Raw genomic sequence first — 72,089 nt, 5'->3', positions numbered from 1 at the left:
TTGAATCGACTCAGTAAACCATTTGCTAATCTCACGAGGGATGCACAGGTGCCCTTATATCCAAACTGTAAAAGTTCTCAAAATTAGAGTTTCTGATAAAGTTGCTTCATGCAAGGACAATGCATAGGTTATCTCATAGCACATTCAACATGCATTTAAGCCTCATTAAGGCAGCACTGCCTGATTGTGAAACACTTCCCAAGTCTTTTTATGAGGCGAAGACATATATGCATGAATTGGGTCTCAGTTACACTCTAATACATGCGTGTAGGTATGATTGTGCACTCTTTTACGATGAACATGAAAATGCGAACGAATGCCCATAATGTGGTGAACCGAGGTATACAACTAATCATAAGAACGGTAAAAAGATCCCCAAAAAAGTTTTACGATATTGTTCATTAATCCCGCAGTGCAACGATTGTATATGTGCAAAAAGATTTCTACAAATATGAGATGGCATCAAGAGAAACGTCTTCAAGATGGAAACACCCTTAGCCATCCAGCGGACTCTGAAGCTTGGGCCATTTGATAAAATGCATCTGTGGTTTGCTAGTAATCCTCGCAACATCAGACTTGGCCTTACTTCATATGGGTTCAATCCTTTCGGTAACATGACCAATCCATATAACATGTGGCCAGTTATGATGATGCCATACAATATGCCGCCATGGCGATGTATGAAAAAACCTTTCATTTATATGTCTCTGCTGATTCCCAGATCGAGAGCACTTGGTAATGATATTGATGTTTACCTGCGTCCATTAATTGACGAGTTGAAAGAATTATGGGAAAAAGGAGTGGAGACATTCGAAGTGGAAACCGGGACAACATTTCGGATGCATGCTGCAATCTTGTGGACAAATAATGATTTTCCCGCATACGGCAACCTGTGAGGTTGGAGCACAAAAGGTTACTTAGCATGCCCAGTATTTAATAAGGATGTTGGGTCCTTATCCTTGAAGCATGACCGCAAGTTATGCTTTATGTGTCATTGCCGTTTTCTACGAACTGGACATCCTTGGAGGACTTGTGGCGTCAGAAGCTTCAATGGAAAACCTTAATGAAGGTCGTCGTCAAAGCAACTAAGTGGGGAAGAGATATTAAACCAATTAAGGTTTATCGGAGATGTGAAATTTGGGAAACCACTGACCAGTAGAAAAAGAAAACGCGCTGAGTGCGAGTTGAATTGGACAAAGAGAAACATCTTCTTTGAGTTGCCATACTGGAAAGATCTTCTACTACGCCACAACTTAGATGTCATGCACATCGAAAAGAACATTTGTGAGAATGTCATTGGTACATTGCTTGATATAAATGGGAAGACAAAGGACACCGCAAATGCTCGCCGAGATATGGAAGACATGGGAATATGATCTGAGCTGCACCTATTTCGTGATGGGGAAAAAATTCTCATGCCATCAGCTTGTTACACATTTTTGAAGAATTAGAAGAAAAATTCTTTGAATGGTTGAAATCAGTGAAGTTCCCCGATGGATATGCATCAAACATAGCTCGATGCATAAACACGAAGGAAGGGAAGATGCTAGGAATGAAAAGTTATGACTGTCACGTCCTTCTACAACGGGTTCTACCCGTTTTCCTTCATGGACACTTAACTAAAGATGTTCGCTCAGTGCTGATTGAGCTGGGATTCTTTTTTCGGCAATTGTGCTAAAAAAAATTGAGCGTAAACGTACTTGAACGGTTAGAGGATGACATCGTGATCATACTATGCAAGCTAGAGAAAATTTTTTCGCCAGCATTCTTCGATGTGATGGTCCACCTAGCTGTCCATTTACCAAGGGAGGCCATAATTGAAGGATCGGTTCAATATCGTTGGATGTATCCTATTGAGAGGTAAAGTATAAAGTCCTTGTATAATGGTGACGTGATTTCCCTATTTGAATTTTTTTTTTCTTTATTGTGTCTACAAGTTTATAATGCTACGTAAAATGGATAGGTTCTTGTCCACTTTGAAGGTGTACGTGCGCAATAAGGCACAGCCGGAAGGTTCAATCATTGAGGTGTACATTAACAGTGAATGTCTTGCATTTTGCTTAATGTATCTGCACGATATTGACACAATTTTCACTCGTGATGAGTGAAATGCAGAAGTTCATCCTATTAATGCCGAAGATGAAGAACCTAGGAGCTCTATATTTTGAAAAAATGTTCAACCTCTCGGTGCACGAGTTTATGATTTCATTGATATGGATGACCTAGAAAAGGCTCATTTTTACGTCCTCAACAATTGCGATGAAACTGTTTCGTATATCGAGTACGTGGTTCCAAAATCCTTACTTTGCATTGCATTTACATATGCATAATTATATACTTACTTGACATTAACATGTACTACTGTTGCATATAGCGAACATAAAACTGAACTCCTGACCTAAAATGAACGGAATGTTGACGAAAGATATAAGAAGGAATTTTTCATTTGGTTTGGGAGTCGTGTAAGTAACAAAAACTGCTTGAGTGAGAAACAATGTATGTTTTCACTATTGACGGTATTCTTCTAAACTCCTGTTTATTTAATAGATGAAAGTCATGTTTTATAATAAGGAACCAACGGCAATTAAAGATTTATACGCGTTTGCATGTGGCCCTGATCAACAAGTTAACTACTACAGCGGTTACATTGTTAACGGGTTACGATTTCATGCAAAGTCCCTCGAACTGCATAGAAGAACCCAAAATTGTGGGGTTGCGGAGCTAGGCACAGAATAAGATGAAGAAATTGACTACTTTGGTGTGTTGTGTAAGAACCCGAACTGTGATAATCGGTTTATATATATAAAGAGAGGGACATTTTTGTAAAAGAGTAGATTCGTCGACGAAGCCAGATTTCGTCGATGAAGCCTTTGTTCTTCTCGTCGATGAAATTCAGATACTCATCGACGAGGAGAAGCCGAAGGTCTGGGAAATTGAAAATATCATACTTTGTTGATGAGGCCACCGATTCGTTGATGAATTCTATGAAAGATTCGTTGACGAAGGTACCATTTCGTCGACAAAATTGGGCCGGGTCAAAGGGCTACAAAAGGAAATTTTCATTTCTTCTTCACTAAGTAACTTAGATTTCTCTCTCTCTCTCTCTCTCTAAACCTCTCCCAACTCTTTCTCTCTCTACATTTCCTCGCCGATCATTGATGGAATTGAAAATCTAAAGTTACCACGAGGAACGTGGAAGGATTCTCTACAACTTCTACAGATCGAAATCTCGTTTTGGAGATTTTTAGGTTTTGGTGAAAAATTGAGGTAAGGCTTGGTTTTCAATTCTGATCCTGTAGTTTTGTAGGTATCAGTCTTGTGAGTATATTCTATATTGTTGATTGTAGGTTTTGGAACTCAGTTCTCTATTTAGGGACCTTGGAGTTCAGGATTTGCTTATGGGGAAAAGGCAAGGGGAACTATGTTTATATTGGTTATTTTTGAAATCGGACTCGGTGGAACTATGGTCCACGGTCCTGTGTGTGTTTTGGCTACTCATTTGGGGGGATCTAATGGGGAAAAACTATGGGTTTTTCATTATTACAGTTTTGGGAAAAAGGGGGCGATGGGCTGCATCCCTGGTTTTGATAAAAACCTATGTATATGTTGATTTATACTATTTGATTGGATGGTCGTGCCTTGACTTTGTTTAAACTGTATTTGTTTGGAAAACCATGATTTAGATTACCAAATGGGTGTGGTTTGTTTGGTTATATGAGCATGCATGTGTGTATGATATGTTGAAGTGCTAGTAGGAATTGGGTTCCGAAATGATTCCAGGTACTAAGAGTGTCCGGCTCTATTTTCGTGGGCGTATGTTTATCGTTTGCCATGTAGGCAAGAGTGTCCAACTCTATATTCGAGGGCTTGAGCCTATACCTGCAGATCAAGCCGAAGGGTGTGGATCCACCAGTTAGCTCCGATACGATGCCATGGGTGTCGGGGACTAGCCATGTGCCGGTGGCACCGTGCTTCACTGGTTGGCCGGGCCAACGCCGGATGTCGCAAACCGACTTCGGGTCGAAGGGTGTGATGACACCAGGATGCTGATCATGTGTGTGTGCGTGTGTATGCATTATGTGAATTAATACTGGATTGCATTCAACTGCGTTTATGTTGTATCATAATAACACTCAAATGCCACACACCAATATAACCTGTGTTCTTCCTTACTAAGAGGTGTCTCACCCCTACTGTACGTACATTTTTACAGGTCCTTCGGGTAACTGGAACTAGCGTCCTAGTATAGGGAGTGTAGTGGCTGGTGTACCATGTTTAGCGTTAGGTAAGTGCTAGGACTATAATTTTGGTGGGTTGCCATTTTGGGATGTGTTGGGCACCCGTTTGTACGTTTTGATAGAGCATTGTGTCTGCTCTTATATAGATTCTGGTATGGTACTGCATATGTATGTATGGTTTTTTTCGCTGCGTATATGATTTTGGTTGGATGTGTTTAGGGTGCTTAGGAACCCCACGTGGTCGAACCCTCATCCATTGTACTGTATCTTTGGATGTTTTATCAGATACAGGGACATGTTAGTTACATTTTCACCCTTAGGTCCCATTTCGGAGACTAGATCTTGTAGACTTGGTTAAGCTTAGTTATGAGTGCATACCAGAGTATAGGATGTGGATATGGGTAGAATTGGTTGAGGGTTGTTCGGTTGCTAGACCGGGATTTGTTGATGGTATTCCGTGTTTTTCCTGGGATGACGATTCCAGTAAAAGTAGGGCAGATCATTGATGACTTTCGTGTCGGTGTGATAGGATAGACCTAGACTTGGCAGGGAGTAGTTAACACGATTAGTGTAGATCATTGTGTTAACTGTATATGTTGTAGGGATACTGATAGATTCCTATTGTGTTGCAAAATGGAGCCCAAGGATAATAACCTGGGAACTAGTTCCGAGGATACTGCGAGTGATGACTCTCCTTCTGTGCCTTGAGGTTTGACGAGGCAAGTGTTACAGGAAATCGGGCGAAGTGTGAGGAAACACGAGCGCTCTCCTACTGCTGTGGGGTGCACCATTGAGAGGTTCACAAGCATGCATCCTCCGATGTTATCTGGAGGACCTGATTCGACGATAGCAGAGGATTGGGTGGATAATACTGAGAGGATTTTGGAGGTCCTGCACTGCACGGATAGGCAATGAATTCTTTATGCCACCTTCCAATTGTATGGGGAGGCAGGTTGATGGTGGACTGCGGTGAATCTGTTGGAGAACTAGAAATCGGTCTTGAGGAGATGATGTGGAGCCGTTTCAAGGAGGTGTTCTTTGACAGATACTTCTCGACTTTAGTACGTGATGCAAAGGCAGATGAGTTCTCAGCTTTGACTCAGGGGAGTTTGACGGTGCAAGGGTATGCGGCTCGATACATAGAGCTGTCTCGCTTTGCACCATGTATGATCTCGAGCGAGTGTGAGAAGACTTGGAGGTTTGAGAAGGGCTCGAGGAAGGATATCCACAGACTGGTGGGTATGCTTCAGATCCGCGAGTTCTCGGTTTGGTGGATAAAGCAACAGTGATTAAGACCGGTATCCGAGAGGACGAGGCGGATCAAGAATCGAAGAAGAGGACAGTACCTTCTGGTTCTCAGATAGGATATCGTCAGGGATCGTAGAAGAAGAGGAGCAAGGGCTCGGGTTATCACCAGAATACTAAGCGCCAGGCTTCTTAGGGAGCCAGACTAGTGGTCGTTGTACCAGGTGCCACAGGCAGCATGAGGGTGAGTGCCAGTCATTTGAGGGTAACTACTACAACTGTGGCCAGCCTGGTCACATGGCTTGTGATTGTCGAGCACCGAGACAATACGTGCTTGCATACAGTGGGGACCGAGGGAGCAATCAAATACCTCGGGGAACCATTCAGATTAATACAGCTCTGGCTAGAGTATATTCTCTTACTCTAGCAGATGCTGAGCATGCAGGTAATGTGGTGACAGGTACCTTATTATTGCTTTTGCATAAAGCTTCGGTTTTGTTTGATTCGGGTGCTACCCATTCCTTTGTATCTGTGAATTTTGTGGGACGGTGTGGGGTTGAGACTCGAGACATGAATGAGGTGTTATCTGTTATGACACCATCTGGGAGTATATCTTTCTGTAGGAAGATGTTGGTAAACTGCCCAATGGAAATTCAAGAGAAGCTACTACTGGCGAATTTCGTAGTATACAATATGTCGTGGTTCGATATCATTCTGGTGATCGATTGGTTGTTCTCCAGTTATGCCGTCATCGACTATCGTAGGAAGGTGGTAGTTTTCAGACCTCCTGGGCAGCAGGAGTATGAATTCGTAGGATCGTGTGTGCGGTTAGCACCACAGTTTCTGTCGGCACTACAGGCGAGGAGGCTACTCTTGGACGGATGTAAGGCGTGCCTAGCTTGTATAAAGGAACCTCCGTGGGATGAGTTGAGACTCAAGGACATTCGGGTATTCAGCAAGTTCCCAGATGTGTTTCAGGATAATTTACCCAGTTTACCTCCTGATCGTGAGGTGGAGTTTGCGATAGAGTTGCTGCCTGGTAAGGCACTGATCTCTAAAGCTCCATACCGGATGGCTCCAGCGGAACTTCGAGAGTTGAAGGAGCAGTTACAGGAATTACTGGACAAGGAATTCATTCGACTTAGTGTATTGCCTTGGGGAGCTCCGGTATTGTTTATGAAGAAGAAGGACAGGTCTATGTGGATGTGCATTGATTACCGTGAGATTAATAAGGTAACTGTGAAGAATCGCTATCCTTTACCTCGTATAGATAATCTTTTTGACCAGTTGCAGAGGACGCAGGTGTTTTTGAAGATTGACTTGCGGTCAGGATATCATCAGGTGAGGGTTAGAGTGGAGGATGTAGTGAAGACTACTTTCCGAGCCAGATATGGCCACTACGAGTTTTTAGTCATACCTTTTGGGTTAACGAATGCTTCGGCGGTGTTCATGGATCTGATAAACAGGATTTTCCATGAGTACTTGGATCGATTTGTAGTGGTATTCATTGATGATATTCTGGTCTACTCCAGGAGTACAAAAGAGCACGTGGAACATTTGAAGTTAGTGTTACAGATTCTGTGGGAGAAGAAGTTGTTTGCTAAGCTGAAGAAGTGTGAATTCTGATTGAGTCAGATTGCATTCTTAGGCCTTGTGGTTATTGGGGATGGTATATCAGTTGATCCTAGCAAGATTGAGGATGTGGTCGATTGGGTAAGGCCGAAGAATGTGCAGGAGGTTCAGAGTTTTCTAGGACTGGCGGGTTATTATCGTCGATTCGTAGAGGGTTTCTCTAAACTGTCTGGACATTTGACACGATTGACCAGGAAAGGAGTGCAGTTTGAGTGGACCAGTGATTGCGAGCAGTGCTTTCAGGAGTTGAAGCACCGGCTGGTTACTGCTCCAGTATTGACCATTCCTTCTAGGGATGGTGGGTTTGTGATTTATAGTGACGCGTCTCTAAAAGGCTTGGGATGTGTGCTTATGCAGCAGGGTAAGGTAGTAGCTTATGCTTTTCGGCAACTGAAAGAGTACAAGAAGAATTACACTACGCAAAATCTGGAGTTGGCTGCTGTAGTATATGTCCTAAAGATCTGGCAACATTATCTGTACGGGGTGCAGTGTGAGATCTTCACAGATCATAAGAGCCTCAGATATTTCTTCACACAGAAGGAGTTGAACATGAGGCAGAGGCGGTGGTTGGAGTTGATTAAAGATTATGATTGCACAATCAGTTATCACTCGGGGAAGGCTAATGTGGTGGCTGATGCATTGAGTCAAAAGTCAGGGCCTACGGCTGAATCTGCTATTATAACTCAATGTCACATCAAACAAGATTTGGAGAGCTTAGGTATAGAGTTGGTGGTTGGTAATCATCAGGCTTATCTTACTAGTTTGGTGGTCCAACCGACCTTATTTGAGTGTATAAAAGCCGCACATGCTAGTGATGTAGAGTTGGCCGAGGTTAGGGAAAAGGTATAGCAGGGACTGGCTATAGGGTTTAACATCTCTAAGGGAGGTGTGTTGAGGTTTGGGACCAGGTTGTGTGTTTCGAATGATGATGAGATCAGAAGGACGATTTTAAAGGAAGCACATCGTTCCTTATATACGGGACATCTTGGTAGTATGAAGATGTATCGAGACTTGCGCGAGACCTTCTAGTGGTCTAGTATGAAGAGGCAGATTGGTCAGTTTGTGGAGTAGTGTTTGACGTGTCAGCAGGTGAAAGCTGAACATCAGAGGCCGGTAGGGCCATTGCAGCCTTTGCCTATTCCGGTGTGAAAATGGGAACATATTTCCATGGATTTTGTGACTAGATTGCCACCAGTGTTTCACGAGTAGAATGCTATCTGGGTAATTGTGGATATATTGATGAAATCTGCTCATTTCATACTAATTAAAGTTGGCTATCCTTTGAGTAGACTAGCAGATTTGTATGTGCATGAGATTGTGAGAATGCATGGACTACCGGTGTCCATTGTGTCAGATCGAGATCCGAGGTTTACTTCTTGATTCTAGAGGAGTTTATAGGAGGCACTGGGGACGAAACTTACTTTCAGTACAGCATTCCACCCCCAGACTGATGGACAGTCGGAGAGGACGATACAGATTTTGGAAGATATGTTGCGAGCTTGTGTGTTAGACTTCGGTGGTAGCTGGATATAGTTTATGCCACTTGTATAGTTCGCTTATAACAACAGCTTCCAGTTTAGTATTGGGATGGCACCGTTCGAAGCTTTATATGGTCGGAGGTGTCGATCTCCTTTGTGTTGGGATGAGGTTGGTGAACATCAGGTGTTAGGACCTGAACTCGTGCAGCAAGCGTCTGAGAAGGTGGGTTTGATCCGGGAGAGGATTAGAAAGTCGGCACAAAAGTTATGCAAATGTTCACCGCCGTGATTTAGAGTTCAAAGTGGGAGGTAAGGTATTTCTGCGTATTGCTCTAATGAAAGGGGTGATGAGATTCGGAAGAAAGGGCAAGCTGAGCCCGAGATATATCGGACCATTCGAGGTTCTTGAGCTAGTGGGTCTGATAGCCTATAGAGTTGCATTACCTCGAGCACTTTCGAGGGTCCATGATGTGTTTCACGCATCCATGTTAAGGAGGTATGTGTTGGATCCTTCACATGTTATTAGTTATGATGAGTTGGAAATTGGAGATACTTTAGCGTGTGAGGAGATACCTGTTCAGGTTCTGGACCATAAAGTTCAGAAGCTTAGTACTAGAGAGATACCATTAGTGAAGGTATTGTGGCGAAACCACGAGGTTGGGGAAGCTTCTTGGGAACTAGAAACGGAAATACGCTGGAAGTATCCACAGTTGTTTTGTGTGCTTGTACATGATCCTACTGTGGGTAGGGATAGGTGGTTAGTCGTCGGGAGTGTGTGTGTATTGTGAACTCCTGAGACCGTTGTATATGTAACCACGGTATTCCTCCGCCATAAGCGAGGGTATGTATGTGTATGTGTATGATGGAACTGCACTATGGTGATCGTCAGTTCACTCTTGAGTTGTGTCTATGTGTTCTATTGTATGTATGAATCTGGGAATGAGAGATGGCAAATTTCGAGGACGAAATTTTTGTAAAGAGGGGAGATTGTAAGAACCCGAACCGTGATAATGGGTTTATATATATAAAAAGAGGGACATTTTGGTAAAAGAGCAGATTCGTCGACGAAGCCTGGTTTCGTCGATGAAGCCTTTGTTCTTCTCGTCGACAAAATTCATATACTCGTCGATGAGGAGAAGCTGAGAGGTCTGAGAAATTGGAAATATCAGACTTCGTCGACAAGGCCACCGATTCGTCGACGAATTCTGTGAAAGATTCATCGACGAAGGTACCATTTCGTTGACGAAATTGGGCTAGGTCAAAGGGCTATAAAAGGAAATTTTCATTTCTTCTTCATTACGTAAGTTAGATTTCTCTCTCTCTCTCTCTCTCTCTCTAAACCTCTCCCTACTCTCTCTCTCTCTCTCTCTAGATTTCCTCACCGATCGTTGATGGAATTGAAAATCTAAAGTTACCACGAGGATCGTGGAAGGATTCTCTACAACTTCTACGGATCGGAATCTCATTTTGGAGATTTTCGGGTTTGATGAAAAATCGAGGTAAGGCTCGGTTTTCAATTCTGATCCTGTAGTTTTGTAGGTATCAGTCTTGTGAGTATATTCTGTACTGTTGATTGTAGGTTTTGAAACTCGGTTCACTATTTAGGGACCTTGGAGTTCGGGATTTGCTTACGAGGAAAAGGTAAGGGGAACTATGTTTATATTGGTTATTTTTGAAATTGGACTCGATGGAACTGTGGTTCACGGTCCTGTGTGTGTTTTGGATACTCATTTGAGGGGATCTAACGGGGAAAAACTATGGGTTTTTCATTATTACAGTTTTGGGAAAAAGGAAGTGACGGGCTGCATCGTTGGTTTTGATGAAAACTTATGTATATGTTGATTTATACTATGTGATTGGAATGGTCGTGCCTTGACTTTATTTAAACTGTATTTGTTTGGAAAACCATGATTTAGATTACCAAATGGGTGTGGTTTGTTTGGTTATATGAGCATGCATGTTTGTGTGATATGTTGAAGTGCTAGTAGGAACTGGGTTCCGAAATGATTCCAGGTACTGAGAGTGTTCGGCTCTATTTTTGAGGGTGTGTGTTTATCGCCTGCCACATAGGTAAAAGTGTCCGGCTCTATATTTGAGGGCATGAGCCTATACCAGCAGATCAGGTCGAAGGGTGTGGATCCACCAGTTAGCACCATTACGATGCCATGGGAGTTAGGGATTAGCCATGTGCCGGTGGCACCGTGCTTCGTAAGTTGGTTGGGCCAACGCCGTATGTTGCGGACTGGCTTCATGCCAAAGGGTGTGATGACACCGGGTTATTGATCATGTGTGTGTGTGCATGTATGCACTGTGTGAATTTGTACTGGATTGCATTCAACTTGCGTGTATGTTGTATCATGATAACACTCAAATCTCATACACTGATATAACCTGTGGTCTTCCTTACTGAGAGGTGTCTCACGCCTGCCGTACGTTCATTTTTACAAGTCCTTCGGGTAACCGGAACTAGCATCCTGGTGTAGGGAGCGTAGTGGCCGATGTACCGCGTTTAGCGCTATATAAGTGCTAGGACTGTAATTTTGGTGGGTTGCCATTTTGTCATGTGTTGGGCACCCATTTGTACTTTTTAATAGAGCATTGTGTCTACTCTTGTATAGATTCTGGTATGGTACGGCATATGTATGTATGGTTTTTTCCGCTGCGTATATGATTGTGGTTGGATGTGTTTAGGGTGCCTGGGAACCCCACGGGTCGGACCCTCATCCATTGTACTGTATCTTTGGATGTTTTATTAGATAGAAGGACAGGTTAGTTACATTTTCACCCTTAGGTCCCATTTCGAGGTTCAGGGCATGACATGTTGGATAACATTATAGAACTTAGTTATGGAGCAAACAGAGTCGTCCACCTATTCAAGTGTACCTGGTGGGACATCGGCAATAAAAAGATTGGAATAAACACTGATGCCTACTTCACCTGTGTCAATTTTAGCAAGACCTGGTATCAAAATGACCCTTTTGTGCTTGCGACGCGGGTAGAACAAGTGTTTTACCTTAAAGACACCGAATTGAAGGGTGAATGACATGTGGCCCAAAAGATTCCTCCTCGAAGTTTGTACGCTATTGTAGAAGTTTCAGATAGTGAGATGAGTGCAAGTGAGACTACATTCCAAGAAGATGAGCCATCTTTCCATGCAGTAGCGCAATTTGCTGCAAATGTTGTCAAAGAAGGTGCTGATCCTATACCATTGCATAGGGATGGTGCCGGGACAGAACACGTAGGGACTGCTGACATTACAATTGAACCTTCTGTTGACGTTCACTTCATCGATGATGAAGAAACTGATGGGGAAGATGAAACAGGGGTCGAGTACTGTAGTGACGAGGAAGACACTTTAGAAAGTAAGGATGATACCGATATTGAGGACATATAGGGGGGTAAGCATGCTATTTTTGTCACTATGTATCTGACATGTGTAAATAACTTTAAAATAGATGTATGCTGCATCCATCTAATATTCGTACTTCTTAGATTACTTGTCTATTAATTTGTAGATATGGCACCAGGAGACCGACGTTGGAGAAATCCTTTCCGGCACACGAGTACATCGCATAAGGATGATCTGACATCCTCCTCCAGACTGGCAGACCACGTCGGTCCTGATGCGGCGGCACCATTATCTAAGCCATCGGAACCTCAGCTAGACATGGATACCACTTATGCGACTAACATGTAGGGTGAGTTGCCGACCATTATGAGCAGTGTTGGTATAGATACGATTAAATTATTTACATGTCAATTGTTGATGATAGTTATTCACGTGTATGATTATAATGTTGTTCTTAAATTAACTCTACTTTCAGAATCTACGTCCACGATCAGGTCCGACCTTGGTGCAGCAAAGAACATGTCGCTGAAGAAGCACCTGGATAGGACTAAACAGTGGATTCGGATCGAAATTCCTCCAAGATACACCGCCCCGCTAAACGATTGGTGCACTGCATGGATGAGGGAGCTTGGCATTACATGCCGACTGTATGCTCCAGTCACCGCATTCAGCTGGCCGCAAGTGACTCAGGAGCAGCACATGGTTCTTTACATGCGCATTTTAGTAAGTTCCCTAACCCTATATAGTTGTTTTTAATTTAAATGCTTTTTTACTTTCAATATACTATTCAATTAACAATTGTCTAACATTGTAATTGTATTACCTATATATGCAGGAGAAGTTTGATATGGACATCCTTGAGAATGTCCATGTGAGGAGGGCGGTCGATGTCCAATTGTGTAATAAATTTAAGAGCCATCGCTCCAAAATGCGCTCCCATTTTCGATCGATGGGAGATGAAGCAAAAGCACAGCCATACGATAAGATATCCTAAGAAGATTGGGACGTGGTGTGTCGCCATTTTCGCGACCTGCGCTATCAGGTGACGTGTTTGTATTATAATCACTAATTTTTCACAATGATATCGCTAATATGTCGTCATTACATCTTCCTTGTAGGCCATATGTGAAACAAATGCTGCGAACCGCAGCAAACTCCCTACGACGCATTGCGGTGGATCGAGGCTATTCGTAAATCATCACCAGGTAATTACTATAAATAAAATTATCTGACCATTACATGACATAATACTAATGATGACTTATATGATAATGTAGCGTGATCCCGAGACTGGCACAGAGGAGTCGCTGCCGGATCTGTATCAGAGAACACACCAACGACGATAGGGGGAGTGGTGCGAGGGTGCACAGGATCGACATATAAGTGAAGCAAAAGATTTAGTTTATTACTTTATTCAAAACATCAAAGTTGTAGTCTTACTTATTCCTTTTTATCATTTTCATGTTTGAAATTAGGCATGGATGGTTGAGCTGAGGGATGCACCTGTTTCAGAGGGGAGTCAGCACATGACAGATTTTGAGATCACTTCCCAGGTGCTTGGGCAACGAGCGGGGGGATGGGTAAAAGGTCTTGGAAGTGGTTACATCGCCCCAACAGCATCATCATCCAATATGGGTGCAGCGGCTCGTGCAGAGATGGAATGATAGCGTCGAGAGGCCGAGTATGATAAGCAAGAGATGGCTCGATAGATGCAGATGATCACTATGGAGAACGCGAAATTGAGATCGAAGGTCTCTAGCTTTCAAGCCCAGATGCAAGCCATGATGGATAGGACCGCGCGGTTTGAGGAAAGGATGCGCAAATCTGGACAAGATGATGCAGGTGGCTCCTCTAATTGATTATAAGGTATTATGATCACAAATTGAGTTTCATGTTAAATTATGCTAGTCTAGAATGCCTCCTGCACGGCAGATGCAGTTGATGTGTATTGCAAGCTGGTAGTGGATATAGGTTCTCGTGTGCCTTCAACTTCTTATAAATGATCTATTTGAACTTATCAGCTGCATGTTTTGGGGGAAAACGTCCAATTTACAGACAGTTTGCAAATGTGCTTTTAATGATAATTGAATTATTTTGATATGATTTAGGCACCTTTTATCTGTTGGATTTTTGCACCAAACCATATGTTTTTGTTAACTCAGGAAAGATTTTTATCCTGATTTGTGTTTGATAACAATTCAAAGATGGAATAGTTGTCTAACACATCCAACTTATTTCCAACTTTTCCCCTGTAAAAATTTTTGTCAACTCATGATATGCTATGCTCATTTGGCAGCTACTCAGGTGGGACAATTCATGAAGTTTGGAGAAGCATCCGAAACTTCTTCAAGCCATGGTGGGATGACAACTGTAGGGGCAGTTCCTATCCCTCAATTGCCAAAATTACAAGAAAATGTGTGCAACTCCATGTTCTTCTATTGAATGACTTGGATAAACTTCTTTTTTGGGGGGGGGGGGGGGGGGGGGGGGGTGGGGGGGGTTAAAATGACTGAGCATAGCATGCATGACTTTTGTATAGTTTATGGATTTTGTTCCGTGTGTTAGATAACTTGAATCTTTAGAAGTAATAGTAGAGGTAGTAGTGGTGATAAACAGTAAAAAATCTTTATGCAAAGTTGTTTTGGAAAAACTGAACATAATTAATATTTTCACAATAACATAATTAATATTTTAAGAAAAAATAAACACCTGAATAATTCAGACCCACAAGAACTATATATGAAAATATTTTGTCTTAAAAAATTATGAAAATATTAATTATGTTCAGTTTTTCCAAAACAACTTTGCATAAAGATTTTTTACTGCTTATCACCACTACTACCTCTATTATTACTTCTAAAGATTCAAGTTCTCCAACACATGGAACAAAATCCATAAACTATACAGAATTCATGCATGTTGTGCTCAGTCATTTTAACCACCCCCCCCCCCCAAAAAAAAGAAGTTTATCCAAGCTATTTAACAGAAGAACATGGAGTTGCACACATTTTCTTGTAATTTTGGCAACTGCGGGACAGGAACTGCTCCTATAGTTGTTATCCCACCATGGCTCGAAAATGTTTCGGATGCTTCTTCAAACTTCATGAATTGTCCCACCTGAGTGGCTGCCAAATGAGCATAGCATATCATGTGTTGACAAAAACAAACGTTTTTATAGGAGCTGAGTTCAAACATGTCACATTTTCAGACATACCCATTAACCCACAAGTCCAATTTCACTTCATTCTCTCCTTCGCCATTAATTACACTGCCTTATCTTCTCCTCATCCAACAAATGGAAACTTAAGCATCTTCTCTACTATTTATATTCTGAATTTAAGATATGGTTACATGGATTACTATCGTGAATATGCTACATAATTGCATGCTAGTCTAGAATGCCTCCTACATGGCAGATGTAGTTGATGTGTATTGCATGCTGGTAGTAGATATAGGTTCTCGTGTGCCTTCAACTTCTTATAAATGCTTTATTTGAACCTATCAGGTGCAGGTTTTATGGGAAAACATCCAATTTACAGACGACATGCTGTCGAAATTGTGTTAAAATTTTTCCAAACAAAAAGGAAAGATAGGCTTAGTTTAATGTTAAAATATTTTTGAAATGATGAGTGAAACTTAGGAATCATAATAAATTAGGCAATGTAGACTTAGTTCATTTAGAACGGACATTCATTTATATGTTTTTGGTTCGGTAAGCTTAAACCGTGCTGAAATCATTGAAAATATTATATACACTTGGTTGAGGATTTGAAAATTTGAAAAGACATACGTTGAATATATACATAACTCACAGGGAGCATCATTTTCATAATTATTTAAATTAAATGCTTTCATCATCTCATAACGTTCATGTCCAAATACCTGAATGAATAACAATACTACACTGAACGCAATACTATCCACTGTTCTCTACTATTTATATTCTGAATTTAAGATATGGTTAGATGGATTACTATCGTGAATATGCTACATGATTGCATGCTAGTCTAGAATGCCTCCTGCATGGCGGATGCTTGATGTGTATTGCATGCTGGTAGTGGATATAGGTTCTCGTGTGCCTTGAACTTCTTATAAATGCTCTATTTGAACCTATCAGGTGCAGGTTTTATGGGAAAACGTCCAATCTACAGACGGCATGCTGTCGAAATTGCGTTAAAATTTTCCCAAACAAAAAGAAAAGATAGGCTTAGTTTAATGTTAAAATATTTTTGAAAGGATAAGCGAAACTTAGGAATCATAATAAATGAGGCAATGTAGACTTAGTTCATTTAGAAAGGACATTCATATATATGTTTTTGGTTCGGTAAGCTTAAAGCATTTATTGTCATGCTGAAATCATTGAAAATATTATATACACTTGCCTGAGGATTTGAGAATTTGAAAAAGGCATACGTTGAATATATACATAACTCACAGTGAGCATCAGTTTCATAATTATTTAAATTAAATGCTCTCACCATCTCATAACATTCATGCCCAAATGTCTGGATGAATAACAATACTACACTGAACCCAATACTATCCACTGTTCTCTACTATTTATATTCTGAATTTAAGATATGGTTACATGGATTACTATCATGAATATGCTACATGATTGCATGCTAGTCTAGAATGCCTCCTGTATGACAGATGCAGTTTATGTGTATTGCATGCTGGTAATGGATATAGGTTCTCGTGTGCCTTCAACTTCTTATAAATGCTCTATTTGAACCTATCAGGTGCAGGTTTTATGGGAAAACGTTCAATTTACAGATGGCATGCTGCCGAAATTGCGTTAAAATTTTCTCAAACAAAAAGAAAAGATAGGCTTAGTTTAATGTTAAAATATTTTTGAAAGGATGAGTGAAACTTAGGAATCATAATAAATGAGGCAATGTAGACTTAGTTCATTTAGAACGGACATTCATTTATATGTTTTTGGTCCAGTAAGCTTAAAGTATTCATTGTCATGTCGAAATCATTGAAAATATTATATACACTTGGTTGAGAATTTGAAAATTTGAAGAAGGCATACGTTGAATATATACATAACTCATAGGGAGCATCAGTTTCATAATTATTTAAATTAAATGCTCTCATCATCTAATAACATTCATGTCCAAATGCCTGGATGAATAACAATACTACACTGAACCCAATACTATCCATTGTTTTCTACTATTTATATTCTGAATTTAAGATATGGTTACATGTATTATTGTCGTGAATATGCTATATGATTGCATGCTAGTCTAGAATGCCTCCTATTTTTGTTAGTTGTTTGTGGTCAGCTTGTGAAAGTAGCTTGGGCTTGTTTAGTTGTCAAAAACAAATTTTCATTTTTCATTTCTAGATTTAAAATGACCAAAATATAACCTTGTTTTGAATTAATATAGATGTCTTCAAAATAGGGAAATGTGCTGACATTTTTTATTTCATTATATTTTGAAAATAGAAAACAAAAATTATTTTCCAAAACTAAACTAGCTGTTATATTTTCTAATACTCAACGATGAGGGGGGGTATCTTTTTTATGGAAATTTGTCAAACATCAATTTATACTACTGAATATTACCGTATTTGTTTTGATTTTTCTTTTATGTTGAGCATCTCGGCTAAATGCATTGGTTAAATGGTTTTACAGATATATTTTGGAGTGGAAAGAGCTGGAATTCTACATGAAGAAAATCCAGAGGAAGAAGGGAAAGAAGGGAAAGGGAGCAAGTGCTGAATAAAGTTTTGTTGCCTAGAGATCGTTCTCATTTTTCTCAATCCCATATCTCATTTCAGGCATTGGACTCTCAAAAGATTTACAGATGAATTTGTTTGTTTATCTGAACTTTGTTTTTTGTGTTATTGTTCAATGTCTCATTAGAATATATCAGACAACGTTGTCGCTTATAGTTTTAATTGTTATTTGAACAAATGAAGTTTTTGTATTTTAATTTGAATTTGTACTAGTATTTGTATTTGAATTTTGAATATTTTAAAATAATTTTTGTTACCTGAACATATGTTATTTCTTCATTTTAATTGAATTTGTATGAAATTTTGAATGGTTTCAGTATATGTATTTGAAAATGTAATTATAGATTTTAATATAAGAATTCATGATTAAAAAAAATTAGTATTAAAAGGTTTTTTTTTTCTAATTATTAGTGAATGATTCAAATTCGTCACTAATACCTTACTATTAGTGACGAATTTGAATCCTTCACAAATAACTTACTTTTGGTATTGAATTTCGGATTCGTCAATAATACAATACTAGTAGTGACGAATTTTTAATTCGTCACTATTACCGCTTCTATTAGTAACGAATTTTTAATTCGGCAGTAATACCATACTAGTAGTGACAAATTTCAAAGTCGTCACTAATACTCAACTAGTAGTGATGAATTTCTAATTTGTCACTAATACTCTTCTAGTAGTGAAGAATTTCTTTTTTCGTCACCAATACCCCTACTATTAGTGACGAATTTGAGTTGAGTTGTATAGTGACGGTGTTAGGGTTTTAGTGACGGATATAATCCGTCACTAATATTCCGTTATTAGTGACGAAAGTTATATTCATCACTAAAAGTTAGTAGTAACGGCACATATAACAACTATTTTGAAACCGTCACTAATAATCATAAATTCGACACTAACACCCTGATTTTTTGTAGTGAGTGGCTCTCTATGACCTCCAAAATCTATTCTCTACTTTATTTTTTTCAATATAAAATAAACTAACAAGTAGGATTCTCAATAAATCAGTAAAGGATTAATCAAGAAAATATTAGGTACACTGAATGTATATACTGAATTTAATATGATTTTATCATGCATAAAAAAACTATTTAATTTAGTTAAAATATATATACATGGCAAAATCATATAGATTTAGTGTACACACACCTAACATATTTAATAAATTTCAAAATAATTGGAGCTCTATTCTAATGTAATAGAGCATTAATGTAATAGAGCATTGCGTGGGTTTCTAATGAAATTAAAAGCTAATTCCTATGTCCCTAGTTGGAAAATGCTTAATGTTATGGCCCATGTCCATGCCTGCAATGCATAACACTACTCATATTAATTTGTTTTGTTATGGTTATGTCTCAATGTCTCGAAAAAGGGTCCCGGATGACAAGTAATAATAATATTTAAAATTCGATGGAGTCGCCATTAACCTATTATTTACCTAAGTGCGGTTAGAACACTTAATTACTACTCATTTGATTGGTCACTAGACTAAAGTTAGGCCAAAGAACCAGTAGTCTCGGTCTACTTTTACAAGAGTTAGGATTGAGAGTTCAATTATGTGGGTGGACGGTATTCGCAACCTCCTACACACCCGTTTGACGAACGGTACCTAATTTATTATGAATTATCCCCAAATTGAAATTGATAACCTTTAATTAACTCCTTTTAAAATAAATAAATAAATAAATTGACAAAATTAAAAGGAGATTAAAAATCTCTGTGCGAATTAATTGGGAATGTCTAAAAAGATCTCCAAACGAGGGGATCTTGTTAGATACCCTTAGAGCTAATACAAGTGAGGTCTAAAATACCTAATTTCCCTTTTCAAAATTTATATCGTGAATTTGTCTCTATATTTTTTTTTCAGATTGAAATTAATTGTTTTGCAATTAAGTGCAATTCTTCACTAAGTTTCAATCACAACCAGGGATTGAATGAATCCCCTCCACCCATTAGAGTGAATAAAGGGAAATTCAATTTTTTCCCTAGATTTGAAGTTCCTTAAAATCCAAAATTGAGCATACTATTGTTAAATTCGCATTGAGACGATTCCAAAGGTGAAAATCGTGCTTCAAACGGAGTCCGGGAGCACCCACACGTGCTTTCATGCGCCCAAAGACGAAATAGCGTCCTCCACACACGCCAGCGAGGACACTGACCACTGACGTCATGTGCTCCACGCGGTCGCATGCGTCTTTCTCACCCGGTTGGAGAGATCTGACTCGGACACCCGATCCGCGAGCACGATCCGACTTGACCCAGCTACTGACTCGCGTCCAGTTGCCGACACGCGGCAAGTGCAGAATTCGCCACGTGTCTCAACGGTAATAACTAATGTTGTTATTATTTGTTAAGTTAAATCGTTTTTAAAAAAAATCAGTTCAAAATTTTTTTTGGCCGATTTAGTGATTTTTAAACTTGTTCTTTGCAATCCAAAACTGATTCCTAAGGTTTTTTTTATCTTCTGAATACACTAGTGGCAACAGATTTGCCAAAATCAATCTCTATCACTCTATAATTGATATATTAAACCCAATGGCAAACGGTGCTACCCAAGTGGTCATTCTAAAGTTGACACGGGAGAATTATGACAACTGGTCTATTCAGACGAGAGCCCTTCTAGGTGTTCAGGATATCATGGACATCGTTGAAGATGGATACAGAGAAGCCCCATCAAAGGAAGATAAAACAACTATGTTTGAGGATCAAAGAACAATCTTGCAAACCGATCAAAAGAAGGACTACATAGCACGTCCATAATCTACCAAGGCCTTGATGAGGCCACGTTCGAAATCATCGCCTCAGCCAAGACATTCAAAGAAGTTTGGGATTCTCTCCATCGAACACACAAAGGTGCAGACAAAGTGAAGAAGATTAGTCTTGAAACATTGCGAGGTGATTTCTAATCTTTAAGAATGAAATCTACTGAATCTATTGCTGATTACTATACACGTGCACATGTTATGGGAGTATTAAATCAATTGAGAAGAAATGGAGAGACTCTCAACGACAAGAGAATTTGCAAGAAAATTTGGCGATCTTTGGATCGAAAATATGATTATATAGCTATGACCATGGAAGAAACAAAAGATCTTGAAACCATGTCCGTAAAAGAACTTGTGGGATCACTCCAAGCCCATGAGTAGAAAGTTAACAGAAGGAGTGATGATAAAGCATTGGAGCAAGCTCTCCAAACGAAGTTGTCCCTCATTACAGATAGATAAGACAAAGGGGGGACGTCACAGCGAGGAAGAGGACGAGGTCGAGGATCTTGTGAAAAGAATTATGGAAATTTTGAATCTAGAGGTGGCAGAGGCGGAAGAAGTCCCACTAGAGATAGACACAATCAACAAAACTATGTCCCACGAGGCAGAGGACAAGGAAGAAGAGAGGGATACAATAACCGCCCAAACGTAGACAAGAGAAACGTTCAGTGCTACAACTGCCACAAGTACGGATACTACAACAATGAGTGCAGAGGTAATCCCCAAAATCACGAAGAAAATGAAAATGCTAACTTTGCAGAAAAGGAGAAAGTAGAAGGAGAATCATTGATGCTGATGGCACACAGTTCAATCTACCGGGACCAAAATGTTTAGTACCTTGACTCTAGAGCCAGTAATCACATGACTAGTAGAAAGAACCTATTTAGTGAACTTGATGAGAAAGTTCAGGGCGAGATATTATTTGGTGTTCTCTCTAAAGTTTCAGTTCGAGGAAGGGGAAATGTCCTAATTAAGAGGAAGGATGAAGACCATACTTTTATCTCCAACGTGTACTATGTGCCAGCTATAAAGACTAATATTCTTAGTCTCGAACAACTTGTGGAGAAAGGCTACCGAATTAGCCTTAAAGATAAGAAGATGGTGATAACAGATGCTCGAGGTATGCTCATTACTCGAGTACAAATGACAAAGAATCGAATGTTTCTTCTTGTTATTCAACATGATACGCCAAGGTGTTTGAGCGCTATCATCAAAGACTGGCTCTGACATGTCAGGTACGAACATCTGGATTTTGAAAGTTTGAAATAGTTGGGAAGCAAGAAGATGGTGAAAGGCTTACCCAACATCCACCACCCAAATGTTATATATGAAAATTGTGTTTTGAGCAAGCAACATAGAAACAACTTTGGAAAGCAAGCCGACCGGAGATCTACCATGCCGCTCTAGCTAGTTCACACAGATAAGTGTGGTCCATTGAGGCCATTTTCAAATAGACAGAACCGATGCTTTCTCACCTTCATTGATGATTATAATAGGAAGACTTGGGTCTACTTCCTAAAAAGGAAGTTAGAGGTGTTCGACAAATTAAAAGAGTTCAAAGCTTTTGTGGAGAAACAGAGTAGTTATCGCACCAAGTCACTCCGATCAGACCAAGGAGGAGAGTACAAGGACGAAACTTTCCTAAAATTCCTTAGGCAACAAGGATTCAAAAATAATTCACACCAACCTATACTCCCCAGTTGAATGGTGTAGCTAAGAGGAAGAATCGCACGATCCTTAACATGGCCAGGAGCATGATAAAATGCATACGGTGAAGAAGACCCACACTTACATCCATGTAGAAAATCATATAGATTATTTGGTATTATTGTCAAAAATTAGAAAAACGAAATCTAGAAATGAAAATAAAAGATCGAAAACAAAAACTAAAAAACCGGAGCAATCTATTTGATTAACATTTATAAAATTAATGCAAATTTAAAAAATAATTAAAAAATGTTCATTTTTATTTTTAAATCAAAATATTATTAAAAAAGTTTGATTAAAATAATAAAATTACAAACAATACACATTAAAAAATTACTATAATAAAAATAAAATTTATTGTTATTATTTTACTTAATTGTTCTACTTTCAAATTTCACTTTAGAATAAAAATTTTATTGGACATGCCAATTAAAAACAGTAAAAGTATTTTGTAATTGGCTTTGTTATTATTATTTAAAATTTATGTAAATTTTTCTTTTAATTATATTTAAATTCATATGATTATTTAAATTTGATTTTAATTTAATAGTGTATAAAATGTACAATTTAATCCAAAAAAATATATTTCTGGATATTAAAAGTTCTGATAACAAGTCGCCAAAATAATTGAAAATCATAAAATTTGATTTTCAATTTTTCGACACACAGTCGAAATTGACCATAGGAAACAATGCATTTTTATAGTCTATTTTTTCACTGTAGAGAAACGAAAATAGAAAATATAAAATAGAAAACAACAATCATACCAAGCAGATCCATAGTAATTTGAACATCAAATTCTACAAAATCTCTCTAAAATTCGGTAGGGTCCCCTCACAAGTGTTGCAGAAAAGAAAAAAAAAAAAAGAGGGTCTCGCCCAAGCCCAGCCAAGTTGGCTCAAGTGGTAAGGGTGACTTGTGACTTTGGTGATTCTAAGGTCATGAGTTTGATTCCCCTTTGAGAGTTTACCCCGATAAATTACTAGGAGTGCGTTAATAGGGGGACGACATTCACCCCCCACATTCGGTGCCTCACCATAGAATCCAAAGTGTTAACACACAAAGTGACACGATGGTGGCAGGAGTCCCCAATTATCAAGACAAAGAGAAAAATAAAATATAAAAGGTCTCTCCCATGATTTTTGCAGAGTCCTCTCAAGCTATTGAGTCGCTTCTCCTCCCCTGCACGGGCATGACCTTCTCTGTTTTATGTGCAAACTCCATGGAGAAGTGGGTTGATGGGGGAAAAGAAGTCTCAAGTACAGCGTACAACACCCCTGGTCTAATCTTTTGCTGTTCTCCTTAACACAAGATAAAAGAGATAGGTAACTATGATGAACATTGGAGAGTTACAAAGGGGGGGTAGGAGGGTGCTGAGTATTTTGGAATTTAATTTTAATTTAATTTAAAATATTTAATAAAAGTTCGGGTGAAACTTTATTTTCACAATTGATGCGTCCATAAAAACGTTGGATGATCCAGGACTTTTTTAAAGAAAAAGGCACCAGACCATTCAACGTCTTTTATTAAAAAACGCCGAATTTTTTGTTATCGTCAATTCCGGTACGTCCAGCTTAATGTCACAGACATCTCAAAATTGATCCCACTCGGTTGGATGGTCCAGCGTCTTTTCTTTAAAAAACGCTGGATGATCCAGCGTTTTTATGAGCATATCAATTGTGGAAATAAAGTTCCACCCGAAATTTTCTTAAATATTTTTAATTAAATTAAAATTAAATCCAAGAAAAAAAGAAAAAAAACTCAGGAGGGTGCATTGCTATGTCAAATTGGAATTAAATGAATTAAAGGATGAGGTGAAAAATGCAACCGCCATCTTGGGCAACCATTGCACCTGTGATTTGTGGGGGAAAATGGGAGAGTGAGCCAAGCAAGGTTAAGGGTGAGTGCGGGCTTTGCAAAAGTGAAATGGGCTAATTTGGGTATAAAATGGGCTATAAGAATGGAATTTGGGCCGGATTTCAAAAATCAAAATACAATTGGAGCCCATTTTAAAAAATTGATGGGCCCATTAGGCCTTAATTCTCAGGCTCGGACGAAAATGACGTTTAAGGCCTTTTTTAGGATCTCTTGAATTTATATAATTTTTTTTTCAATTTTTGATTTCATAATTTTTTTTGAATTTTTATTGACATTATTTTAAAAAAATAATAAATAAATAAATAATGATGGATCCAGGTGTGTCTCGTGTTTTTGGTGAATTGATACTCAGACAAAATAGAGTGCCAACACTATTAAAAATAGAAATTACAAAATTTTGCTACTAAAACAATATTCTTAAAATATAAATACTTAATTTAATTCTAAAAACAACTTTTCTTAAAAATGAAATCATTGTAGCTTTTTCCAAATGTAATTAAAAAAATAGGACATAAATTACATAAACCTCCTTCAAGTTGAGTCAAGACAAATGAATTGAAGTATCTTGGATTTCTTTGTTTTAAATTTCAAGATTAAATGAACTACATCATATATAGTTTGTCTTTCAAACCCAATGAAAGCATCCAATAATATATATATATATATATATATATATATATATATATATATATATATGGATTGGGACATTGAGGCTGGTACTTGTTAATGTTGTTCAAACAATATTATAGTTGCTATTCTCACCATTATAATTTTGGAATACTAACTGGCCATGCTCTTCTAATTAACCAGAGATCACTACAGACACATCTGTTCGTAGAATGTCACGTATCATTTTCTAATTTAATTTTGTTCATCTTCAATTTGTTCGTCTTTCAAGCACTTTCATGTTGTGGTTGTGGGGAAGAATGAAAACAATAATATTGAAGAATTTGTTCATGCATGTGCTTCCATCTTTCAATCATATCACTTAGAAAATCTTATTCCAACATAATATTATAGCATAAATAGCTTTTCCCATGAACAAGCCTTTATTACAGTGAGATACATATAGCTAGCAGGGCCAGAAGCTAGCCACTCTCTCACAAGATCCGCATATGATAAATACGTATTTAATTAAAGCTAATTTGGTACTTGGGTTGTTTGTCAGGCGAGAAAAGACCAAAGTGCTGCTCCGTGGGAGCACCCGGCTTCCTATTCTCATCAAACATGGCAAACAAATAAGTCTGTATTGCTCGTCCAGGCTTCTTTGGGGTTCCGCCTGATCCCTTAACATGATCAATCAAGTTCTTGTAATAAGTCCCTGCATTCTCCGTCGTAGCCGCCGCCTCGCCGGCCGACGGCCACCCGCTCTCCGACACAACAATTTCCACGTTCGCGCCGTTGGACTTCTCGAGAGCAGAGTATAGAGCATCCATTAGGGCATCAAAGAGGTTCTGGTAGTCGAGGTTGCTGTGCGGGTCATGGACGACGACGCCGGGGGCGGTGAACAAGGCGTACTGAAGTTGGATATTTTGGGGATCACCGATGAAACTAAAATAGGGGTAGACATTGGCCAGAAGCGGGGAACCATTGCTGGCGAGAAAGTTTATAATAGGGTTTATGTAGGGTTTTGCGTCGTCCCTAAAGGATCCGTCAGAGGGCGGGTAGGAGGTGCCGAGGAGGCCAAACTCTATGGCGGTGGAGACTTTGATCTGGTCTTGGAGGCCGGCGGAAGCTATGGCGGCTTGGACATTTTGCATGGCGAGGAGAACGTCTTTGGACTCGGCGTCGCTGGGCTTGATCTCGTTGCCGACGGCGATGTACTTAAATTTGACATCGGGAGACAAGCTCTTGACGTTGGTTTGGACCCAGTCGGCTGCGGCCGAAGGGTTTGAAGCGAAGGATTGGAGTTTGTCTTTGGGGACATCTAGGATGAGGTCTATGTTGGATCCTTTAAGGGCTTGAAGGACGAATTGATCTGGATCATAGATTCGCATTTGGGCGATGCCGTTGGATTTGTAGAGATCTATAACTTCTGACGCCGGCGGTAGCTTATCAGCCTTTCTTCCGTAGCATACTCCGATGGATTGTGCCCCTGTGTGGGTATTAACTAATTATTGATCTATGCATGCATGCATGTTAATTTATTAATTTCTTGAGTTCATCAAGAAGGGGGAAGAAGAAAAAAACAAGTTTATGATTATGCAGGAAGAATTATTATTATTATTATTTTTTTTTTTTTGTCATTTTTTAGTAGCGAGATCCTGGAAACAAGCTAGTTAATGATTAACTAGTTCTGAATAAAGAAATTAAGTGGAGGCCGATTTTGATTGGGATCCCCTATAAATGTAAGATAAAAGAATGCTTGCATGTGGGATTACCTCATGTATACATATATGAGAGAGAGAGAGAGAGAGAGAGAGAGAGACCTTTCATTTGGGAGCTAAGCATGGAGAGTCCAAGAAGCAAGATGAACATAGCGGCCATAGGAGGCCTGTAGCAATTAATACGTATTGTTGCTGGAAAGAACGATATAGCCATGAAGACACAGCCCTTGATACTCGATCAATAAAGGTATATATTTTAGTGTATATTTATAAATTCATTCAGCTGCCCATTTGTGTTATTATGCATATAGAGGGGCAACGGCTGCAGTGTGCGTCGGTGCTTTGGGTTTAATTTAGGTGAGGATATTCGGAGTCATGTAGTAGCCAGAATTGCCCCAGTCAATACTCCAAGGCAGAAATCAAAAGCCATAACTCGGCGTCGGGCTTGAAAAGTCCTCTCTCTGTAGTAAAATTGGTGAAGACTTGCTCTCACCTCCCTCTCTCTCTCTCTCTCACCCGTCAAATACTGCAAAGACTACCTGGTCTTAGTCTTCAGTTCTGAATATGTTAGGAACAGGCCCCGAAATTCTTCAGTTTAATTAATATATATGGGGAAACAGCAACTTATTAAAAAAGTTGGAGACTTGTTTGGAAACATAAATCTTAAATTTGAATTAAGGATTATTACTACATCTTATTCAACTTCAATATATCTCCTAATCCAAATTCTGTCCAAACATAAGATTAGAGTTATTGAATCTTGGTCTAACTATGTATATAAATTTCTTCCTTTTTTTTTTCTTTTCCTTGCCTCAAACAAAATCATCGAGCCAAATAGACACTTAGATGTTTATACTTATTATATTTTTCATTAAAATTTAACTAAATTATCTACCCTATTAACATGAAAGAATTCTTTTTCAAAAGAAAGAGAGGTTTTGTTAATTATAATCATGAATAAATACATTCCAATAACAGCTAAAAAAAGTTGAAAAGAAAAACATTACCAACTATTTAAAACATATGAAGAAGAATTATCGCTAGAGTCCTAGATTGAAACATTTCTCTTTTACTTTGCTTACTTTGAACTCCAATGTAGGCAACTATTCAAACCCTCCTAAGTGGTACTAAACTAAGGAAGGATGTGATCAGCTCTATAGTCACTTTCCAATAATTTAGGATAGACATTCGTGCATGATTCTCAAGACCTCCTATCATCAGAAAACCTTACAACCTACTCATATCCACTTAAAATGATTTGTGGAACTACTTTTGAACTTTTATAAATAAATTTGCAAGCAGGGAAAGCTACAGTCCCCCAACCCAAAAAAAAAGTCATAATAGGAAAATAAAGAATTAGAATACCCAAAACTTTTATTTAAAATAGAAGTGTGGCGATAATAAAATCCAACCCAAATATAAGAATAAAAGTTATTCCTCTACAAAAATTATCCAAAAGATCAAGGTACAAAATAAGTGAATATTTTACAATATCACAAAACAATATTTACCATTTTAAAACAACAATTTTTGCCACAATAATATCTTTTAATTTTCACTCTTCTACAATTTTAATTATTTTGGTTCCTTTTAACTAATTGTGTAGGTTGGAGCTTTTTTTTTTACTGTTCTAAATTTGGGAATTTTTTTTTTGAAGCAAGAAAGCATCAATCTTATTTCAAACTACCCCATAGAGGACATGCCTGTCATTACATATCAATAGACCAAAGGGGGTTCCCAAATGAACTCTCTATCAAAAGGTGCACAATTTGCTATGTAATGTATTAGAGAATTAATCTCTCTAGGATATAAAAAACAAACATGAAACAAACATTTTTATCATAGGGTGTTTGGATTTAAAATTTGAAAACTATAGGATCCCTAGTGAGTACTAAGGAGGGCTCTGGGAAGAATTTTAATGCGCCAAGGGCAGACAGGGGGGAGCATATGAAAGTTTACTTCCTCCATTCAAAAGAAATATTTTGAAGGAGAGCTTGGGGGTTGTCCCCACCAACCCTTGTTATATTTATATCTAAATATAACTCAAATACTATACTCACCCATCAAACATTACACTTTTTAACTTCAAATAATTGTATCATATATATATATAACTATTGATTTATGGGCATTAAACTATGTACATAGTACAATTATTTAAAACAGTGGATAAGAAAAAGTGTTATGTTTAGTGAGTAAGTAACATTACTAATATATAAAAGTAGAACAAGAGGCTTTTAATGGCCTTTGTCGCAACGTCACGATGAAGGGCCCCGGGAAGGCGAGGAAATAATAATATTGAAATTCGATGGAATCGCCACTAACCTATTATTTACCTAGGTGTGATTAGAACACCTAATTACTACACATTTGATTGATAACTAGACTAAACCTAGGTAAAATAACCAGTAGTCTCGGTATGCTTTTACTAGAAATCAGGATCAGGAGTTCAGTTATGCGAGGGGAAGGTATTCGCACCCCCTACACACTCATTCAATGAACGGTACCTAATTAATTATGAATTATGCTCAAATTGAATTTAATAACTTTTAATTAGCTCATTTTAAAATAAATAAATAAACAAACAAAATCAACATGAGATTAAAAAATCACAGTGTGATTTAGGAATGTCTAATAAGACCTTTAAACGAGGGGATCTTTTTAAATAAACCTCCTTTTGAACCAATAGAAGTTAGGTCTAAAAATGTCTTATTGCCCTTTTTCAAATCATAGGGATGCACGTAGGCAAAAGTTGGGGAAAATACCAAATTATAATTAAAAGAATCATTAAAAAATCCCCAAAATTTTCAAAATATTTCTAGAAATTTTTTGAAAATTTTCAACATTTTTCTTCTTTTTTTTTGGATTTTTAAGGACTTTTCATCAATTTTGCTAACTTAAAACAACCTAGAAACAATTTTTTAATATTTTTCTGACCTTAAAAATAATTTTCCTAATTTTTCCACAATTTTTTTTTGAATTTTTTCAATAATTTTCCTATTTTTAAGAATTTTTTATTATTTTTAAAATAAAAAAATTAAATAAAAAATGGTTTAGGAAACATGCCGGTTTGATCGGCCTGAACTGGTCAACCAATTCAAGAAGTGGGGGCGATATGTCAACTTAGAGTGGTGACATGTGACACTTTTACTTTATTTTATTTTATTTTTAATTCTGCATGATGTCACACTGCCACATTGTAATCTATGAATGGCTCGAGAAAGTTGATTGGGATTGTTGATGTGGCACAATATAGACCATCCAAAGAAACAAAAATTGGACTATTGAGATAAAGTTACGTCACACTTTTAAAATATGGACCATAACATGTCACGTGTCACCATGCGGAGGTGACACATGACCCACCCACCAACCCCCCATATAAAAATATTTTTTTCTCTCTCTCTTCCATTTCTCCCAAATGTTTTTTCTCTACTCTCTCTCTCTCTCTTCTCTTCTATCTCTCTCTCATCTCCTTCTCCTATTTTCTCTCTCCCTTCTCTCTCCTCTCCTTTTCTTCTCTCTTCTATTTCCTTCTCTTTTCTTATTTGTTTTTTTTTTCCTTCTGCTTTCTTTTATCTTTTTTTATTTTGTTTTGTTTTTTTGTTTTTTTTTAATTTTTTTTTGCTATTGTAGGTTCAAAAACTGGGGGTTGGGAAGATTTGAATGCCTCTGTGAAAGATAAGTCCCCCCACTCCCCAAATTTTTTTTTTTTTTATTTGCAAGATTCAAATGAATCTCTTTGATTTGTGTTCATATTTGGGATTTGGATTTGCATTGGGTCTGGTTTGATTCTGGGGTGAGTCAACTCATCTGGACTCTACTTGGCATGGGAGTGGAGTAACCCACTGAATAGGGTCCTAGTTGACCTAGGGGTGAGTTAACTCACCGAGTGGGGCTCAGGTTGACTCAGTGAGTGAGTCAACTCACTAGATTGGGTTTTAAAAATTTGGCCCAGTGTCCTTTGGTTTAAAAATTGGGCCTAGGACCTTGGGTTTAAAAATTGGGTCTAGGACCCTTTATTTTAAAATTGGAATTGGGCTTTGGATTTTGAAAATTGGGCTTGGCCCATTGGTTTTAGAAATAGTTTGATTTTGAAAATGGGCTGAAGCCCCATTATTTAAAAAACGTAGATTTTAAAAAAAGGTTTAGGCCTAGGCCTTGGTTTTAAAACAAGTTTAATTTTTAAAATGGGCCCAAGGCTTAATAAAAAAATGTGGATAAAAAATTTTTGGGCCCTAGTTTTATTAAAAAAAATGGGTCTTGTTTTTTTTTTTTTTTTGGTTTAAAAAATGAGCCCTAGGTTAAAAGAATGGACTAGGTTAATGGACCCAAGTCTAGGTGGACCTAGGTCTTGAGTCAAGTCAATTGGTCAACCCACGGGTCAGGTCAACGAATCAGGTCAACAGATCGGATATGATGGGCTTCAAAGTGTTTTTTTTATTCCTATTTTGAATAAATATTGAATATAACACAAATAATGACAAAAAAGGAAAACTTACCTATGGTATTGTACTTATTCAATCTTTAAACTAAATTCTGATGCCCCTTCTGTTGATTTTTTGAGTCTGATCCCTATTTTGATGCTGACAAAGCACATGTTTCTCACGTGAGCATCTAGTGTTTGAATAAGTCTATATCTTAACATGCACAAGTGATAAAGAGAATGGAAGTTAGAAGGAACTTGAAGAGCACATACTCCTTGGCATATTCCATGGAAATATGAAGAGTAAAGAAGAAAACATGTTCATCTTTATTTGTAAATGCATTTATTATCCTTTGGTTTGTAATTTATTATGGTTTGTAATAACTGCATCATGCATGATATAATTATATGCTTAAGACCATAAATTGACCTTAAAGATCACCTTCAGTCGATCAACATCGAATTTTTGGGTTTAACTCTCAAGGCCATAATTGTCCATAGGACACATCATGACTAAGTCCCTTAAGTCAAAATTACAAATACATACAAATAGGGATTAAATCATATAAGGTCAAAAGAAGAAGAAAAGTTTTCAAGAGAGCTTGGTCGACTGAACCATTAGCGCTATAAATGCCTCGGACGACTGAACGGCTAGGAGGTCAACTTTTAACTTTACTCGGCCGACCGAACTTAAATTGAACTAACTATCCCCGGTCGACCAAATGTTTAAAAGCTACTTTTTCACTATCCACGAGCGACTGAACGTTTAGTTCAAAATATGCTCGAGTGACTAAATTATGAGGTTTGATAGACCGAACAGTTCACCAGGCGACCAAACCTCGAACTTTTGAGAAATCGCCTCTGTTCGGCCAATCGACCATTTCCCACAACAAAGTTTGTTCTATTCAGTTGACCGTCACTGAGGGTCAGTCAATCGAACCTCTCGAGTTAAAGTTTTTTAACTGCGATAAACGAGGTTAATTTTAATTAACCTCCATTAAACTTTTCTAAAATGACTTTTGTGTCCCACAACGGTTATAATTCATTGAATATCTATATACACCTATTCATTTGGAGAGATTAATAGGGATTAGCAATATAATTAGCAAAAATCCTCTCTGATTTTTCTTGAGCCCATATTGCTTATACTTCATATTTCAAAGCCAAAATTTTAATGCTCTCTCATTTTATTATTGCTAAATCTTTTTCAAAATAGAGAGTTATATTTTTTCTTGTGCCCCTTTCTTACAACTAATTGCAAGTTGAAGTGAGTTTGATTCTCACTTGTGTGAGCTTGCATATATTGCTCTTGAAGTTTTTTACTCTCATTGTCTTGCATTGTTTGATATTTTTCTTGGAGAGTAAAGTTAGGGTTTTTCTCAATATATTTGATTGATAAATATTATTTGAGAACTCTTATTAGCTTTTAAGTCTTGACATCTTCATTTTCAGATTCGAAAGCTTGCTTGCACTATTAGATAAATTATTTTTGAGCAAGCTTGATCCCTAAATCTCAATTGTGCTTAATATTTAAAAAATATTATTGTTGAGATTCTTACCTTGAGATTCAAAGTTCCTTTGATATTATATACTGATTATAATCTTTCCAAATCGAAGGTAGTCACTCTCATGTATACACACGTTTATATACATCTTTGGAGAGTTGAAATCTTGTTAGAAATTATCTCACTTGAGCATATATTCCTATTATATTTGAGGGCATATTTGGATCACAATATTGCACAAATCTACTTGTGCTAGAAGCACCTTTCATTGTATGCAAAATTTGCATTGATCAGTTGTAATTTAGGCGTGGCCTGAGGTAGGTCTTCTCCGTCCCTTTAAGGAGAGGTTGTAAATGTTGAGGTCAGCCCTAGTAATTTGACATAGTGTTGTATATAGTGCCGCTCCACCCGTTAGATGAGTAATAGTGGAAATTCTCAGGCTTGCGAGCTGAGGTGGGGACTTAGGTAGTATTGGCCGAACCCCAATAACATTTTTTGTGCCTGCTTTTAATTTACGCAATTTAAATATCAGCACTTGAATGTTTGTGTTTAATTGTTTGAATATTTGTTGGATTTTTGATCATATAGAAAGACCCTAAGTTTGTGTAATACTGTTTAATTTTCTTATATTTACAAAGTTGACCTCACTTATAAACTGTATCACTTATAAGTAGTCTAAAAGTTATTTTAAATTGTTTCTCAAAATTTACTTAAATAGTTTTTAAAAAAGTGACTTTGGAAAAGTACTTTTTATAATGAATGTTATTGTAGTACAAGCCAAATGTCACCTTTTTTTTCTTTTTTTCTTTTTTTTTTGGTAAAAGTACTTATTTTAAATGATAAGTGTTATAAACACTTTTTTTTAAGTATACCCAAAGTGGGGCTTAATGTTGTTCCTTGTTCTTGTAGAGACTTTGGTAAAACCATGGCCAAGGAAGGCTTTTGTATAAGCACTCCACATCTTGAGTCCCTTGAGAACCTAAACCTACAACCCAAAAAAATAAAGAAAAACAAATTTATTGTGAACTTGAACTAACATCATAGTGAAAACTGAAGATAGGGCAATGGACCCATTAGTTAGGGCTAGTAAGTATAGAGCAACATCTAGTTTCCTTCCTTTGGCTATGCACAAATATAAAAAGGAAATAATAAGAGGTCTCAATAGTTTATTTTCTCTATTTATTGATTTATATGTCTTCTTACTCATATACACTTTAGCACAAATTCCACATTTATGCAAAGTCAAGTCAAAAAAGGAAATCAAGCTTGCTTGCTTCACTCATTTTATTTTGGTAAGATACACTAAGAGGACCTATACTGCACCACAAATTAACACATCAATCAAGTAAGCAATAGAAGAATATACATTATCATTAATAACTTCAAATACATTTAGGATGAAAAGAATATGACTAAATATCCACAAACACATTATTTTTTGTGAGTACAAGGTTATCATACTCAAGTGGGACTTTCTCCTCAACCTTCACTAATAGTGAGACAAACACAAGATCTACTCTAATATTAGGGACTCAAAGCACCTAAGAGAAAGATTAGACTTTTATAGATGTGAGTTTGAGAATAAATTTCCCCTTTACTAGTATATAGGCTTCGAATCGCCTAAGAAATTCTTTCGCTTCCTTTACAATGTTTAAGAAGTGAAGACACTTCTATTATCACATATGTGTCTGGTATCACTAGAGTTTACTTCTCAACCCTTCATGTTTCCAACTATGTTTACTTGAGAAATAATTACAACAATAACATTTGCTTTAACTATGTATGCACTTTATTGGTTTACCAAGGTTGCCATTCCTCTTCTAATCCTAAACCCTAAACCCTAAACCCTTGGTGGTGTAAGGGCGTTTCCATCCTTGAGGAGTACATATAGTGGATTTGGAATTCTTTAGTGTTTCTCAAGGTGTTGACGTATGCAAAGGGCCGAATCATGTGAACATTGTTTGTTAAGTTTCTCAACACGACACCTAGCCACAAAAGCATAAGGGAGGGTGGTATCCATGTTTTTCAACAACACATCCTTTATTAGTCACCCAAAAATGTAAGAAAATCCCTATAGCAAATTTCTATGCCCCAAGATCCCCAATCTTAATTTTTTTTGTTCAAAGACTCCTATGTCTCACTTGCTTCTTTATGTGAGTAGTGAATGAAAAATATGTTATTTGCATGCTTGCATAGTTTTAAATTTCCCAAAATTATCTAACCTTTCCATTGGTTTGGGACTAGACAAAGCAAAAGTCATTCCTAGAAGGTCTAGGGTAGAGAACACCGTTTCTAGCCAACGATGATAGTGCGTGCCATTAAAAGCCTTAATTTTTATGTGTAAGAAAGCTTTTGTTAGTGAGTAGTATAGCATCTATGATATCTAGAAAAATAAATTTCTACCCTAAGATTATTGAAAATTCTAGCAAAATAGAATGCAAAAAATAAAAACATAATAAGAACTTATCAACATATTTTTTGCAACCAAAGTAGTGTAGAGGACTCAGTAGCCTGTCTACCATAAAATACGATAACCCTAACAACAATGGTATTCACTCGCTAGTAGAGGAGCTAGGAACAACTTTGACTTTTAACCCAAAGAGAAAAACACAAGAAAACACAAAAAAGAGATGTCGGCTAAAAGAAGAAAAGTATACGCCAAGAAAAGAGCAAAGATGAGACAACCAATGATAAAATAACAATGGAGAGAAAAAAAGTGTGCCTAAAAATAATTAAAAATTGAAAGATGAAGTTAAAAAAGTAATATGGTAGAAGTGTGTTGCACCCATGCTCACATAAATGGGGAGCCCCTCTAGGCATGATTTACGAATGCATTGTGCCTGATTAAACATTTTTTAAACTATCTTGCTCAAAATGAATAGGATGTGCCTTGCCTTGTGCATGCGTCGACGAGTCCAAGGGCTAAAACAGCTAAAAGGCCCAAAGAGTGCTCCCACATATTAAGAGTTTCAAAAACTCCCCCATAATGTGGGACAATCCTCATAAAAAAGAAGGAGACACCAACTACATCAAACCTAAGAAAAACATCAAAGGCCTAAGAAAGAAAGCTAAAATCCAACATATGTAACTTGGATTGACTGTGTATACACAAGCAAAATAAATCAATATATAATGTAAATATTTTATACTAACTTATAAAGAAGTGTGCAATAATGCCGATACAAATAGCTAGAAAAAATTATCCTAGCTTGTGCATTAATTTTTTTAATTTATTTTTTGTGGTGTTTTACCCATGCATTGCAATTGGGAAATTTAAATCAATGCAGCTGAGAATAGATTGCAAATATAAGATCTAAATTGGTTCAGAAGATCAAACTCAATATTTCACACACAAACACATATATATCTCAAGCATTAAAGATAATGAATTGAGTTTAGTGCTTAATATTAGAAAACATCATTCACAAAACCGATGTGTGGACACCATTTCATTTGCTGATGGGTTGTATCTTTCTAAATGCCAATTTAAAAATATTTTAAATGTATTTACTATTTTTCTTATAACCAATTTGTCTGCGATCACAACTTACTTATTAATTGCCTCTGGTAGAAATTGTTTTCATTGTTCTCGTGCATACTAATTCTACTTATAATATTGAATTTATACAAAAGCAAATATTGTATTGAATGAAATTGTAGTCCAATGTTACATAATCAATTACAAACTTGCATAAATTTATCATATCACAATATGTGTTACTACACTATCTCAAATGTTTTAGTTTTCTTTTTCTTCCTCTTCTTACTAGTAAATCATGGAAGTAAACAAACTAGATGTCATGTATTAACATTGAATATTTAATATGTTGAACAATTACATTTTTTTAAAAAAATATATATTTTTAAATGTCCACATTATTATAGTAACTTTTCTTACTTTTTACTTTAAACTATTGTTGTAAGAACCCGAACCGTGACATGTGGGTTAATTTTGTAAAAGAGAGGTAAAAATGGAATTTGTACAGATTTCGTCGACGATGCCATAATTCGTCGATGAAACTAGTGAAGAATTCGTCGACGAAATTCAGAAGTTCGTCGACGAGTGAATGCCGAGAGGTTCAGGAAAAATTGAAATATTTGGTTCGTCAATGAGGCCATCGATTCGTCGACGAATCTTGTGAAGAATTTGTCGACGAGGATCCCAATTCGTCAACGAATCTTCTCGGGTCAAAAGCTTATAAAAGGATATTTTGGGATTGCTTTGGGGCTAAGTCTCCCAAAAGCTCTCTCTCTCTCTCTCTCTCTCTCTCTCTCTCTCTCTCTCTCTCTATAACTCTCCCCACCCTCTCTCTCTATAGTTTTCATTGCTGTACGTCGCCTAATTTGCAAATCTAAAGTTACAGCGAGGATCAGTGAAAGATTATCTACGTTTCTAGCGAATTAGAATCTTGTTTCAGAGGATTTTAGGTTTTAGGCTAAAAATCGAGGTAAGGCTCGATTTTCATTTCTGATTCAGTATATGTGTAGTAATACGGATTGTAAGCATATACTGTACTGTGGTTTGTAGGTTTTGAAGTCTCAGTTCGTAGTTTTGGAGACCGTAGAGTTCGTAGTTGGATTTTGGGTTAAGGTAAGGGGATTCTGTTTATATCAGTCCATTTTCGAAATCAGGATCGGTAAGCCTGTAGGCTACGATCGTATGTATGTTTTGACTACTTATTTGGGGAAATCTATCAGGTAAAAATGCGGGATTTTCGGGTTATAGTTTTCGGGAAAATTGGAGATTTCGGGTATCATCTCTACTTTGTTTGGAAAACCATTCATCTTGATAAAACTGCATTATTGAGGTGACCGTAATCCATATTTGCATAAATTGTATACTTGAAATTGTAATGATATGATTTGCCATAAACCAAATAAGTGTGGTATGTATGGTTGTATGAAATTGTTCCAGGTATTTATAAAACAGCTATGTGACGGCTAATTACCGTACGCTGAAATGTATAGGAACGTGAGTTCCAAAATGATTCAAGGAGTTTGTAAAACAGCCATGTATCGGTTAACTACCGTGGGCGAGAGTGGTCGGCTCTATATCCGAGGTGTGAAATATCACCAGTATGTTCCGGCTGGTCACCGAGGGCTGTGTTCTACACCGTATGTAGCAATGGATTCACTGTGGGCCTAGGTCGTTGCAGCGTAGTTGTGCATGTGGCAATGTAATCGTGGTGAGACTAGGTGACCTTGTGTAGTTGTGTATGTAGCAATGTAATCATTATTGGGCCTGTGTTGTAAATCTTCGTAGTTGCACGTGTAGTAATGTAATCGTTGTGAGACTAGGTGACCTTGTGTAGTTGCGAATGGAGCAATGTAATCGCTATTGGGCCTTGATTGTCGCAGCGTAGTTGCGTAGGTAGCAATGTAATCGTTGTGAGACGAGGTGACCTTGTGTAGTTGCAAAACTGGTGTGACGACACTGATCGTATGTATGGATGTATGTATGTTTTGGGTATCGTATGAACTGGAATGGTTTTCTGAAAATACTGGAACTATATGAAATTGTATGAAACTGTACGAATTGTTTCAAACTGTATTATATGTATAGTGTTTTGAAGTATGCAAAATGACACTGGTATGCCACACACTGATATAACCTGTATTCTCTTTTACTGAGAGGTGTCTCACCCTGAATATATACAAATGTTTTCAGGTCTTTCAGGTAGCCGTAAGTAGCATCCTAACGTCCGAAAGCAAGGGGTGTCGTAGCTACTGCTAGTACCTACTAGGTACGGGTTTTTGGTATCCAGGTTGTCGAATGGTTTTTGTAAACACCTATGGTATGTTTTGTATTATGGGAATGTATGTCCTAATTTGTATAGACTCTGGTATGATCTTGTTTATGTATAAAAGACCGTATTCTGCTGCGTATCTGATGAGGAATGAATTGTTATGTGTTGTATATAGGGCAACCGTGTACCCCACGGGGTCGGATCCTCTTATTTGTATTGTATCATGTACGTTAAATTGATACAGAGACAGGTTAGGTTACTTAAATTTACACTTGGGACCCACCTGTGGGTTCGAGGCATGACAATTGTAGTCTTCAGTTACTTGTTATGCCCATTTAATATATCAAGATATGGACGAGTCATTCACTAAAGTAGGTATAAGTAAGTCTAAAACTTTATATTGATTTTTATTTGAAAGTTTGGATTTTAGGGTTTATATTTGGATTTATATAAATTTAGATAAAATTTAATATTAATTATATTAAATTTTGTTTAATTTCACATTCTAAATTTAAAATCTAAACACATATTCCCAAATACAACTAGAGAGTTTAATTTAGGAAAATATTTTTTATTATAGGATGGTAATATCATAGGCTTACACATGAGAGAGAAAGTTAAGTCCATGTATCTAGAATTACGCCACCCTTCAAGGATTTGTAATGATTAAGGTTGTGACATATAACATTGTTAAACCTCAATATACATTGTTGGCTCACAATCTAATACCTTAAATTTTTCGATAAAGTGGTAATCTATTATGGTATTAGAACTTTATTTAATATCCTAGGTTCTAATCTTATCGTCCGAAGGCTCTATTTGAAATTTGCAAAATGTTAGGGAAAGGAAAGAAAAGAAAAAGAAAATATAAAGTAATCCACTTTTTCATGTTGAGTTATTAAGAAAAGTAACAAAGCGAACAAAAAAATGTACCAAGTCATTAAATTTTAAAAAATAATTTTACATATTATTTTCTTAATTTTTAATCATATTAAAATATATTTTACCAAAGAAAACAAGTCATCCAATAATATGGTTCAGCCCGAGCCGAGCTGGGCGGGGCCAGGCCGGGGTGGCCCGGCCCAACAAGAGGCCCTGGGTCTCGCCTCGCCTACATGATCCCAGAGAAGGGGGGGAAGTCGTGTCTTGCGACGAAAGAAAGCATTCCCCTTCTGAGTTGGAGTTGGAGAGCATAAAGTTTTGGTGGGGAGAGACTCCGAAAGTGCTAACACCAGCACAATGAGCAGCATAGGAACAGGTTATGATCTTTCAGTCACTACCTTCTCTCCCGACGGCCGTGTTTTCCAGATCGAATACGCTGCCAAAGCTGTCGACAATAGTGGGTCTGTTCTCCGTCCCCATTTTCTCATTTTCTTTCATTTTGTTCTTTTTTTTTAATGAAAAAATTGTTTGATTTACTTGCAGGACTGTTGTTGGCATAAAGTGCAAGGATGGGATCGTTATGGTGCGTGAGCGAACATTTGAAATGGGTCTTCTTTTTCTTTCTTGCGTTCTTTGTTTCTAATTTTATGGTTTTGTCTGCTCGAATCTGTGTATTCTTGAGTTTCTTATATTTCTTTTCTGGGGTTGATAGGGTGTGGAGAAACTCATAGCATCGAAGATGATGTTGCCAGGTTCCAATCGGAGAATCCACTCTGTCCATCGTCATTCTGGCATGGTATACTACCTTTTTTTTTTCTTTACCACGACTCATGATATTTATTTATTTATTAATTTCTGTTTGCTGATTGAGAAATGAAAATTCCGAATCATAAAATCTTGGTTTTGGATTTGATTGTTTTCAAATTCAAAAATTTCCCTTCTTTCCATTTTCTCTATGGCATAATATTGTTATTGTGAATTTGAGTTCTAAATTGTTAGGAGGTTTTCGGGGACAGTATATTTTTTCTTGTCCTTGTAAATAAACAACATAAGCATTGGTCGTGTGTTGAGTGCAGTTGATTTGCTAATCCCCATGGTGAGTGCAGTTGAGTTCAGTTGATTAGCTAACCTTCTAACTGTACTTTTTTTATTTTCCTTGATGTTTTACTTGGGAACTTTGGAGATCCGTTTGATTGTCTTGCTGCTGAATCCATGCATCTATTTTTCAAACAAGCGGAAACATAATGTTTGTTGCGTGATTTCATAATGATAGGTTAATGAACCTAGCAAAACTAGCTTTGGACATGTTTTAGTTTCTTAGCACTTGTATCCTGGTCAATTGGATCCTAACTAAGTACGTATAAGTTATAACCTGGTCAAATGGTTCCAAATGCCTATATCTATGCATCCTGAAGGTAAATTTTGGCTTTGTTAGTTGCTGTCACATTGCATGTGAATTGATATTGTCATGGTGGAGTTGTCACATTCCCACATATATGTATACTATAAAGTGTACATGCATATATATTATAAAGTATTATTGCATGCCATTTTACTCAATATAAAGCATTTGTATGCCATTTTGTTCAACTAAGTAATTTTTGGTCACAGACTTTGGCCTATTTTTGACAAGCACAATTTATTATGGTTTAAGAAATTTATTATAATTTAAGGAATTAATTCTGATACATAATATTTCTTTCTTTCTGGTTATCAATTTGGTGTCTACTCTCTCTATCTCTCTCATATATATTTTAATAGGCTGTCGCTGGATTAGCAGCAGATGGGAGGCAAATTGTTGCACGAGCAAAGTCTGAAGCAACAAATTATGAGGGGTCTGTATTTTAAACCTTCACTTCTTAGATGATGACACTCTTCATGAAACATGTGTATGTGGAGTCTTTAATATATCCAAGTTTTTCACTCTTAACATGGTTTAGACTTCTTGAAAAGTGAGTGGTTTCTAGATGTTTAAATTAAAATATTCATGGTATAGTTGTCTTGGACTTTGATTTTGGGCTAAACACTTGTTACCATGGAAGAAGAATGAATTTTGAGTCCATAATTGTGTGTGTTTTGGCTTAAAGATGGTTCCTTAGATGGATGAGAATTTAGCATGCATAACTGGTGGCATGTGGCATTCTGGTTGTCTTTCCCCCCCTCTCCCCCCTCCATTTCCTTGATGTTACTCACTTAGAGAGATTGTATATTGTAGCCTCTAATTTGAGAAACAACTATATTTGTAGGACAAGTCAAGATAAGAACCCCTAAGATGCGGTACTCTTAAATCTGGTTAGTTATTAAAATCCATATAAACTGTTCCAAACCGAAAGCAAAATCTAGAAGAGAAGAAATAAATATTCTGTGAAGTTCTAATTACCCCCTTAGAGAAGCTTGCCTATTGACTGTTTTAGTCAATTCAATTCCTCTTTCTATGATATTATTTTCAAAATTGCTTTGGCTTATTGTTTGCATCATGGATTATGTTTTATGTATTTATTTTTCTCTTTTTCTATATCTTTATGTATGAATATTATTGTTAAATTGTGGGAGAGACAACTAGAGTAATTTATTGAAACCAATTTCATTGAAAAAATATCACTATTTTAGTCAAACCAAGCTGAAGCCTTAAGAAGTTGCATGGTCAATACATGCATGAAGAAATAGATAGAGACTGGTGTAAAGTAAAGACAACGTGCACGAAAAAAAGTTCTCTTTTTGAATTGAGTACTCTATCTCATTTGGAACTTAAGATGTCTATGAGCGGGTTGTGGTGCTTTGAGTTGGTCCATTACTACTTATTTAGGTGTCACTTAAGGTGGTAAGCCAATTGTGCATTCTTTTTTGAACTTGTTATGAGAGAGTTCTAAGGAGAATGCGTGGGTGGAAAGGAGCTTTTTTATAGCTCAGGGGGTCAGATTTATCCATGCCTGCCTTTCCTCTATTTCACCTTATTATTTATCCCTATTCTAGATTCCTGTGAGGGTGGCAACAACAATTAGACAAATTGATGGGGGGACTTCTTGTGGTCCGCAATAGGTGAAAGGGGTAGATCATCATGTAGGGTGGGTGACTATGAGTAGATCAAAGAGGGCGGGAGGTTTGGGTTTTGTGTAGTTTGGTGTACAAAAACATTTTCCATTGGGAAATTTGTTATGGAGCTTTTCCTTAGAGCCAAACCCTTTTAGGGTAATTTGTAGTAAAGTTGGACTTCAACATAATGGGCGGGATTCTAAAGTTGGTTCTAACATCACTTGAGTCGTTGGAAATTTGTGTCACAAATTCATCATATTTTCTTCTCTAATATGTGGTATAGAAATTACATTTCGGGAGGATCATTATATTAGGGAGACCCCTTTGGCTCATATGTATCATCGTCTCTTTTTGGCTATCTACTCTTCATGATATCCTTATTTCTGATTTTCTTCTCTTTGCTGAGGGTAGGTGGTTCCCCCCCCCCCCCAACCCCCAGAGCGCCTTTTGAAAGACAATTTCCTAGACTTCTCTTAAACAAAGATGTAGGTGTTGGAGTGAATAGGAGGAGAAAAGGGTTAAATAAGAAGAGTGGAAAGTTTTTTGTTGAGTCTCTAGATCTTTGATAAGGTATAGAGAAGGGAGTTAGGCTCATAAAATTCCCTTTATGAGCTATATGGATGACCAAGTTCCCAGCCAAAGGTGGCTTTTCTTGCACATGGGAAGCTTTTTTTAGGGCTGTTTAGTTGTGGAAAACATTTTCCACTTTCCTTTTTTAGTTTTCCAAAAGAATTTTGAAAGAATTAAGTTTATTTTTTAATTTTCCAAGATTCATATTAGAAGGGTACATAGTTTTAAGAATCTCACAATTCGCAATTCAATCCATATTATTCATATAAATTCACACCAAACTGATTCAAATTTATAAGAGAATCTAAAAACAATTGAATTGTTGCTAAATCTAACAACTCGTGAAACTAAATAATTGATATGAAAATATTGATTCACACGATTCTAGACCTATCGCATCCTAACAGACCCAGTGGCAGCTAGTTAAAACCTTATTTTTATTTTTATTGTTTTTATTTTACACAAAAATCTTCTATTCCTTGTCTACATTAGTTTTGTGCTAAAAAAAGGAGAAAATAGAGATTTAGGTCTTGTGTTGCCTTCACACAACCAGTCCACTCTTGGAGGATTATAGTGTTCTACCATCGGGATCATCTAAAGTGGTACTCAAGTTTTGCTGTGTTCTTAAGATTCACAAGTTGTGTTGATGAACACCAAAAGTTCATTTTTTTTAATTATCTTTTCTTGATTTCTTTCCTTTAAACAGCATAAAAAGTCATTTTTTTTTCTATAAATATTTCTTGATTCATTCCCTACTTTTCATTTGCTTAGGATTAGTCTACATGTGAAGTATGATTTTTTTTTTTTAATTGTCAAAATTTAAATGCACTATACTATTTTACTTTCTTATTTGTATATCAATATATTCATGCCATTTAGATTTTTTTTTTAAAAAAGGCAGCCTGTTGCACAAAGCTCCTGTAAAAATAAAGAAAATAAAGAAATTGTTTATCTGTGCAAAATAATTTTTTATTTTAAAATTTTAAAATAATTTCAAAAAAGGCAGTTTGTTTTTCAATTTCCCAAAAAAAAAATTCATAGAAGGAAATAGTTGGGACCATGGGTTTTGGGACTGGATATGGATTTGAAAGAAACTCGGTGTGATTTTATACTATATTTATGCACTCAAATCAAAGTCCAAGATCTGAAGTCCATGCTCTCAAGTGCAGAGAAATCTAGAGAAATATAAAATTAGAAAACTGGAAACAAGGTGGCATTTTTGTAATTATTTGGAAATTTTAAAATGAAAAATAAAATGTTTTCCAAAAGCAAATAGTGTCAAAAATTTTTTGTTGTCGTTCATATTTTTTATACAAATATTGAAAATAAAAAATTCATTAATTATTATTATTATTATTATTTAAAAAATTTTTTTTTTGTAATTCCTTGTCAAATTCAATTGGAAAATGAAAAATGTTTTTCACAGCTGAACAGGCCTTACACTGCGGTTGGGTTGGAGTGTTTTGGAGCCTGGTTTATGCAACTTTGGGTATTGATGGGCTGATGACGTGGTGGTATCCGGCTTGCTTTGTAGGTTCTAATTATTAATATGGAAGTAGGGACACATACTTTTTGGTTGCTATTCCTCCTGCATTCTGGATCATGTAGGGAGAGAGAAAACTGGGACCTTTGGATGAGTTGAAATTCCTCTGGAAATGCTGAAAGAGAAGTAGTTTACTGTTTTACATTTTTGATTGAATAGATCTTTTTGTTACAAATCTGATTCTTTTGTAGATTTAATGGAGAACCTTTACTTGTGGTTGTTGACAACTTGTAATTAAGTTTCTGCTTCTTGTACTTGGTTGTAACCCCCCTGCAGGAGTTTTAGTACTCATTAAAAAATATTAAAAACTCATCTCTGCCTTTCCTGGCTACCCTAAAATAAAAACGAAAAAAAATATTTGTAATTGATTGCTGTTTGCTTGGCTTCCTGTATCTTTGTACAAAAAGGGAGCTTTTTTGTCTATTTCTTTCACAGATTTCTGTGAGAGGATGCTAACAAGTTGTGGAATTGTGTGGGCATTTGTTCAGAGAAAAATGCTTGTATTTTCAATGTCCTTTATCTTTTCCTGTGCACTAGCTTTGGGAGAGAATAGGTTTTCTTGCATCTTTTTGGGTCCTTTCATCTAGTTATTTCAAAGAACTTTTTTTTATGTATCTTTTGTCAGCTTGATGCTTCTAACATTTTTCTCTATATTTTGTTTTATCTCTTTCGTTGTCTTTCTATTTTTTTTTTCAAGGAGGATGTCCTATCCTCCTTTTTGTATCACTCTTTTTCTCTTAACAAAATTTCTTTTTATCTAAAAAAGTGGTCGAAAGGTATCAATAATTGCAAAAAATCATGTCACTTGTATTTGTCTTCCTCACACATGGGCAAAAAAAAGGCATTCGTGTAAGGTTATTTCTTATTAGTGTCAACACATTTTGTTTGATTCTACATTATTGACCTCGCTTGCAGTATACATGTGAGAGAATGTTCTCTCCCAAATGCTGCCCTCCTTCACGATAGCAAGAATGGTGAACACCTCCGAACATCTTTCCCCATATTTTCTAGCCTGAAACCGTTCTTCTCTGCTAAACTTGACCTGAGATCGAATTGAAGACCCAACACCTCCTTAGCTTCGAACCCTATATCCTCTAGGTCTTGTCATTCCCTTGTACAAACCCTTGGGATGGCTGCAGCAAGTCATCCTTGGCTGTAGGGTTCGCTTAACTCTACCAGTGCCAGAGAGTGATCGATTGATTCTTGACCAAGTCGATTTACCATTTAACAAAGACGAATCTTCCTCAACAATCTTCGTTCTTCGAGATCCTTTGTTTGACATCAAGAGAATCTTTCTCCCATAAATTGATCTCACTACAATCTTCGCATGCAAGCATACAAGTTGAACATCCCAATACAGTCGTAACACGTGAACATACAATCACAAAACCACTTTGAAAAATCATCCTTGGCTTTCCTAGGTGATCAGAGTATCCTATTTCAGCCTTTAGAGACTTTTTTTGCAATTTTGATTCTCAAGAGTGGTGGATGGGTATGGTTAAGTGATTATTTTGATTCAGGTTCATTGAAGTTTCTATTTTTGAAGAATTTTTTTTGGGGGGGGGGGGGGCACTTGTTTGGGTGGAGGAGTCATTCATCAGTGCAAGTTGAATGGCAAACCTTTTGTGCTAATTGTCTTGAGCCCTCATTTTTCTGGATTTCGAAGTTTGTAGGGAGAAAATTTTTGTATATTGTTCTAAAGAAAGAGGAATTTATCTGGATCTGGAAGATATTGGGGATAATATGTGATGGAAAGTGAGGAGTAGACGAACTTAATCGAGGAAGGTTGTACTTACAAGGTGAAGGAAGTTGGGCCTCGGTTAAATTGCAATTCAATGACAAAGGGGGATTTCTTCATATAGAGAAGGGGAGTGCAGGAGGAAAACGTAGCATTTTATGTGTTCCTGAGAGTAAGAACAATGAAGGTTGGAGAAATCTTTTCAAAGCACTTATGAAGCTTTCTTGTGATCATAACAAGCTTATTGCCTTAGATGTTCTGATTGTGGTTCCTTAAACATGATAAGACATGAAAGGTTGATGATGGAGCAGAGCTGTGGCTTGAGCCAATCGGAGAAGTGCACATTTGCAGAAGTCGTCGGTGACGTAACGAGAGGAAAGATCGATTCAGGAAAGAATGATGGGGAATCCCGTGATTTAGGAAAAGTTCTTTAACTTCCTTATCCGTCTCAAATTTTAATATTGCATCCAAATTTAATATTGGGCCTGGGAGAGGGAAATTTGAGCATGCAATTAGTGGGGGCCTCTTACAGTCACTAAATGGGTGGTTAAAGGAAAAGTGGGTAGCGGGCCAAGCCTTATCCAAAAAGGTGTTGGGTCTATACTAGAGGACAAGAAAATAAATGCTTATACCCATTCCCGATAGAACACTAAAGAGAAAAGTGAGGAAGATAGAATTGAGGTAGAAATTAAAGAAGTAAGCCCACAAATAGAAGGGTTTAGTGAGCTTACTCGGATGATTTTGATCTCTATGGATAAGATTGGGTGACCTAAAGACACGACGACGAAATTAGGAGGGGAGAAGGGGGCTTGACCTGAAGGGGAGGTAGAGCTCTCAGATGTTGATGCTTTTGCAAAGGGATAGTTTAGAGGATCATATACAGAAGCCAGTTCAACATAAACAAGGTAGTACCTTTTTAGAATTTGATCCAAGTTGCAGTAAGGGGTCATTTTCTTTTGAATATGAAAATACTCAAAGATATGATGGTGACGAGAGGTGTTAAGAAGCAGATGATGATCTCAGCAGCTTTTGTGATTCTGATTCTAGCGTATTAGCTGATCAGTTGAGAAGGGAGATAGATATGGGAGGAGAAGACAATTGGAGGAAGAATAGAAGAGATATTACGGAGTAAGAAACAACTACTTACACCTCAACTTACATAGGGAGAGAGGCTTTCTTGTCCTCTAATATTGAGCAAGGGTTAGAAGTTTTTGCTAAGCACAGATCTGATCAAAGTAAAACTTTGATTGATGGGGGGCTTTTGCACCTTGCTCGTAAGCCTATTCTTGAAAAGGTGGTCGTTGGTGTTAGTTCTCTAGGTGTCGAAAGAGGTAATGATGAGAAGACAATGGATCCAGTGGGTGATTTGAATTCTTCGAAACTTGGAAAAGGTATTCTTCCTATTCCTATTCAGTCCTTTTTTTTTTTTTTTGCTGAGTCTTTATGCCACAATGAGGGAATTGATGGGGGGAGTGACTTGGTTATTGGCCGAGGGGCTAGTGAGAGGGACTATGGAGACCTAGACGAGCTCTGATATGATATGGGGTTAAAGTTAATCCTTTAGGTGTTGAGGTCAAGTTGGGGTTGAGTCCAAAAACTTATGAGAGTAAAAAACAAGGGTGGGAAAAAAATTTTAAAAATCTGATTTCTTGCATTAATTATGGGGGAAGGGGATAGATAAAGGGGGTCAGCGTGTTAGATTATGAAGATTATTATTTGGAATGTTAGGGGTTTAGGGATGCTAGGAAAAGATGTTTGATTAGGGAGGTTTTAATTAGGAACTTTCTTGATATTGTTTTAATTCATGAGACAAAGCTTGAGTTAGTTGATGGGGAGGTCTTGAGTGATTCGGAAAGGGCAGTGTAAGGATTGGGTTTTTGTACACTCTCAGGATGTGGTGGGCTGCATTCTAGTGCTATGAGATACTTAGCCTATTACTAGAGTGGATAGTTTAGTGAGTTTCTCCCTTTCAGACCTTCTTGAAATTAGAGAGAGGGGTCAATGATGGATTTCCTCTATGTATGGTCCTTCTAGGCCTGCTCTTAGGGATTCTTTTTGGGATGAGCTTTATTTTTTTTTTTTGCGTTTTGCTCAACGAGGTGGATTGTAGGTGGTGATTATAATGCAGTTAGGTTCCCTTAGGAAAAGAAGGGGGGTAGCAGGGATAATGCATTTATGCAGAAGTTTGATTTTGGTTATTAGGGAGTGTGGGTTGAAGGATCTTCCCTCAGTTAACGCCAATTTTACTTGGTCAGTGGGTGGGGCTAGGGAGGTGGCTAGTAGATATGATAGGTTATTGTTTTCCAATGTTTGGGAGGAGGAGTTTCCTAATCTATCTCAAGTAGTATTATCTAGACCCACATTTTTTCATTTTCCTATACTATTTGGAATCTAGGAAAGTGCCTTGGGGACTTGCACCTTTAAATTCGGTAATATATGGTTAGACCATGGATCTTTTCAATCCTTGGATAGAGATTCATGGAGTGAGGATGTGGAAAGGGGTTGGGAGGGGTTTAGATTGATGAAGAAGTTGAAGAGGTTGAAAGATTAACTAAAAGGATGAAATGGGGAGGTGTTTGGAGATATTAGGGTTAAAAAGTCTACTTTTCTAGGAGATTTGCGAGAATTAGAGAGAAAGGAAGGAGTGACCCTTTCAAGGAAAGAAGAGGCTAAAAGGATTTCTCTGAAAAATGAATTGGAAGAGCTGATCTTTAAGGAAATGAGAAGTTGGAGGCAAAATATGAAGTGTAATAATTCTATTTTTTTTTTTTTTTTTGGGTAGTATGGCTAATGGAAAAATGAGAAAGAATTTGGTTAGAAAGATGGAGGTGAATAGTGGGGTTATGATCCACTATAATAGAATTGCTTCGGAGATCACAGATTTTAATTTTAATTTGTATTCTGAGGAGGATGTGAGTAGACTGATGGTGGAAGGATTTGAGCGGGATCATTTGCTTGTTGATAAGATAACTTGGTTAGAGAGACCTTTTGAGGAAGAGGAAGTTAAGGCTACTGTTTTTGGGATGGAGAGGGATAAAGCACCTGGGCCAGATGATTTTAATTTAACTTTTATCAACATTGTTGGACATTGGTGAAGAATGACCTTATGAAGGTTCTTAATGAATTTATTGGAATGGGGTTCTTAGCAAGGGTATTAATCCTACTTTTATCATGTTGGTGCCAAAGAAAAATAGGTCCTTCAAGATTTATGATTATAGACCAATTAGCTTAGTTTCTAATGTTTATAGAATTATCACTAAGAGCTAGCTAATAGTTTATGTGTGATGCTTGATAGGACTATTTCTAAGGCCTAGTGTGCATTTATGGGGGAAAGATAGATTGTGGATGCAATTTTGATTGCAAATGAAATCATTGAGGAAGAAGAAGGGGTTTATTTTTAAGTTGGATTTTGAAAAAGCTTATGATATAGTGAGCCGGAATTTTTTGGATAAGATTTTAGGGATGAGGAAGGGGTTTGGAGAAGGATGGCGTAATGGATGAAATGTTGTATGTCTAATGTGAATTAGTAAATGGTGAACCTAAATCTTGGTTTAGGACCATGAGGGGGATTAGACAAGGGGATCCTCTTTCTCTGTTTTTGTTTGTGTTAGTGGCACATTTTTTGAGTAGGTTGGTTGATAGCGTGGTCGATGGAGGTTTATTGAAAGGTCTTAAAGTGGGTAGGGAGGAGATTATGGTGTCACGCCTTCAGTTTGCGGATGATACTATCTTTTTTCTAGAGGACCATAAGTCTTTTATTCTAAATATAGTGGGGCTTCTTCGAATTTTTGAAAGGGTATCAGGGTTGAAGATTAATGTGGGTGTTAGATTACCACTTTATCTAAAAGCTTAAGCTGTTAGGTTATATATCAAGCTTTAACACTTCCCCGCACCTGCAGCCAGACAGCACGTGGAGAGATAAAAAGGTAATAATATTACCTATTATAGGGAATACAATAATTTTTTAAATACCACACAATAAACGCAGGCAGCAAGACTAGAATTCAGGACCTCTTGGTAACCAACTCTGATACCATATTATATTACCACTTTACCTAAAAGCTTAAGCTGTTAGATTGTGGGACAACAATGTATATCAAGCTTTAACAATGGGAAAGAGTGGTATTGTGGCGATTAATGTGCCTATAGAGAGTGTTAGGGAGTTAGCCATGGTGTGCTGAGTTGGGGTGGTTGATGTCCTAATTAGGGGTTCCTTCGGGGGGCTATCCTAGAGTAGCTAGTTTTTGGGATCCAGTGGTGGAGAGAGTGTCCAAGCAGTTAGACGGGTAGAAGGGAGCCCTTTTTTCCCTGGAAGGTAAGATTACGCTCATTCAAGCTTGTCTTTCTAGTATTTTGTTGTATTTTCTGTCTATTTTTAGAATTCCAATATGAGTTGCTAGTAAGATTGAGAGAATTATGGGAGATTTTTTGTGGTTAGTGATGGGGGGTTTTAAGGATCACGTAGTGAATTGGAAAGTTGTGTGTAGGACTAAGAGAGAGGGTTGTTTGGGTCTTGGAAATTTGGTGCCTAAGAACACGACTCTTTTGGCTAATTGGCTTTTGCAGTTCCCATTAGAGGTTTCTTCCTTGGGGCATAAAGTTATCAAAAGTAAATTTTGGACTTGATGGGAATGGGTGGGATACTAATTTAGGTTCTAGATGTTCTTTGGAAATCCCATGGAAAGTTATCCCCCATATTTACCCTCTCTTTATTCCCTACACCAAATTTGTGATGGTAAGGGTTGCAACATCGTTTTTGGAAAGATATATGGTTGGGGAAAGTTGTTTTGGCCACCTATTTTCCTTGCCTATTTCATTTGAGCTTAGGGTAAAATTATCCGATTTCTTCTTTTATTGTAGATTCGGACGGTCGATCTTGGTTGTTGGATTCCTCAGTTGTTTTTTCATGTAAATCATTGTTTGATTTATTGGTTGGTGCCAATCATTCCTTTCCACTCTAACAAAGTGATTTGGAAGGTCAGAATCCCCCATAAAATCAATGTTTCTTTGGTTGGTCGTGCTTAATAGAATAAATACTAATGAATTGCTGCAAATGAGGAGACTTTTAAAGGCTCTACCCCCTGATATATGTATGTTTTGTTTTGATTGTTCAGAATCTGTTTCTCATCTACTCTTGCATCGTGATTTTGCATGGAAGGTTTCGAATAAGTTATTTAATTATTTTGGAGAAATCGGGGTTTGTCCTGGAACAGTGGTGGAGTTCTTGGCAATATCTTTTGTGGGGTTTGGAAGGAGGAAGGAAGGTATTGCTTTATGGAATTGTGCTTTATTTGCAATCCTATGGGGCTCGTGGAAGGAGCATAATTTACATATTTTTTCATGAAGAAGATTCCGTATTGGTTGGTGTGGGAGAAAGTGCTTTTATGGCTTCTTTGTGGTGCATGGGAAATGGAAATTCTGAAGGGATGTGTTTGACAGATGTTCAGCAGGATTGGAAGTCCCTTCTAAGGGTGTGGTGATTTGAGTTTGCTGTATTTTTTGTGTTTGCCTTTCTTGTTTTGTTTTTTCTGAGGATTCCCAGATTTTGTAAGGAGATGTCTCCTCTCTTGATTGTACATTCTCTCTTCAGCTAATGAATTTCTTTTTCTAACCTTGCTTGTGGTTGGGATGTATTTTCATCTAATATACATGGGGTCTTTTTGCCTCCAATCAAGTTCATATCAAGTTTGACAGTTATTTCAGAATTTCTTGCGAGGTACTGCATCTTCCCATATTTTGTTTTCTGGGTAGTTGAAACACATCCTTGAAACTGAACTAATCATGGTTTCTATCACCATGATTTTAACCATTTATTCACTATAATGTAGTGATATTCTTTTACACCATGCAATTTATTCCTTATTTAGCATTTTTATGAGCAAGATGGAAAAATGATTCAAATGACAGAGAGATTGTTTATGTTTTATCATGTTGAATTTTCTTTGTTAAAAAAAGAAGAGATATTTCATTAATGAGGAAAGAATGTACAAATAGGAGAATAGCACATCCTTGTAAGAAAAGGAGAAAAAATTCCAAAAAAGACTAGAAAACAATCAAAATAAAACTGCCTTCCATCCTCCCTTAATATATGAAAAGGGTATTCTTTTAAACAGCCTGCTGCAAAAGCCTGTAAAGAAGCCAAGTACTGAATCCTTTCCCATATTGAAGAACTAGACTTCTTCTTGCTTGAGAAAATTTGAGCATCCCTTTCCAACCAAATTCCCCATAATGTTGCAAAGATCCCATGAGTACACAACACCAAATCATCTCCATTCTTCCCTAATCCTGTAAAATATAGATGTTGATAATTCCTCCACTGAATCTGGACATACCCAATTCTCCCCAATTACTCCAAACAACTTATTCCAAATCCTCCAGGAGAAAAGAGCAGTGCAAATATAGATGCCAAGCAGATTTTGAGCTTTCTAAACACAAGAAACAAACATCTGGAGATAATGCCTTCGAAGGCCTCCCACTAACTCCATTATGTTGATTTTTGTTCCTTCAATTTTATGATTAACACTTTTCTGTTATCATGTGCGCCTCTTGCCCTCGCTCTCCTGGTCTGGGTGGAAATTTTTACTCAATAAGTTATTACCTAAAATGTAAGATCATGCATTTATGTCTGATCTGAACAAGTGGCTAAAATACTGATAGGGATCATATATTTGCTTAGTTCTAGTTCTTGTAGTAATCTTCAGTTTGGTAAAATAGTAGGAATTCATTTTTTTTTTTTTGGTAGGAACTGGAAATGTTTGTCACCATAATAATCATAACTATGAAAATGGTTATGACGACAACTTACAGTCCTGAATCACTTCTTTAGTGAAATTTATCATGGTTTCTAGTTTATTCCTGACATTTTTTTTTTTGTTTCTATCCTTAAAATTTTTTACGTTGCTTTGGATAAAATTTAAGCTTTAAACATTTATAATGCAAAAATGCGTTAATGTTTTTACATGTTGAACCATTTGTCATTCCGAAGCTTTTTTATTTTTTTTATTTTTGTATTTTTTTTGGGTTTTGCAGTGTCTATGGTGAACCCATACCCGTGAAGGAACTTGCTGACCGTGTTGCTAGTTATGTGCATCTATGCACACTCTACTGGTGGCTCAGGTATTGTAGAGTTTATCCTCATGTTTTCCACCACAAGGCTTTACTTTTCATCTCCTCCATAAGGGAAAAAATGAAACGGAAAAAAATGCATGACCCGTTAAAAAGTAATTAAAAAAAATCAAAATATTGAATACACGGTATGTAATGTTGGTTGGTTCTGCAGGCCTTTTGGATGTGGAGTAATTCTTGGAGGTTATGACAGAGATGGGCCACAATTATTCATGGTTGAACCTTCTGGTATTTCATATGTGAGTTGATTTTGTGCTAATTATGGCTTCAGTCCATTCTTGCTATTTTTTTGTGCATTGTGTCTGATGACTTTTGCACCGCAATGGTTCTTAATTAGCTGCTTTCACTTTAGATTGGTAGCATGTTTTGTTTAGAATTCCCTTAACTTACTATTGTACTTTTGAAATTTGATATAGAGATATTTTGGTGCTGCAATTGGGAAAGGGAAGCAAGCTGCTAAAACGTAAGCCACTACTTCTTGTTTAGTAGGCCCTGGTAGCTTTCTGATAAAATCAGAATATGGATTTATAAGGAGAGAAGGTTCAACTACATGTTATTAACCCAACCACATTTCATATAGAATTTTTCATTGTATCCTGGTAAAAATAAATAAATAAATAAAGGGCAGCCCGGTCCTGATGAAAAATAAATTAGATAATAATGACTCTTAGTTCAAAGATTTCTTATTATGTATATGCACACACACACACACACACACACACACAGATATATATATATATATATATATATTTATTTATTTATATCTATAGAAAATGAAAAATTTCTTATTAAGAGAGAGAATTGAAATACAAAACAGAGGGTAGCCTTGTCCTAAAGAAAATAAAAAACAGAAATTACACCAAACTGCCTTCCAATCACATTTCAGATCACCCAAGGAAATACCCTCAAAAACACCAAAGTAGAAAGGCCCAAGCTGTGCAAGGATCACAATTCTATCTCTAAGAAAAAATGAGTGTATTGATCACAAAAAAGAATCTTCTCATTTCTTTCAGACTACAGTGCCCAAACAATGACCAATCAAGCAGTGACCACAAAATCTTTTTCCATAAGTGTTATTTAATTCAAATTTGTTGAAAAGATGCGTGGCTGTTTTTCATTTTTGAAATCAATCATATCTCGTAGGAGCTTCTCTTTTGAAGTTATATTGGTACTTGGTAGCAAATTTCATCATTCTGACATGTTTTCATATTGTTGTTTTATGGCTGAATGGACGTTGTGGACAGAGAAATTGAGAAGCTGAAGCTTTCTGAGATGACCTGCAGGGAAGGAGTTATAGAGATAGCCAAGATGTGAGTTCTCTTTCATCTCCAAATAATGCATATACCTGATATAATAATGCTTTCTCTTGTTGGAATTTAGCTAGTTTTGTATTACAAGTGGGCGCATCTCCCATTTATTTTGGATGAAAAGTTCTATTTTTCAGTATTTGGTAGTTCTGTTATTAGCTTATGCGCACTTCTAGGTTAGTGATTTGTGTATTTTTCATTCTACTTTTTTTCTGTATTGCCATTCTATCATGTGTCCAACCTCCCCAACATGTATGAGAGTAGCTTAACCCTACTCAAGAGGCATGAGATATTGAGAAGACGCTGGTGGTAGTATTTTTTTTTTTACCTGAGCCTAAAGATTCCTCCAAAAGTAAAATGAACCTAAAATGGAAAGAATTTCAGCTAGAGGCAACCAGAAACTGATGCTGGTGATGGCGAGGGTTTACGTCCTGAGGATGGGACTTAAGCTGTTCAATTCCCTGTAGCAGACATTAATAGGGAGAGGAGGGGAGTTCATGCAAGGGAAGGGAGTAAGAAAGGAGGTGATGCATAGTGTTGAGGTTTGCAGGTGGCTTAGTTCAAATTTCAAAACTAGGGAGGAAAGGTCACATGCAAAGGAGGCTGCTGCTGGTTTGTTAGGGGTGGAAACAGGCCCAAAATATCTTTTTAAATGAGGAGTTGGACCTTGGCAAATGTTCTGGCTCTTTGGAAGAAGAAAAATAGGCCCAGTTCAGCGTATAGGGAGTGCTATAGAAAAAATAAGATAATGATATGATCCAATGAAGATTGAGGGGGATATGGCTTGTGATAACACATAAGAGGCCCTCTCTAAGGGAGTGAGGCAGGGAGCGCCACTCCCCCTATGTTTATTATGGTGATGGAGGCCCTCTGTAAATTTCTGAAAAAGTCTATTGAATGTGGGTTCTTGGAAGGCTTTACAGCAGGGTTGACTATTCAAAAAGAATTAAAGGCTTCCATTTGTTTTTTGTGGACAATAACTTGATTTTCTAAGATGTGTTTTGGTGTGGTTCAAGGCAATCACTTGGCAGGGGGTTAATGCTAGTAAAAGTGAAATTTTTTTCCAAGAGATGTTGGAAATGTGCATCTTCTAGCAACCATTTTGAGATGCAATGTGGGTAGGGCACAACCTAACATCTAGAGATGGCTTTAGGAGCTAGCTTTAAGTCTAAGCATGTTTGGGATGGTGCTGTGTAAAGTTTCGAAAAGAGGCTGGCAGGATGGAAAAATAACTAATTGTGTGCATAGTCTGCACTCTCCAAGAGCACCAATACTCTCTGTCCCCCCACCCCCCCCCCCCCAAAAACCCAAAGCACAACAATGATTGAAATTGTTTTTGGAAAGGAAAACCTTTCACCTCAGTGCTAAATGGAGAGAAAGTTGATATCCTTTGTATTCGCTAAATACATAAGGGGTTGATGTCCATTTTCCTAGAGGGACGAAGTCAACCAATTTCTTCTTCGTTCGAAGGATGATTTATGGGTCACTGACAAATACCTCTTTTGGTTCCAAAGGACAAGAGGAGGAGGAAAAACACTCATGTTCCAAATAGAGTAGAGAATAGCACTTCAGTAGATTCATCACTTGTAGAAATCAATCCAAGTGAATGCAAAACCATCAACCTTTGTACATGAATTTGGTTTAAGCGGGTGGAGCAAAGTCTCAACTTGAGGATCTTGGTCTAAAATCCTACCTATCTCCAGCCAAAAGGCCATAGGAGGCAATTTTTAGCACCAAATTTTAGATAATCCCCCTGTTACAATGATAACGACAATTTAGTGAGGTGTTGCAAGGTATACATCGATGGATGTGATTGGCTTCTAGTCTATTGTGACTTCTTTCTCAAGGCAACCAAACGAAACAAAGAAGCAGCTGAAAGTGAAGAAGAGGACTAAACCCATGTTCTCATTCGCACATGAGCAGAGGTTGGACCATCAAGCTAGCCATTAGCAATTTCAAATTTGAGAAAGTTGGACCACATGCTTCTAAGCACAAAGTTTTAGACAATTCTAAAGTTTTTTTTTTTTTTTTTGATAAAAAAAGAAGATATATTAGATAGAAAGAAAGGAAGATACAATATGTGGGGACAATGAGTCCAAATAAAATAGAAAAACCCCTAAGGAAAAGAAAAAAGGGAAAAAATAAAAAGAAAAAAACAAAAGCAAAAAACACTAGTCAACCCCTTAACAAATGACACTACACAATGTTGACCAAGGGAACTCCTTCTCTTCAATTTAGTTAAATCCCTTTGTCCCTTCAACTTTGCCTTTTGTCACCATCCGTGCACACTTCAGTTCTTCCAAAACCAGTCAACTTTAAGCCCATTTTACCCAAAATATCTTGTGCTTCTAAGTCCTTCTTAGGAATCTCCTCCACAGGCGTAGGCAAAATCCCATCCCTTCACTGTAAACTATTAACTAGATCATCATTATCAAAGACAGGAACTTCCTCAAGCCCTTCCAACGGGGGTGGATGGACATGAGATAAATCCTCAATCTCTTCACAAGAATCCGAAACATACCTATATTGTTCTCAGATCTCATCCAACAACAACCCCCCACCACAATCAAACTCACTAATAGCATTACTTTCTGAATCTGAGAAGTACCCCCATTTCTTTCCCCCCCCCTTTTTTTTTAACTTACCCCATAACTACATCCAACCTCCTCCTTAGCATGTGAATCTTCTACTGTACTAAGCTCTCCTTTAGAATATCTCTTTAATAAATTTGCCACTAACTCACTAGACTTCTGTTTCTTATCTTCAAACACCCTACTCATTTAAGCATCCATACAAGCCGCGCTCTAACAAGCATAAACCTTGCCTCCCTCAAATTTGTTATAATTAAGACAAAAACCATCAGACTTCCTCCTCCACCGATTCAACTTCTAATTTTTTACTCTTTTCCACATCACTTTCTTATCCCTCTTCTAAATTTGTTGCATTTTTATCACCATAATCTTGTCTTAAATCTTCTTTGCTGTTAATCTCGGTTTATTCTGAAACTCGATGAATTCGTCCCAGATCTTGGGAATATGTAGATTGAGAATGTAAAGTACTATCAAAAGTTACAGTGTCTGCCCCAGTCTTCTTTGAAGTCTCCTCCCCGAATGTAGCCCTAATTGCATTGGAGAAGGTCGCTGATCCTACTAAAACCCTAGCTTCCTTGCCATTTTGGTCGAACGATTCCAATCATTTTGTGGTGGGATTTTGGTTATTTGGAAGGAAAATGTGGTGGAGTTAGTCAAGAATACAATTGCAACTTCCTCCATGTCTTGTTTGTTTAGGATGGTGAAAACAATTTTATTTGGCTTATTTCTTGGAGTCTGTGAACTTGATGGAGGACTTTCTATACACTTTGTGGCATGAACTCTTTGAGGCTAGGGCCAAATGGGATTCTTCTTGTGTTATTTAAGGCAATATCAATGTGTTGCTCTTTCCTCATGAAGGAAATGGTGAAACTTTTGAGAATGCTAGCATGAAGGAATTCTTAGTTATATGAATGTTGACTTCCTCTCATTGGTCGTTCCTATACTTGGTCTAGCTTAAGAGAGGCACCATCACTCTCAAGGATCAATAGATTCCTAATCTCACCAAGATGTATACTTTCCCAAAATCTCTCGAAAACTCCTCTTGAATGTTGACTCCCCTCTCATTGGTGGGAAATTCATGGTCTAGCTCAAGAGAGACACCATCATTCTCAAGGATCAACAATTTCCTAATCTCAACAAGAGGAATATATACTTTCACATAATTTCTCTAAAACTCCTCTTAAAGACATATCGTCAATCATTTCCCGATCTTGTTATATATGATTTGGTTTTTAATGGGGCCTGACTCCCTTGTACCTTGAAAATATGTAGCTCGAAGCCGGAGGCTTTGGGAACAAATCAAGATGTGGTGGTCAGTGATCCAGTCTGCACTTTGAAGGCTTTGCAAGTTTTGTGTTTGCTTCTAAGTTTAGGGCTAAAAGGAAAACTGAAATGGCAGAATGATAATAATTTTGGTGATATTCAATTGAAGAAAGGCTCTATTATACGAAAAATATAACAAAGATCAGAGCCCTTTCCGATTCCTTAACAAAGATTGCTTTCATAATGTCATTTTATTCAAAAGGCCTCTCCAACCACATCCCCTTATCCCTGGAAACAAGACACACATCCACCCCCTCAACCATAGGCCTATTACTACTAAAAAAACTCGTATCTTTTATTATTCCTTGATCAGTGAGGATTGACCGTCTGCTAGCTTCCAACACTCTAATCACACTCTTCTTCTACCTGCCATTAGCAATCCTATGAAATATTATTTTCTTTATTGCAATTTTTAAAAGGAAAAGGTGTAAGGCGAGGCATTTTACCCTCCTTGAGGCGGGGCGTAAGCCTCAAGGCGTTGAAGCGTAAGCATGTTGGGACTGTATTTTTCTAAATAATTAATAAATAAAATCAATTTATATATAGTAAAAAAATGAGAAAAATTTTAGAATAGTGGAGAAAAAAAATAAAAACATTATTTTTAAATATCATCTAAGCCAATTTTAGATAACAAACACAAATAATACATGTTAAAAAGTTAGCATGAGCCACATTACCAAAAGAATAGAAAAAGCCAAATTAAAGCATCATCCACTAATTTCTAAGAATATAAAACTAAATGAGCAAAGTTCAGAGGCAAATCAAATTGGAAGGGTCCACGACTCGTCGGAGAGAGACGAGAAGCTTGGAGCAATCGTCAGAGAGGAAGGAGTTGGAGGAAAGCTACGGAAGCTTCGTCGACTCATCGGAGAGGGAGAAGGAGCTGGAGGAAAGGTATGGAAGCTTTGTCGACTTGTCGGAGAAGACTGGAGGCTTCGTCGAGAGATCTAAAGCTTCGTCGGGAGGAATCGTCGAGAGAGAAGAAGACTGGAGGCTTTGTAGAGAGGAATCGTCGACAAAGTAGAAGACTGGAGGCTTCGAAGGGAGAGCAGGCTATCGTCGAGGAGAAGACTCATTGGAGGCTTCGTTTAGAGAGTAGAAGAGAAGAAGCTTCATGGGAGAGAGGGAGGAAAGGGTTTTAGATGCATTCGGGGTTCTGTCTTTTTTAATTTATGTTTCACAACAAGAAGCCCAAAAGGTGTATGCCTTGACATTTGAGGCGTAAAAATGCAAGCCTTTACTTCTGAGGCGTACGCCTTTTTGGAATTACGCATTTCCACTTGCGCCTTAGGGCGTTTTAGGCCCAAATCGCAAGGCGTGCCTGAATAACCCCTTTTAAAACACTGCTTTATTGCAATACCCCACTTTAGCACATTTAAACCTAAGGGACACTTCCTTTAAGTGCAATTCCTTTGGTTCATTTTTAAGGGGCACTCTCCTCACCCCAACTCTGCTGAAAGCTGCCCCTTATCCTCTAAAAGACCAATGACCTCAATCTCCTATAAAATATTAGATTTTCTTCCCATTGAAAGCAATTCATCTTATTTCAAAAGATACTCTCCTCACCCCAAACTCTGCCAAAAGCAGCTCTCCTATCCAAATGATCAATGACCTCAAATCTCCTTATGGATATTATACTGTAGTTTTAATGTTACTCATATGACTAATCCTAATGAGCCTAGGTGGATGCTTAACAAAAATGGGTGCTTCTGTTAGCCCTTTTTACAGGAAACTATCTTTGAGAATTGGAAATGAAATAACTGTACCTTTCGTATGCCCTCCTTTTCCTGTCCTTCCACACAACCCTAAAAAAAAAGGATCAAGGGTCAGGGCTTTTTTCCTGTCACTGCTTGAACAAAAGCGTCTCCAGGTCCAAGATCTCTTCCTCCAGTCTTAGCTAAGGCCTGTAGTTGGCCGAGCAGAACAGTTACCCAGATCCTATAGGTTCTAGTCCAAGTACGGTGAAGCAGGATGTGACCCATGGATCAGCATCTTCCTCGCACAAAAAACATATCTTAACTAGAGTTACCCCCTTCTTGTTAGAGGATTATTAATGCCAAGTAATTTCCCTAAAGCTGCCTCTCAAGCAAAAAAAAAGCCATTTTGATAGGGGCTAGAGAGATGGCTTACCAATTTTGCTGGTTTAGTGGATTATATGGTGGATACTTACCCAACCCTTGGTTTTTAGATACTCTAAAACTGGTAATGCTTTTGGTCGCTTTTGTATGTAACCATATGGCGCTTCTTTGGTGCCTTTTTTTCCCTTTGTTTTTTCATAATAGAAGAAAGGAGATTACAACCTAAAAGAGGACAAGATAATTCTCTTTTTTGTTAAGCAAATAACTCTTTTATAGGAGAAAAGGATTGCTTTGATAAGTACCCTTGCTAGCTTCCTTAAGTATTTTATGTCTCTGTTCACAATCCCAGGGCCTGTTGCCAATAGATTGAAGAAGCTGCCATGGACTTCTTTTGGAATACAATGAAGAAAGAGAATTTTCATCTAGTAAGCTGGGGAATAGTCTACCATCCATTTAGGGCAGTGGGCTGGGGCTAAGAAACTTGGAAGAGTTCAATCAAGCTCTTCTTGACAAGTGGTTATGGAGGCTTGCAGCTGAAAATGAATACTGTGAGAAAAATGTTGTAGAGAATAAATACAATATAGAGGAGGGGGAATGGATGACAATGAAAATCCAATTTTCTCATGGAGCAAAGTTTGTGGAAGGGTATAATGAAGGGGAAGAATAATTTTCAAAATATATTTGGCTTGACAAGCAGAATGATAGCAGAAGAAGAATTTGGTTGGATATCTGGTGTGGTCCGTGTGGAGAAACAGCACTTAAACAGTCCATCCCAAGTTTATATAGCTGGCCAACTAATAGAGAGGGTACAATAGATGATGTCCTTCTAGAGGCAGATAAGGGTTTGCCTGGAATCTCGCTTTCAGATGATAGTTACAGGACTATGAGCTGTCTGAGGTGGGTAACTTGCAGGACAGTTCATATAATACTAGAATTAACTTGATATAGAGAGGACATAATCAAATGGTAGAGGCAAGGGCTTAAAATTTACCGTTAACAGGGGGAATCTGGAGTTCCATTTGGCACTGGTTCCAGATCAGTTGGGTTGGGTGATGCCGCAGAACTTTAACCAGCTCCTTTTTAGCTGAATTTTTTGGGACAGGCAGAAACGAACAGAGTTTAAAGCAGCTGTAGACTATGTTTCCCTTATGTGTGTTTTGGCATGTTTGGAGGGATGCAGGAAGGTTTTGAAGGGAAAGAATATAAAAAATGACTGGAGCTTAATGTTTGGGATCCTTGACGATCAAGCATTGTCTACCAATCATCTGTAGAGCAGGATTGTCTTCTTTGCTTCTCTTTGGTGTTTGGATTCTAGAGCTAGAGGAGATTTACAGAGAGATGGGAATCTTTACTTCATTATCTCTTTTTGTTGCATTTTTATTTCTCCAGAGGATACTTTATCCTCTTATCTCCTGTGATTCTTTCTCATCTTAATCAAATCATTCTTTTAGGTAAAAAAAATAAAATAAAAAATTAAGACATTCTACTTACATTTAAAAAATGACTAAAATTACAATTACAGTCCAAGCCTATTAAACAAATCCTAAACAAACCTGTAGCCTTGCTTCACATACTGCGTCACTGATTCACTCTTTGTTTTTTTTCTAATGCTTGGTATAAGAACACATGGAGCAAACTAGGATTTGCAAGCCTAATATTATCACCACTCTTTCTAAGTGAAATGTTGTGTGTTCTGTGAAATATTCACTCTAAAATTATTGCTGTGTAAAACACAGCTCAATTTTTATTTTATTTCTTGAAGAAGCATCCTTTGCTCTACTATATAGTATTTGTAGTAAACTACTAGTACAGTTATTATCTGCTGTATAAAATTAGTAATTGGGAAGCAGGTGAACTGACATCTGAGAGATGGTAGTAGCATGAAGGTTTTATTCTCATGACTTTCTTAGCATGTATATGATACTTAAAATAAAACCCTCAATTCTTTTACAACGATTTCTTTTTGTTTGTCTGTTATGCAGCATTTACAAGGTACACGACGAGGCAAAGGACAAGGCATTTGAATTGGAGATGAGCTGGGTCTGTGATGAGTCAAAGCGCCAGCATCAGAAGGTATTCTTCTGTCTCATATTTACATGATAGGGAAGATTCCTCATCTCGTTGGCACTTTGTGTTTTGACTGTTCGTTTAATCTTTTTTACTGTTTCTGTAGAACTAAGTTTTAGAACCCTATGGTTTTTGCATCAGTAGAGCCAAAACATTCTAAGGTAGACTTAGGGCCTGTTTTGTTGTAGAGAACTGTTTTTATTTCTCATTTTTAGTTTGCCTAAGAATTACAAAAAAGCCTACTTATTTTCTGTTTTACAACATTTGTATAAAAATGGGAAGCCATGAGTTTTGGCACTATTCTTTTTGGAAATTAGCTTTATTTTCTATTAAAAATTTCAAATAATCACTAAAATGCAAACCTTGTTTTCCAATTTTCTAGATTTATATAGATAGGCAAGATCTTAAATTTCAATTTTGATTGAAATTTTGAGGCTACAAGAATACAATGATTTCTATAGAAATTTCAATATCGATTTTAATTTGGATTCCAATCTTAAAAAATGATGGAAATTACTAGTAAAGCACGGAATTCTTTTATGGAACTTTAGAAATTGTGAATAAACATATTAATGCAAGATTTAAAACTAAAATATTATAAGTAAAATTCATCAATGAAATGTATGTTGTGTATAAGGTGCAGTAACTGTAATATAGTAATCATATTAAACACAATTAAAGCAAATGAAATTCATAAATTAGTTAAATATTATTTAGTATATAAATATTGATAATTTAAATACAATTGATCAAATAAAATGTTGTCACTAGTATCAAACTTTAATTTTTCAATACAATTTCAAAACTATAAAAGCTGTCATTGATACCCTTCTTGCAAGAACTGTAGTTTCAAGAAAAAAAAAAGATTAATAAAGAGAGAATTTCATATTTGGGTTTCAAATCTCAAATTTTAATTTTCAAGAACTTTTATTTTATAGTTGCAATTTTGAACTTTGGAGAATCATTTTAAAATTTAAAGGTTTTAGTAGAAGTAGGAATAAGATAGAATATATAAAATGTAATTTCAGTAATGTAAGGAGGAGTAGTGAAGAGAATATTAAACTTGATAATCAAGAAATTAATAACACTTATAGATTTCATTATCTTGTATCTATTGTACAAGTAGAAGGAGAAATTGAAGAGGATGTAATACATAGAATTAAAGCAGGTTAAGTAAAATGGAAGAGCACGTCAAGCGTCTCATGTGATCATAGAATACCTTTAAAATTGAAAGGAAAGTTCTATAAGACAGCTATGAGACCAGCTATACTCTATGGTTTAAGATGTTGGGCAACTAAGAAACATGTACAAAAAATAAAAGTTTCTGAAATGCGAATTTTAAGATGAATGAGTGGTATAACATTAAAAGATAAATTAAGAAATGAGTATATACGCAATAATCTAGGCATAGCACCGGTCAAAGATAAGACAAGGAAGGGGCGGCTTAGATGGTTTGGACATTTGAAACACAGGCCTAGTAGCGCACCTGTGAGGAGGAGTGAGTTAGTTATTATTTCTAGCATGAAAGCGGCAGAGGTAGGCTTAAAATAACATAGAATGAGGTAGTGAGGAAGGATTTAATAGCTCTTAGTCTAGTGGAGACAAATGCTCTCGACTAGGTGAATTGGCGGAAAAGGATTCATGCAGCCAATCCCACTTATTGGGACTTATGTTATTGTTTTATAGTTGAAATTTCAAGAATTTTATAAATTTCAAATGATTTGTGGAAATTTTGACAGACATTTTTCCAAATAGAAATGAGTGCCATTTTTATTTATTTATTTCAATTGTGGTGGAAAGCAAAAATTTGGACGAAAATTTCTACAATTTCGTGGAAATTTAAGACCATGTAGGTAGTAAGGAAAACATCTTTTAATTGTTCTCTAGGTTTCTGATCTCTTATTTACTTTTTGGAAAATTGAAAAATAAAGTGCATTTTTGTAATTATTTGGAAATATGGAAATAAAAAATGAAAAGTGTTTTCCACAACTAAATAGATGCTTAATTTTCTCTCTTTTTAATACAAATCTTGGAAAACTAAAAATTGGCATTTTTGTAATTTTTAGGGAAACTAAAAATAGAAAATGAGAACTGTTTCCCCAACTAAATAGACCCTTAAATTTTTATTTTGGCTAGAACATTCTGGAATTTGGAATTGAGTTGTAAAGTTTGAATATGCTACAAAGGAAATTTTAATTTTTCCCCAACTAAACAGACCCTTGGATTTTAGTTTTGGCTAGAAGATTCTGAAATTTGGAATTGAGTTTTAAAGTTTGAATATGCTATAAAGGAAATTTCTTTGAAAAAGTCTCGTGAATGGAATACAGTCTTTTCCTCTCTCGCGAAGCCTTCTTTGTTCTTTTACATTGTATTGTGCCATGGAATTGTTAGAAAATGTCAGTAAGTTTACTTGAGCATTCATTTCAGATCAAAAGAAAGACCTTTGACCTGAGGTTAGACAAAGTGGCGGAAGTTGTATTTGTTTGTGCTCGAACAAAATCAGAATTGCAACAGGTGGGTAAGGTTTCCTTCAGATGCTGCAAAATGGTTTTCTGATAGGCTGTCTATTCTGAGTCGGTTGGGAAGAGGATTTTCTATGGTGCGATTCGGTAGCATACAGTATTGATTGACAATTTGTTGAGCAAAGGTGGGGAAATTTCTGGAGTTAGTGTTGGGATAGAAAGAGAAGTGGTATTCCGTATTTGGTTTTCGTCCTCAGAAGATTTAAAGATGTAGGGTGGTGAAGTTCTGAAAATGAATTCTGTGAGGTGGTTAGGGGTCACCATCTGGAGGCTGGTGGTATAGTCAATGGTCCGCAGCAAGACCAATGATTGTGGATTCAGGTCGTGGCAGAGGTGAATAATTTTGAAGGTGAAGAATGTAAAAGCACTGATTTGGCTTTGAGTCAGGGTGTCATTGCAGGGAAAGGACATGTCTGCTCTCAATGTGGAGTTGAGATGAAATTGAAGAAATCTGCTCCGGAAGCCATTACTTTTTGGGAGATGGCAACTCTTATTTGTCAAAGCAACTAGGGTTTTGCAAAGCTGGTAGAGGCAGCTAGGGTTTCTCTTGGGGATGGTGAGACATTGTAGATTGGACTGGTTAGCCTATTGGTTTTTTAATACTTGGGCCAATTACTTGACAAAGGAGGAGCCCCTCTGTTATTGAGGTGGGCCAGGCCTTTGAATAGGTCTATTGCATTAAAAAGATGGATTTCAATAGCTTTTTGGGAAAAAGGAGGGCAAGACTCTTCTAAGATGGGCCACTCTAATGACCCAACCCATATTCTAGATGCTGTTTTCAAAGCCCAGGAGCCTGATGCTAGTCTATGGGTTTGAATCAACATTATAATTCTTTTAGGAGGAGTTTATGCAGTAGATAGGCCCAAGAAGATTTGAGAGTAAATGTGAGGACTGTGGGAGTATTTGTTTAAGAAGGGAGAATATTGCCAAAGATACCAAAGGGGGAATCTCTCATGTGGAGCAGGAAATTCAATCAGCTGGAGAACAGATTGAGGAGTCTTAATGATTCAGGTCAAGAGGTAAATATTTCTGGGAATTTACAGGATGGAAATGAATGTAAAACAGCAGCTGTGGTTATGAAGTGTAGCGCTAATCAACAAGTGGGGGGGGGGGGGGGGAAGGATAAGAAAAATCTTCTTTTAACAATTCTATGAATTCAAACTTCTGGGGAAGCAAAGTTTTAAAAATAGATGATGCTGGGAGTTTTAATGTTGAGGATTCTCAAAATTGCGCAAAGGGTGTTATAGATAAAAGTCTGAATCAAACTCAAGGGGAGAAAAAAATGGGAGGATATCTCAAATAGGATAGTGATTTTGCTCGCGATGGTGGTTTATTATTAGATGAGATACTCGAAAATTTGGATTATTGGTCCAACTCATGTGATGTGTTGGGGAATATTTCTTATGTGCCTCCTTCTCTGCTTGAAGGTTGGATGATGTTACAATTTTTTAGGAGGGGAATTGGGTGAGAATTTGGTTGAGTAATCATGTAAAGGTCAACAGGAATTGGCAAGGACTCAAAGCTCTATCTGTTATGTAGACAGGTTTAAAGAGGGATTTTCTTAATTCGCATTTGCTTTTTTTTATTTGTTTTTATTTTATTTTTCAAAATTTTTTATTTCTATTTTTATTTTGTTTGGCTTTGAAGATCTTTTGTCCTCTGCTAGCTTGTAACTTTCTCTATTCTTAGTATGTTTCTTTTGCTATAAAAAAAAGTTTGATTCAGCATATTCTGCACACACATTGATATGCCTGGCAGTCCAAATGTCAGTTTCATCAATTTCTTGCCGTTGAGGCTAACATATATGCCAGTCTTCTATTCCTGCAAGGCCACCCACATCACACAAACTGAAAAAAGAAGGAAAACTGCCAACGTAGGGACAAAAATCTGGTAAATTTTGAACTATTTTTGTGATTTTGGTGTAATGTTTATCAAGAAGAAAAAATTTGATGCAGAGACTCGAGAACCCCATACAGGATTCAAACAGTATTTGTGGCTTCTGGGAGAACTTCCCTGCGAAAACCTTTGTCTGTCGTGTATGTGGATGGATCCTTGTCTAGTTTAGTGTTGGTAATTGCCCCACTAAACTCCTCCAAAGAGTTTTTAGAGTTTCTTGCACTCAAAAAATTGGTTTGACTTCAATACCAAGTTTAAATATATAAAAAATTTCTATTCGACTAAAAAATTCTGCTCATTTCTTTGCTTACTAGGATGACATATTCTACATCTAACCATTGTAGGCAAATTGTGTGATCAACATATAATTTAGTGAAGGCAATTACCCTCTTGGTACACCAAAGGCAAAAAAGAATTTTTAGCTATTGATATTTTATGAGACAGTTTGCGCATTTACTCCCACTCGAATAGTTGTGTGTGTTTTTTGAGGGGTGGGGTTCAATACCAAATTTGACAATTCAATTTGAATGCCACTCAAGCATGTAAAATTATTAAATAAAGCTTTTGATTATGTGATGACTAGCATTATTTGACATGTAGAGTTGAATTTTTTCCCCTAGTTAGTTTTAAGTAGTAACAGTAGAATCAAAAACAAGAGAAGTGAGAGAATGGATGATATTTTTTTGGTGGGGGCGGGGAGAGATTTTTGTTTGTTTGTGGGTTTATATGTTCATTAATATTGTAGGATTTGTTGGTATCATTTATGTTTTTGTTTCTATACAGGTACAGTAAAGAAATAGATTATGAAAATGCATTTGTTTACATTGCCAATTTTCTATTTTGTTGTTGGTTTTCAACTGTTCTAGAAAAAATTGAAAATCAGATTTTATGATTTTTTAGATGTTTTGGCAACATTTTGCAAGAATACTTTAATATCTGGAATTAACTTTTGTGGATTAAATCATTCATTTTAATTTCTATTTTTGGTTTTTAGTTTTTTGTTTCTTGTTTTCATTTTCTTTATTTTTAACAATGATACGGAATGGCCCCGTAGTTAATTGGATTATATATATATATAAAATCTTTTCTTAGTAGGAGGATTTCTTATTCTACATTTTGTACGTTCTTTCTTCTTTAATGAGTTATCTTCTTCTTTTATTAAAAAAAAAATTTATTTGTATATTTTAAATTATATTTTTACTTTTATCATTCCTTTTCATGATTATCTATCTTAGATTTGTTCTCTTGTCCCATCTTATGTTATTTAGTTTGAAATTATAGTTGAGATCATGAATAATGCTTTTTACTTGGAATGACAACATAATGTTACTTAATGATGAACTTTTTATTTTATTCATGGAGAGGCTTAGTAAGCCTGTACTATAGGATGGTCCATCTGCATGTAAAACCCTTTTTCAGATCTCCAAGGGGGCTTTTGATAAAATTAAGCATTAAGTTTTGAATGCTGAATGCAGTTATGAATACGTGGATCAAGTTCTGTTCACAACTTGAACTATCTCTGAATCTGGATCCTGAATCCTTTTAGTTGTTTGATAGTTAACCATTGAAATGTATGTCAGATAGGATTTGGGAGATAAGAATTAAGAAGTATGTCATGGTATTTATATTTTTTAAGGGCAAAAATGTCCAGCTGAGATTTTGAATAGATCTCTTATTGAATCAGCAATAAAAGAGGTAATTGAGCACCAATGTAGAGATTCATCAAACGAGATTGGTTCAATGAGTTTTAAACCGTTTATGGCCCAACCTCTATCAAGAGGCAGTTAAGTGCAAACAAATGAGGCCTTACATATATATGTTTGATGCTCAAACCAAGTGTAGTCACTAAATTGACATTAGGATCACGTGTCATGGCACTAAGTGCTCCCACTGGCTAAAGGTCTTGGCTTAGTTACTGATTTGGTAGTCATAATTCTTTAAGTGCCGAGCTTTTGGAACTCTAATTTAAATCTTAGAATAAACAAATAAATAATACTCTCTTTCTCTCTCTACACGCGCGTGCATATTTTAATGAATTCAAAATGAAGTATGTCTAGACTCAATACTTTATCAAGCTTGATGTGGATTTTCCTATCTATCGGGTTATTTGGGAGGCTAAAGTTCCTTTCGAGATGGAAGGCATTTGTTTGGCTGGTGGCCCTTGGTAGGATTAAGACCAATTTTCTGCAAAGTAGGGAGGCCTTCTAAAGCTTTGTCTCTCAATATGTCTCGTGCAGGAATAGTTCAGATGACGCGTCATGTTTGTCTATTCATTGTTCATTTGCTTGGAGTTTTTGGAGTATTTTTTCTGGGATTCTTGGTGAAATGAGGATTTGTCCGAAGTCGGAGGAAGAGCTATTGACTATTTCTTTTGGTTTTGGGGAAAGTATGGATGTTAAAACGATGTGTAGGTCTGCCCTTGTGCTGGGTTATGCAAGGAATTTGGTTAGAATGGAATGCTAGAAATTTTTTTGGTGAGAAGTTATCAGTGGGACTTCTTTAGAGCTTCTCTTTGAGCTCATAGCGCAGGCTGTTCTAGGGGCTGCTGTTTTCAAAATGTCATCCGAGACCTGGCCCTCTTATTAAATTGATGTAGTTTTATTTCTCTATTATCTTTAGTGAGGACTTCTTGTTATCCTTTGCTAGTATTTAGTATCTATTTCTTCTGTTTTTCAGTGAAGCTTTTCTTTATAAGAAAACAAACAATAAAAAGTATCTCCATTAGAATTCATTGACTACTCTTTGGGATGGTGGAAATCGGTAGCTCTTCTGAACTAGGGATGGGGGGTTCAAATTCAGTTTTGTAATGCTTAGTTCTAAGCCTAGGTTCGTGAAGATCAGGGGCCTCCACTTCCTAGGGTGGGGTGCCTGACCAACTTGCATAATCCAGTGCGGCAGCATGGCACTGGTGATTTTTCTTTATAAACACTATGCATGTGGACACACACACTAATATGAAGCACAGTATGTTGTTTACAACAAGCAAAGAGCAATTTTGTGTGCCTGTTTATGTGAGAGAGAGAGAGAGAGGATCAATTTATACTTTGTATCTTTTTCTGCTTTGAGTTCTTTATCTGAAGTGTATTATTGTTAGTTACAGAAGTTATAATTTATCTGAGTTTCATTGTCATGAATTCCAGGTTCCTGACGAGCTTTTAGAGGAAGCCAAGGCTGCAGCTGTAGCAGCATTGGAAGAAATGGATGCTGATTAATACAAAACAGAGCTGGAATGTTGTTTTTGAAAAAAGGTTCAGTGGATGTGGATGTTACATTGTAATCGAACTTTCTTCAAATTCATCGTTCATCATAAACAGATGTATTTGTGTACCATTCATTTCTACAAATTTAATGTAATTTTGTCTGGACAACTTTCAGTGAGTGATTTTACGATGCAAAATTATTGATGGACAGACTCTTCCGTCAATTTAGTTGATAAATCACTCCTTTGGAGTTGGAAATTGAGTTTGAAGATAAAAGTTAGCTTATATTTTTTCCCAAAATTGATTTTAGATATTGCATGTTAATCTTCCAAGAGTAGCCCACTAACAAAGGGATGTCCATTGGAAAAGGGACTTGCTTTGTGGGAATTAAAAGGTTGTTCTGACCTGTGTATTAATTGAAACCCGAAAGGTTACAAAAATTTTTGAAGATACTATCCTTTTTCAAGATTTGGTAAATAGATATTGTTCTCTTTTGGATTTTCAAAATTTTTACCAACTTCGCTTAAGATTCGGTAAATTTTCCTTGATGTTTTAAAATTTTATGGAACTCCTTGATATGTTATTTTTTGGGGTACTTGTACCCTTTTTAGTGTTTGACAACAAATTGAAGGAGGGAGTACGAGGGCTAGAAAAATTATATGCCCAGTGACGTTCATGGAATTTATAAAGCTTCAAGAAGTTTTATATTATTTTGTCAAATTTCAAGGGAAGTTTTGTGTGAATTAGGATTGCAAGTGTGTTCCTTCTTTTTACGTACTTTAAAAAGAGGTTACGCCAGTTGTCATGGGGTCTGAACTTTCCATGAAATTTTTTGCATTGTCCCAAGCCCCCACTTGGTTTTAAAAGGCTCAATCAAGGAGGCTCACCTGAAAGTAAGGCATGCCTAAAATGCATTGAGACTCAAATCTAAAATACTAAATTCCAAAAAGGCTAACACATTGCTTGCAGATTTTTACAAAGGCAATCCTTTTGCACCTTTTTAGTTTAGGCTAACGCATTTTGGATGTGTGATTATCAAGTTCAAATTGGTTAGAAAATTTGAACTACATGTTTGTAAAAGGTAATGCCATAATATGAGTTGATTTCTAAAACTCTTGAATCTCAACCTTTCCAAAATAACCAAGATTTGTATCTTAAATTATGAATATAATTTAATAATAGTACAACTATCTCTCGTCATGATTTATGTCATGTATTCAAGTTGCCAATTTTTTTATTTCAAGTAGCTTGCAAAGTACATCTAATTTTTTTTTTTTGTACTATATTTGTAATTTTCTTCATTTTTTTATTTTAAATATATCATTTATTTAACATATTTTTTTTCTAAAAAACAAATTCTCAAAAGGCTTACGTGTCACCTCTTAAGCGTTAAAATGTCTTGCCTTAATCCTTCACTTTTCAAAATATTGGTGCAAATAGCTGATATATAAAACCAACAGAAGTAAATCTCCAGAAACAAGATAAAGAAGGAAGAGGGATCCTTGTCAATCCAAACAAGATAAGCTTCATGAATAGCAAGCCAAATTGTGTCACTGCTAGGCTGTGGGGCTGGCTGTTTCCATCTTTGCAAACATGCGCTCGCCAACATTTGGAGGCCTTTGCATATTTTTCTATGACAATCTATTTGATTTGTCTTGAGTGGTGCAAGCGTGGACAAACATCATACTGCAGTAGGCTACATTGAGACATTTCACCATTGAACCAGTTTGGGACCTGAACGTAGCAATGTTATAAAAAATGCAGGACATTTTCATTGATGTAGAGATGTTTTATATATAGGACTTGTATAAGGTATAATTTATTATAAATTCAAATACAAATTCAAAAGTATTTAAATACTAAATCAAAGAGATTATAGATTATTAAATACAAACAGATATTCAAGTAATACAATCCGAAAAATCCCAAATTGCCACATACAATCGGATATTCGCAAATCTTCAACTATTAGGATTCCTGACAAATTTCCTTAATACGCCCCCGCAAGATAGGTGTGCCATCAATTAAGCCAATCTTGGAGCACAGAGAGTAAAATTTGTGATGGGATAGAGCCTTAGTTAAGAGATCGGCAAGTTGATCCTGGGCACTAACATGAGACTTGCAACAAACCTTTTGTAACCAAATCATGAACAAAATGAAGAT

General features: G+C 36.8%; 2 protein-coding genes across 2 annotated transcripts; one reads left to right on the top strand and one right to left on the bottom strand.

Moving 5' to 3' along the window:
- Positions 1–25,176: 25,176 nt before the first annotated feature.
- Positions 25,177–26,533, bottom strand: LOC131148858 (glucan endo-1,3-beta-glucosidase-like). The gene is made up of 2 exons (XM_058098793.1): positions 26,476–26,533; positions 25,177–26,141 (listed from the first exon to the last, which is right to left on the bottom strand). Exons 1-2 carry the CDS (start codon positions 26,531–26,533, stop codon positions 25,177–25,179), a joined length of 1,023 nt encoding a protein of 340 aa, XP_057954776.1.
- A 12,569-nt stretch (positions 26,534–39,102) lies between these two features.
- LOC131149476 (proteasome subunit alpha type-3) lies at positions 39,103–70,226 on the top strand. The gene is made up of 10 exons (XM_058099933.1): positions 39,103–39,394; positions 39,477–39,516; positions 39,646–39,729; positions 40,695–40,768; positions 52,847–52,933; positions 53,097–53,181; positions 53,359–53,405; positions 54,187–54,252; positions 62,224–62,314; positions 69,867–70,226. The coding sequence occupies exons 1-10, from the start codon at positions 39,291–39,293 to the stop codon at positions 69,936–69,938; spliced, it is 750 nt and encodes a 249-aa protein (XP_057955916.1). The 5' UTR covers positions 39,103–39,290; the 3' UTR covers positions 69,939–70,226.
- The last annotated feature ends 1,863 nt before the right edge of the window (positions 70,227–72,089 follow it).

This window comes from Malania oleifera, chromosome 2 (genome assembly GCF_029873635.1).
Source record: "Malania oleifera isolate guangnan ecotype guangnan chromosome 2, ASM2987363v1, whole genome shotgun sequence".
Lineage (NCBI taxonomy): Eukaryota > Viridiplantae > Streptophyta > Magnoliopsida > Santalales > Ximeniaceae > Malania > Malania oleifera.
Note: the sequence above shows the minus strand (reverse complement) of the source record. Positions and strands in the feature narration are given on the sequence as shown.

What these genes read in the sequence shown, in the direction of transcription:
- LOC131149476 (XM_058099933.1), top strand. Translation starts at nt 39,291, where the DNA reads ATGAGCAGCATAGGAACAGGTTATGATCTTTCAGTCACTACCTTCTCT. An exon ending in GTTATAGAGATAGCCAAGAT is followed by an intron (nt 54,253 to 62,223) that starts GTGAGTTCTCTT and finishes TCTGTTATGCAG; the next exon opens with CATTTACAAGGTACACGACG. An exon ending in CAAAGCGCCAGCATCAGAAG is followed by an intron (nt 62,315 to 69,866) that starts GTATTCTTCTGT and finishes CATGAATTCCAG; the next exon opens with GTTCCTGACGAGCTTTTAGA.
- LOC131148858 (XM_058098793.1), bottom strand. Translation starts at nt 26,533, where the DNA reads ATGGCCGCTATGTTCATCTTGCTTCTTGGACTCTCCATGCTTAGCTCC. An exon ending in GCTTAGCTCCCAAATGAAAG is followed by an intron (nt 26,142 to 26,475) that starts GTCTCTCTCTCT and finishes ATACCCACACAG; the next exon opens with GGGCACAATCCATCGGAGTA.